Below are 71808 nucleotides of genomic sequence, written 5' to 3' on the forward strand. Positions count from 1 at the left end.
AAAGGATAAGCTTCATATTTACTCACCCACCAATCTTCACAATGACGTGTGCGTCCAGAGATGAATATTATATTATTATAATGAATCAATGATTTCCTTATCTTCTTATTGCAGTGAATTTCTGGAAGGTCTCTCACTTGAACTTGAATGGTTTCAAGTAGGCGATGTATACAGATTACAGTACAAAAGAAAAAGTTGCCCACTTTCTTGCGAGAGACGCACAAAATACTTAATATATATTTTTTCTTCCAATCAGTTGCGTTGATTAAAGAATTAAACGAAAAAAAGAAAGAGACATATGCCTTTGTTTTACGTGAGATCCGCCCATAGTATCAGTATTTGTATTCTGCTTGGTTGATCCGAAACAGAAAAAAAGAAACAAAAGCAGAATTAATTAGCTTAAACTTAATTTAATATCTTAATCATTATTAGTGCATAATCACAGCTAATATCTGGCCGGGTTAGGATGGATAAAGAGAGAGAATACTGATAATTAATTAAGGGTAATCAAGTTGTTGATGCCCCGGCTTCTTTTAGTGCGGCCGGTAGTCCTATTATGGGGGTCCATTGTTTCAGATTTTGCAATAGTTGCCATCCTAGTGACCGTGAGTTTCATCCTACTTTTTGTTTTTGTTGATGTTTCTTTGTTTTTCTCTTTGCAGGTTTATGTTTCGTCCCCCGCTTGTATTCTTATATTTTCATATTTTTTTATTTAATAAATTTCGGAGATAGGGAACAGGAGGTCGTTCTATCGGTGAGTTAGCCCTTTCTAATAACTCCGAGCGTGAAGAAAGTAGCATACTTGTAGCTGAAGGCTAATCTTGGGATCTTGGTTTTTTCTATCCGTCTTGTGCGGGGTTTAGTGAGTAAGGCTTTTACTATTGTAGTCCAATGACTAAGTTTTATGTGTAGTTCGACTTGCTCGATTCATTATCATCCTTTCATTAAAATAAAAAAGTTATAGAGATTGGGACAAGAATACGCAAATTGTGTGCTTGATGTGACTTTGAACCACAAAATTAAACTATGATATAATACAATTGTAATTTGTCAAGGTTACACGATAAATATGGAGTTTGGAAAGTACATAACTAAGAATTGTTTGTTTTCACAGGTACTAAATTGGACAATTATAACAAAACTATGCAGACCTTTTAAACCAGAATTAATTACGGCGCAAGCTGTTTTATTCAGCAGATTCACAAGGCCATTTTATGTTATACAAGCATACATGGGAGAGGGAATAACCAAATGCTCCTGTGCAAGATATGTATGCGCACGCGCACACACATATGTATAAGTTCTTAATTAAGCACTTTGAGATGTAAGGAGTTTGTAACGCAGTTGGCTAACAGTATTCACTCTTGCATCTAAAATCCTTATTTGATTTTCCTCCTCTTAATATTGTTGTTTAAAAACCGCTAAGCTACAAGCACGACCACGTACTAATAGAAGTCTCATGTTTCTTGCCCCAGAAGACATAGCTGTGACAACTAGCACTATTGCATTCTAAACCCAATTGATAGTGGAACTTACAAATTATGACCCTGTAACAAATACTATTTAGTTTCCTATTACCGCAGTCCATTTCTGATCTTTTCCCTCTGAGATAGAGACTAAATGGTATCATTTTCTCTGGATTATTCTAAAATAATCATTTAGTTAGTGACATTTAGGAGAGAAAATAAAACAAGGAAGTCTATGGTGTATAAGATGATGATCAAACGGTACACACCCAACCAACTAAACCCTTTCCATATTAATTACTTGGCGTAAACGAAACTTCAACCAAGTTTGGATTTATACCATTTTAGTGTGCCCCCAAACATCATATAATTATACATGTTCATAGTGCAATATCTTTTCACCACCACCATCTACTACTACGTACAGGTACTACACTCGGAATTCTGCTTAACCAACTTATTCGAGCACTAGATACCAGCAGCTTCCATGGAAACCAAGGATAAGCCAGCTGGTCCGGAAGTCCCGCTGCCATCAAAGGAGGAGTCCGAAGTCCCACCGCCATCAAAGGAGGAGCCCGAAGCCACGCCTCCTCCTCCCCCTAGACCCGACTACCTCTTTCTAGTTGATGTGGCTCTCAGGTTCTTAGTGTTTGCAGCATCACTGACAAGTGTGTTGGTCATGGTCACCAGCAAGCAAACAGTATACCGAGGTCCTTTCCCAGTTCGGGCCAAGTTTAATCACTCTCCCGCCTTCATGTGAGTAACTTCAAGCACCCAAACATGCACATATAATTTAGTAAAATAACGTATACACTGTAACACACACAGAGATATATATATATATATATATATAATGTATATTTTTACAGATTAGGGTTTCAAGGTGTTTGATTACTCTTCTTTGGCACAGAAACACTAATTCTGTTAAAAAGTTAAACAAATACTCTGAGGAGAATCCGATAAGCAAAATTTCTTGATAGACAAGGAATAAACTAAAATTTTCTTTCATGCTATTGTCTTCTGATCAGATATGATACCTACTATTTTCTAACTTTTTCTGCAACTCTGAATAGTATTACGACGAATCCAGGTTTAAGATTAATCGACTTTTATCTCCATACTTGTTTTAACCAGCTTAACTAGTGGAAAGATTTCATGTTAGCTCTTTTAGATTCTAATTAATCTAGTTAATCTTTACTTTTCGTTCCTTTAACATGGATTCCATCTAATCTTCTTTATGCGTGCAAAAGAAACAATTTTTCAGAATGTAGATCTGATTTTAATCTTTAATTACTGTACAAATGATCTCAGCCTTGCCTCCTAATATGCTTTAATCTAAAATTAATACTCTTTTTCTTTTTATTGTTTATACATACATACATACATACATATATATATATATATATATATAAAATATCTGCTTAGAATTGGAGCGCGCAGAGTTTTTACACTCCTGAGATGGATTACATAAAATGGAGATGCCTAGTTGACAGTGTTTTAAATTCATTTTTAGCTTTCAATTAACATCACATAATTGATTTAATACACTGCCACTGTACCATTTACCTCGAGGCTTGATTATTAAATGGCATCAAGGTTGAAGTTGGAACCCTATGCATCTCACTCCCTCACCCCACAATACAATTTTCTAATAACCCTAAGGATAGCATGGACCCACAATGCAACATTTTTAGCCAAAATAGTCTTTGAGATTGACATAACTTCTCACTTTGGTCTTTGAAATTTGAAATCGATAGAAGTGATCCCTGAGTTTGTCCACCATTAATCATTTTGGTCCTTTGGTGAAAAACTTTGTTAAATAAGAATCAAAATGACAAAAATACCTTCAATTCAACAAACAATGGGCTAAAATGATTTTATAAAAATTGAGGGTATTTTTGTTATTTTATCCTTACTTAACAGAGATTTTTGTCAGAAAGACCAAAATGATTGACGGTAGACAAACTCAGAGACCAATTCTATCGATTTTAAATCTTAGAAACCAAAGAAAAGAGTTATGCCAATCCCAGAGACCATTTTAGCTAAAAAGCCAAAAAAGACTAAATCATCTATTTCTGTTTTCACAAGGAGAAAACATTGCATTACTTGCCTACAACCACAATCAATCATGTGGCAAACATAAACTATCATTATTCTAATACAGGTACGGCCCACCTGTATTAAAAAGTATGTCAACTAGTGTGTTTAATGGGTGGATATTAGACGACAAAAAACTCAAGAAGGTTTAATGTTTCTTGTTTCAGATACTTTGTGGTGGCTCTATCAGTCGCTGGCCTCTATGCTCTTCTTACAACACTAGCATGCATTTCAGTCATCTGGAAGCCAATTTGCCCACCAAAGTTGTTGCTCCATTTTGTATTTCTTGATGTAGTAAGTTGTGTTCTGTTCTCTAATTTGTACCAACAATTACAATACAAACATCGGACACACGATATTGACAAAGTATATATGTGAAATGCCTTATTATGCAGCTGATACTGGGTTTGGTCGCCTCAGCCACCGGCACAGCCGGGGGTGTTGCATATATCGGATACAAGGGTAATGAACATATGATGTGGCAGAAGGTGTGCTCTGTTCTCGACAAGTATTGTAAGCATATAGTAGGCGCCCTCGCTACCTCGCTGTTTGCCTCAGTTTTGCTGGTTCTTCTGGTCTGGCTCTCCACTTTCACCCTCCACAAAAAAATTCGCCAGTAGAGTTTGTGAAGATTGAAGAACATAATGAAATGTATTAGAATCCTACCCACAGGATGCCTTCAACTAGTGTGTGTGAGCGCTCACTTGCATGTATTATCGAATATCTTAGTGTTTTCTGTTTAGAGGTTCTTTCATTGTGTAAATGTTGTCTGCTATGCTATATCTATCTTGTCCATTTGGAAGCTTAGTATTCGGATTTCTTATGTTACAGGTTCTTTTGATTTGTAAACGTTATCTACTTGCATCTGAGGCATTGATTCGTCTTGTACCATTTCATTCAAGGGTTTTCTAAGTGTGAATGTATGCAAAATTAGTTTCTGTTACAAAGGAATTACTACATGATTTCCATCTTCTTCAATATGCAAAAGAACGCGAATGCAAATGTATGTAATGACATTTGAGTTTTTGAACTGCATTGGATACGCTATATCAGGAAGGAACCCACACAACCAACTAAGATTCGGTTGAAAAATGAAGTATAAACCGAAGAACGGTGATTACAGGTTGTAACTTGCAATGCAAGTCATCAAAATCTAACAAGTGATCACATTATCATCTTAAACAACCAATCTGATGATATATTGATATAACTGAAGTATCAGTTTAAGTATCTAGCAGCTATGGTAGAAAAAAGACTGCTTGTCACCGATACGAAATACAGTTTAGTGTACAGATGAGAAACTGCGTACCTGAAAACAGACTGTTGTACAAAACTGGTTGAACCAATTGATAAATTGAATGTACAAACTTTCTAATGACAGCATGAATTCTTAGAAAATCGTTTGTTCGCCTAATTCCTGACCGGCCATCCCCTCCCTCAGCACAGTCTCAAAGAATTCTTCCAAGGTGTCTTTGCCATAACTCGGCGTTTTCTCAGCATTATATTCTCCAGTCTCAGGATCCAAAACCAACATACTCTCAGCTGCATAATACCTTCCAATTTTCCCAAACTCAGCAGTATCTTCCATTGAAGGAAAGATCTTTACAAGGAAATCAAGAACCCCGATAGCAAAGTCCATAATTTCAATAGGCACCTTCAGGAACTTGGGTTCCCTCCCCACAAGTCTAAACAACAACTCCCCTTGCTCCAGTGGTGTCAACGCCTTCCCCGGTCCTCCAATGGGCAAAACCTGGTTAATCTTGTTCTCACTCAACACGCAATCCACAATAAATGAAGCCAAATCCGCCTCGCTGATTGGCTTGCAAGCACACAACTTCCCATCCCCAAACATCACATAAGGCTTGCCATCTTTCACCAACTCAACCTGACCCCCCAAACTCTTAAAAAACGCGGTCGGCCTCACAATGCTATAACTAAACCCATTATCCTCCTCAGCTTCTCTGATCAACTCCGACTCGAATTTCAGCTTTGCACGCTGAAACTCAAGAAGGGGCTTCTGCACACAAATTGCAGACAGCAACACAAAATGTGAAGCCCCACGCTTCCTACCAGCGACAAGACTATTTTTCGTGGCCTCGTAATCGATCTTCCAAGAGTCCTTCACACCCCCAGAACGGCTAGCAAGGCATGAAACAACAACATCAATCGAAACCCCCAAATTTTCCAAACATTTCTCCAAAACACCCAAATCAGTCACATCCGAAAAGCACACATTTGCACCTTTCAACTCCCTCAAAGTCTCATCCTTGCTAACTTTACCCCTGATTCCACTCTTCTCCCTAGCAATGGCTATAACATTGAACTCTCTGCTGACCAACTCCTTGGCAACAAATTTCCCAATGTACCCAGTTGCACCCACCACCAAAATGTTGATGTCTTTTGGGTTTTTGCCACGGAACGAGGGTGGATTCGTGATTTCAGCAACTGGGTTTGATGAAGCTGATATCGGTGTTAATCTATCTTTTATAAAATTCAAAGTTTCAGGCAAGTTTAGAGGAGAAGATGATGAAAAAGCAGAAGGAACAGAGCTTACCTTGCAGGTTTGGTTAGGGAAGCGAGAAGATAAAGGGGTTATGAAGCTTTGGTTCTTTGCGGCATGGAGATTGAATACAAGGGAGGAGAAGCACAGTGACATTGTTTTTCTGGTTGCAGTTGAAGAAAGCTGATGGGGGAGGAGGAGCTTGTGGTTGGAGACTTGGAGTTCAGTGGAATTCCATGGCTGTTTTTGGAGGTTAAACTCTATCGCTGGAGGATCCAAATGATAGGTGGATATAAAAGATGACGTGTGACTATAAAGTAATGAACTATTAGAGAGGGCTGGGCTGGGCTGGTTTGGTAACCGAACCAAAAGGCCTAAACTAGTTTCCAATCGACGGGCCTCGGCCCTTGGAATGGACATTGAACCGGTTGCGATCGGTCATTGAATTTGAATCGATCCTTTTGGTCAATTGAGTTTTGTAGAGAAAAGTTTTAGTCATACGCCTGAATTTTAGGTTGTGTTCTACTTTGCCCAGTAAACTTTCAATTTGATTATATGTTCAATTTGTGCCATTGAGCGACTGAAAGATAAAGAAATAATATATTCAAGATAATTATGTACTTACAAACTACCTTCTCAATTTATTCTATTTCATCAGATTCGGGATGTACATTGTTCCTATTGAAATTAACAAAAATTTGACAAAATTAACAACTAAGGAGGCATGAACCACCACGGGGTGACCAGTAGTTAAGGACGAATTGTAGGATCGTATTTCACATGACACATCCTAATCTTGGCGTTGGTGAATCACACGATGATGGTTAGGGGAAGGTTGAAATGCTTCTGTGAGTCTTTCGGACCCTCAGAAGAGTGGACTATCGTTTCGAAGCCATCAATTGGTCCCAGTTTAAAAAAAAAATTTAAAAAAAAAACAACTAATGGGGGCATGGGCATGAATTGAAAGTTTAGAGGTTAAAATAGTATGAGGCTAAGAAATTTTCCTTCTTATAAATAGACGAAAAAAAAAAAAATCATTGAAGCTATGTAGTAAAAATTAGGGTCCTTTTTTTTTTGCACTCTAAAATAAATTTGCACTCATCGTATTTTAGTTTCCCTTATTAATTATATGGTGGAATCACCTCAATTTTCTTCGTTGTATCACAATAGGATTTTCTTTATTTGAAAACTCAACAAACACATGTTTTCACGGCATCCAATAAGTGTTATTACATGTTATTCCACATTGAAAAACCAAAGTCTTGTATATCCTTATATAAGTCAAACTAATCACCTCATTGTCAATCAAATTTAGAGTAAAACCTCAACTTTCTTATGCCAGTTTATGCAGATAGTTGAGCTATATCATGTCCACATCAACTTGCTATCAGCAATCTTTATTAGGGTGCATCATAAGTGAATTATTCACCAACTAAAGCTACTCGTATCCAACTTTTCTCTTGTAATTAGTAAAATCAGTTCGGTTTGGGTCATTACCAAGGAAAAAATAAAAGTGGGTTCAAGGTGTCAATTTCATACAATGAACGCATACCAACTGAACCCACACGCATTTCCTTGACTAATTGGTGCATTCAAACATAGGTTTTTTGTTTTAGTTTAAGATTCACACATAGGCTTACTTTTAGGAGCAAAGTTTTACTTAGTCAGCTAAGGAAATTTAAAGAAAGTTTCTCTGGCAAAGCAAAGTCAGGCAAGGAAATTTAATGGAAGTTTCTCTGGCAATGGAAATTTAGAACCAACCATTTGAAATATTGACACTAGGTAGAAACTTTTTAGTCTGATTAGAACGCAGTCTGGTATACCAAGTATAATAATACAATTGGTTGAAATTTTTTTTTTCAAGTTTTCAACCAATTGTATTATTATACTTGGTATAAGGAGCTGTATTCCCGGCATATAAAAAAGCTCTCCTATATAGGGATTGTTTATCCTTCCTTTTTTTTTTTTAAGAAATTCTTTTATAGAAATTGTATTTTGCACTGTAAAAAGTCATCATGCATTTCTATCTTCTTTATTTTTTTTTATTAGAAAGGAGTGCATGCTGAATCGTTCAGAATGTAAATAACAGCTCCATTTTTACAATGTTATTTGTAAATATTACAATAGTTCCTACTAATTTGTCATTCATTTGGTTAATATATATTTGATTAGCAGCGCTCCCAAGTTTTTTTTTTTCTTCATAAAAGCAAAATCAGCTTAAAAAAAAAAAAAAAAAACCAAACCAAACCAAACCAAACCAAAATATAAAAAGTGAAATAAACATCTGAGTATTGATTTGTGAAGTTGGAATCATAGATAAACTTGGCGCTTGGGATTGTACATATGTACATGAAAACATAAGCAAAATAGTTCTTGTAATTTATTTGGATTTTCGCTTCCGCCCGTTTGTAAGTTTTTTGTAACACTGTCGTCTTTGTAATTCATTAACAACGTTAGTCAAATGTATTGAATACGAAAAATGACTTTTCGACTTGGAATTTTATGTGAATGAAAATAGATGAAAATCGAACTAAGTTGACCTATTAAACAAAGGCAAAACAAAACAAAATAATAAGGACAAAATGTAAGGAAAACTCCAAATAAGCTACATCAACTAGTGATGCAATTTGAATGCGGATCCCCTTTGTAAAGATTTCAGATATCCTTTAATCGTATATCGTGCGATTAGAAAGCAATTTAAAATTAATCATAAATAGTACTTAACGAAAACTGACAGCACGATTTACAATGAATGAATACGATTAAAGAATCATTTGGATCCTCACAAAGAGGATCCTCATTCATGCAATTTTGAGAGAGAGAAAAAGAGAGAGAGAGAGAGAGAGAGAGAGAGAGAGAGAGAGGGACAGAGAGGCAGAAACTAAATAAACATAAATTTATGAGATTATTATCTGTGGTTACAATTGGAAAAGAGCTCATAATTCCGACACCTTGTCACCGATATCACTTAATAAATCTTACAACAAAATTTAAACAACACTATGATTCATTAAAAACATGATTATTAAATTATTACCAGCACCTCAATGCAGCAAAAATGAGAAAAATTACTGAGAGAGGAGAGGAGAGGAGAGGAGAGGAGATCAATATACGTGTGGCATGTCTGGAGAACTCAAAGATGTCAAAACTCAATAGCAGCGGTATACGGCAACGACGCCGCCACGCCGCGGCGGTGGAGAGAAAATAGTCATGATGACAAGAGCTACGACAATCACCAACAGAAGTGCCGTGAGACTAAGACCACCTTCGTCGTCTTCAGAGCAGCAATACTTCCCCATCACCTGATAGCTTGAAAGCTTGAAAGGCTTTGGAAATGGAGAACGAGTTTACTTGAGAGGGAATGAATGAATGAATAATTTGATGAGCGATTTGGTTTATAAAAGTAGGAAGTCAAGTTGACTTGACTTGTTTATTAGCAGTTGCCTTGAAGTCGTAAGTCGTGTTTCATATGATTTTAGAAAATTTTAACGAAAAACTTTTGATACTGTTCACTTTAATAAAAAATTACATTTTTACACTAAAAAGTCAATCCTGATACTATTCACTTTACCTTTTATTTTGTCTTTACCGTTAAAATTCAAAATTTTCAAACCATTTTCATTAATTTTCCTATGATTTTATATATGCACGGAAATTTCTCCTTTCTTACACGTTTAATATGTCAAGATCTGAACACAAATACACAAGGGCGATTCCAAACCAATAAGATCTTCCACTTCGCGATTGTTGAGAGATAACGTTTATAGTACGCAACCTTACCTTTGTTCTGCAGAGAAACTGTTTCTGAGACTCAAACTTTGACCTTTCACAAAGAAACAACATTTCTGCTTTGCTAAAGCTCATTTCAAAATAATATCCACTTTAGCAACTTTGTAACCAACTCATACACGTTAATTAATGTGACAGTCATTGTTCTTAACTTCTTATAAGTAAATGAAGTTATATGTAACATCAAATGATACCGGTGGGTTAGGCCGGTAAATTTGGATTGTATGTACGCTTCGTTACACTTAAGTTCGAATTTTCCTCTTAAAAAATTAAAGTATTTTATTATCACAGTTAAAAACAGCAGGATCAAGCAAATGAAGGGGGAAAAGTGTAAAACTAAGAGGTAATTATCATTTACCAAAGGAAGTTGTGCAATTAAAACTTTATCTTACGTCAAATATCAAACTTTTTTACTGGAATAAAAATGTGAGTATTATATGTTGGAATTTTGTTGAGTATTTACATCCATTTCCTTTCCTCCCATTTACTATGCCATATTATTGTTTTTTAATTTGATATTATTGCATGGCCGTTTCATCACTTATAGCCCCATTTGCTATTAAGCCAATTCATATCATAATTGAGCGTTTTTTTTTTTTTTTTTGGAAATTCAAGTACAATATTCATTGAATGATAAGAAATATGTACAAACGAAGAATAGGATGCTAATAGTAGGCTCGATAAAAACTTTGCCGAAAATTTCAACGCGGTTGAAGAGAAAAAAAACATCGTACACCAAACAACTTAACTAATAATATTATCTTCAAACAAAAAATTTGAGATTACATTGAACGATTCCTCAAATAACGAGACTTGGTGTTTTAATTAAATGAACGGAGCTTTCCGTGCAAAAGTCATTAAAATCTACCGTGTCCTCCACCTCAATAAGTTGAATTGCAGTTAAGTTGAATTGCAGTTATAACCACGAGGGCATCTCCCTCCGCCTCAATAAGTGCATTCGGCCATTGATTGGGCAATTACATAGTCCAACGGTTTTACAGCCTTTTGTTTTCTTATAAATATTCTCATTTATTATTTTGGGAATTGTTATTAGCCCTCCAAAATTTTCATTGTACACTTCTCACAAGTGTATTTTTCTTTCTAATTCTAGAAAGTTTGGAGTGTCAAATGAGATTTTTAGAGTGCTAATAACAATTCTCATTATTTTTATAATGAGCTCTAAAAGTTGTCTTCTATATATTATTGATTCTTCATTTTCTCTTCAAAGATATTCCTCAAGTTTTATGTACATGTTAACCTTTAAAACTACCAAATCTACGTGGCGCGTAAGCTGAGTAACTAATAAGCTAACTACGTCTTTCGGTTATGTGTGGGGTGTGCCAACTGGTCGGCCGAGCGTGGCCAGGGAGTAAAATATGTTGATGTGCATTAGGCACATTTTAATCTTGCGATTGCGGCCTAGGAAGGAACATGTTCCGGCCTTCGGATTCTAGAGCCTGAAGACAAGACTGTTAGTTCTGCGAAGTTCACAAATCATCAGCACCGGGTTCGGTCTCAGTAATTATATTCGTAAGAGTATAAGTACGTTGAACCGGTATCAGACTATACGAACACAAATACTCGAAAGAGATAATGTCTTGATGGTAAATGTGATTCGGCTGTCAAAATGCCGAACTCTAAAATGTACTTGTGCATATCCAATCATAAAATAAAACTTGGTGTTCAATGTGCCGAGCCTAGTAACTCGTAACGCTTCACTTCGTTGAGAAGGCTGATGAGATGACCTCCACCAACAGGACTCGAAAACCCTTATTGGTCGAGACTTGGATAAATAACTAGTCGGACTCGAAGCAGTGTTGTCTATCCAAACTGAAGGTGCTCTTCAGTCGGCTGATTCTACGGCTGAAGATGTCGCCGGTTGCCTTCACATTGCTATTTATCCAAACCGAAGATGTGTTGGTGAGAAGAAAGGGGAAGAGGTAAATCTCAAGGTTGTTAGAAGCTTTGCACAGGGCAATTCGTGTGTTGATTTGAAGGGGCTTTGAATGATACACCCCCTTCTCTATTTATAGTAGCGAACCCCGTCATGGCCAAACTAGAACTTTACTTGGATTAGAACTCCTCAACCCAATCTAATCAGGTCTCGGCCAATCCTAATCCCTATAGAACTTTAAACCAAGCTCCTTAACAAACCAGATTCATCTCCTAATCCCAAGCATCCTCAACTTTAAGACTCCTTGTTGCACTAGGGTTCAACTACCTCACCCTTATCTAAACTAATCCTCTTCGTACTAAGATTCAACCAACCTCGATTGGACAACCTATGACAAGATTCTAGATGAATGCTACTGGACTGAGAACGACTCTAAGCTTAACCCAAAATATTATTTTGGGCAACAAACATTAGGGGTGGGTTTGGTTCCGTTCGGTTCGGTTTTTTGCCAAAACCGGAAACCGAACCAAAATTATTGTTCGGATCGGTTCGGTTTGTGTTCGGTTCAGTTTGCATTCGGTTTGGTTTCAGCCCGGTTAGGTTTTTTTTTTTTTTCCAAGTAGCTTAAAAAAATTATATGAAAACAACTTGCAGCCATTTTGTAATAAGTCCTATTTCAACATAATCGTCAAAATAAGCATTCCAAATTTCTAATATAATAAAAGACAATGAAAATAAACATTCAATTCAAAGTTCAATTATAATCAAGTGTTCCAAAGTCCAAAGTTAAATAAATATCAAAGTTTAAATCTTCCAAAAGTCCAAACTTAAAATAAATATCAAAGTTCAAGTCTTCCACATCTAAAATAAACATTCCAAAGTTCAAGTTTTCCACACCTAAAATAGCATTCTTTATGTGCTAAAGTGATTTTGGAAGGTGCCCCACAATGAGAGTGATCCACGTACTTTTTGAATGACAATTTACTTGCTAACGCTTGGATGGCCTAGGGGGCAACATATCACCTTTTTTTTTGAACTTCCACTTGTCATTTCTACATACAAATAATAAAAGAAAAGATACTAATTAAAATGTTATTTAAAATAATCTAACAAAATCAAATGCAATAAATAAAATTACCTTTCTCAACTTCTTCACAAAACTCCATCTCCTCAATGGTTGGCTCATGATGTAATGCAACATGAATGGACCTAAGCCAATTTTGAGTACATATCAAAGCCTCCACCATTTTTGGACTTAAAGAACTACGATATGGATCAATTATCCGTCCACTTGTACTAAAGGAGGATTCCGAAGCAAGATCTCTCTTGCAACACGTGCCAAAATTGGGTACTTAGAAACCCCATTCACTCTCCACCAATTCAATACATCAAAGTTCTCCTCTTCTTCTCCTTCATTAGGATCGGAAAGATACTTGTCGACATCATTATGCACAACCCGGGCTCTTTTTGCTTTTCTCATTTCACTTTTTTCTTTCAACTTTCTTTCTATTTCGGTCATGCTTGATGAAGAGTCTCCACTTGTCGTTTGAGAACTACCACCACCACTTATACTTTGTTGTGTACTCAAAGATATATCTTCATGAATCTTGTAAATATCAATCAACAAGTCCTTCACTCCATTTGTGGCACTTTCAACCTTTTCTTCATCCTCACCAAATTGTATCTCAAAATAATCAACAATTTTCTCTAATTTGTGGCGATGATCAAGCACAAGTGCTATAAAAAGATATTGATTCATGTCCTCAAGTGAACCCCAATACTTGTCATATTTTTCTTGCATCAACTTGGAGATCATAGACAAAAGTTCATCATCTTTGTTTTCATGCAAGAGACTTTTGATCTTAAACAAATCATCAAAAATAGTATGAACGGTTGGAGTATTAGAACAACATACTTTTAAAGTGACTTCATAAAAAGGTCTCAAAAAGATTGCAAATATCCCCGCCTCACTCCAATCATCCATCGAAGGTAGCCCCTCCCTCATATTTTCATGATTGTCTTTAACAAAGTACGGAAGGTAATGACCATCATCTACTTTTAATCTATCAAAAGCCATCTTGAACTTTAAAGCCGATTCCAACATTAAAAATGTGGAATTCCACCTAGTAGGGACATCCAAAATCACAAGCCCTTTGCTCTCTATTCTCACTTTCTCAACACACCTTTTAAAGCTTTCCAACCTTTGAGGGGAAGATCTTACGTACCTAACCGCATTACGAATGCTTTGTATAGTCGTATTCAACAATTTTATCCCATCATTCACAACCAAATTGAGGATATAAGCAACACACCTCATATGCAAATATTTTCCATCATGCAAGAGTGCATTAGGAATCCCCCACCCACTTATTCAGTGCATCAAGTCCCTTAAACCGGAATCATTTGCGAAAGCATTGTCAACCGTAATGGTTAACACCTTCTCGATACCCCACTCCACTACACATTCCTCCAAAAGTTGAGCAATTGATTCTCCTTTATGATTTGGAATGACACAAAAATTCAAAATCTTTTTATGTAACATCCAATCATCATCAATAAAATGGGCGGTGAGAACCATATAATTGATTTGTTGAATAGAAGTTCATGTGTCCGTTGTTAGACACACCCTAAATGTCTTCAATTGACTCTTCAATTTATCCTTTTCGGAATAAAACAAGCTAAGTACATCCTTAGCAATTGTCTTACGACTAGGCACTCTCCACATAGGACATGCTTGCATGCAAAAACGGCGAAAACCTTCTCCTTCAACAAAAGTAAAAGGAAACTCATCTATAATTATCATCTCAACACAAGCCTTAGTTACTTCCTCTTGAGATAATCCTATAGCTTCCAACTTATCTTTCGTGCCGGCAAAGGTTAAGATCTTTTGCCTATTTGCAACAAATATTTCCTTATTAGGACCGTAGCTTCTACATCTTGCTATATGGTTTCTTAAATTAGTTGTACCATTTTTATCTGGGTTGGCCATATATGATTGAGCGCAATACTTGCACAACCCTTTAACTCTACCACCCTCAATTTTTCTTTCAAAGTGCTCCCAAACTGTAGACCTTTCATGACTTTTTAATGATTCCAAAAGAGCTTCTTCTTTACTTACTTGGTCACTTTGGTCACCATCTTTTGGAGTTGCATCGGCGGGATTTCCGGATCCACCAAGAGAACTAGGAGTTTGTTGAGGTGCCACCATGGTGTTTTGAGGCGGAGTTGATTCACCAACAATGTCCATCTAAAATAAGAGAATCGTACAATTAATTTTTCAAATAAGAGATTCATTACAATTAATGAATTAATTATTAAACACAAGGGCAAAAGTAATAGAAAGATATGACTACTTACTTCCCATGGTATACTCGAAGATGAGTTTGTTTGATCCTGATGGCTATTTGATTTTGATCTCATTGAGTTTGAACTTGAGCTTGAGGCCCTTGAGACCTTTGACACCTTTGACTTCATCTAATTCACACAAAATAATAAGAGGATATTAGTTAGTACTACAAACTTATACAAAAGTAAATTGGTGCAGATTCGGTTCCCTTGGTATAAAAGTTAAAAATTATGATTTAATCTTATGTGATCATTTTTCAAGGCCAATGATACAAAAATGCAGCAAGAATAAGACAGAACATACCTATGAGGTGTATATCGTGATAAACCAAATGAAATCAAGCATATATCAAATGATATGTAAAATCCACTTAACACTAAAACCCCCTCACAAAATTTGACTCGAAGGCACTCTGGTAACTATGTGGCAACTGGCAAGTGCAAAGTGGCTGCAAAGCCTAAAGGGAAAGGGAAAGGGAATGGCAATGGCAATGGGACACCAGATACAGACAATGACCATACCCCACTAGCTCAATCACCTATAAACCGTTAACACAAACTAGTTAACTGTTGACCATTATCAAAACCTCGTCAACCCAAAAATAACTACAAACATAAACTAACATCAAATATTGACATGTACATCCGTACACAATGAAAACATTTCCGCGTCTTCTCCCCATCTTCTCTGCATCTCCAGCATTCATCTCTCTTTCTCCATCTCCATCTTCTACTCTACAATATCTAAGGATGGTAATATCCAGTCTGGTTTACATTTATGTTCTTTTTAATTTTCTATGTGGAATTTGTAATATTCAGTCTGGTTTAACATATCTACCAGACAGACATAACAAGCACAATTTTACATGAAGAGGAAAGACCAACCAGTCATGTTCCTATCTCCGATTTTCCATTCATTCTGATACAAGGAAAGAACATAAAAGAAAACCCTCATCTGTTCACACCTCTCTACATGTCATATCCATGTGATTACTTCATGTTTAATGCCCTCAATACAAACAGTCATTCATTTGGAGGAATGGTTTGGATGAACTTAAAACAAGAGTGCAGAGCATGAAATCAGTCTAAAATTCACACCATATAACAGTAACCACCAATAGTTTTATTGTGTATATATACATCTAAAATTCAAAGCAATACCCACAAACAGGTTCTCAAAATCCCAGAAAACCATCAAAATCTTCAATCACGACAAAGAATAATTAATCAAATATTACAAATTCTGAAACATGGGTATTCTCTGATTCTGCATGTAGTTTTAATGATTGTTTTAGTATAAACCTAAAGATATATATCATATGGTTTTGACGGAAGAGAAATGGACGCCTTTATAGTTAGAAAGAAACCCAAAAACAATCACACTGAAAATAAGCACACTGTGTGAAATTCACAAGTCAATAAACCCAGAATCGGTAAGCAGTTGCTCAGGTACATGTGTTTTCATATATCTCAGTCAATTCATAACACTAATAAATCCAAGAGTAAGTAGTAAATGCAAAGTATGAAATGAATCCTTCTCAAATCAGAACCAATTTCAAAAAACACAGAGAAATGAGAGTATGAGACCAACCTTTTGCAGTTGAGACTCGAAACGGCAAGAAGAAGCTCACGGCAAGATGAAAGACTGACGGCGAGGGCAAGGTGTGAGAGATTAAGAGTGAGAAAGGTCCGCCATTCGCGGACTCGCGGGTCGCTTGGGATTCAAGACTGAGAGAAATAAAGAGTGATTGAAGTTGAAGACCGAGAGAGAGAGAGAGATATGAGGCTAACCTTTTGCTGTCGAGACTTGAAACGGCAAGAAAAAGCTGACAGCGAGATGAGAGAGAGACTGACGACGAGGGTGAGGTGTGAGAGATTGAGAATGAGAAGGGTCGCGCCGTCGCTGGTCGCCTGAGAGATTGAGATAGACAAAACGATTGAAGTTGAAAACCGAGCGAGAGAAAGATGAGGCTCAGGCTGCGCGAGATGATTACTACTGGGTTAGGCCCTAGGGTTCATGAAAGGAGTCTGGACTCTGAACTGAAGGCAAGGAATAAGAGAGAGAAGAGGCCACGGGAATGAAAAATATGAAGGGTTACACCGTTACAGGGTTTTGTTAATTTCCTCACAAAAATTAAAAAAAATCTCAGAAATCCTGGAGGCAAGGTGTGAGAGATTGAGAGTGAGAAAGGTCCGCCACTCGCGGACTCGCGGGTCGCCTGGGATTCAAGACTGAGAGAGATAAAGAGTGATTGAAGTTGAAGACCGAGAGAGAGAGAGAGATAGGAGGCTAACCTTTTGCTGTCGAGACTTGAAAAGACAAGAAAAAGCTGACAGCGAGATGAGAGAGACTGACGACGAGGGCGAGGTGTGAGAGATTGAGAATGAGAAGGGTCGCGCCGTCGCGGGTCGCCTGAGAGATTGAGATAGACAAAACGATTGAAGTTGAAAACCGAGTGAGAGAAAGAGAAGGCTCAGGCTGCGCGAGATGATTACTACTGGGTTAGGCCCTAGGGTTCATGAAAGGAGTCTGGACTCTGAACTAAAGGCAGGGAACGAGAGAGAGAAGAGGCCAGGGGAATGAAAAATAGGAAGGGTTACACCGTTACAGGGTTTTGTTAATTTCCTCACAAAAATTAAAAAAAATCTCAGAAATCCTGGAGGCAAGGTGTGAGAGATTGAGAGTGAGAAAGGTCCACCACTCGCGGACTCGCGGGTCGCCTGGGATTCAAGACTGAAAGAGATAAAAAGTGATTGAAGTTGAAGACCGAGAAAGAGAGAGAGAGAGATAGGAGGCTAACCTTTTGCTGTCGAGACTTGAAACGGCAAGAAAAAACTGACAGCGAGATGAGAGAGAGACTGACGACGAGGGCGAGGTGTGAGAGATTGAGAATGAGAAGGGTCGCGCCGTCGCGGGTCGCCTGAGAGATTGAGATAGACAAAATGATTGAAGTTGAAAACCGAGCGAGAGAAAGAGGAGGCTCAGGCTGCGTGAGATGATTACTACTGGGTTAGGCCCTAGGGTTCATGAAAGGAGTGTGGACTCTGAACTGAAAGCAGGGAATGAGAGAGAGAAAAGGCCAGGGGAATGAAAAATAGGAAGGGTTACACCGTTACAGGGTTTTGTTAATTTCCTCACAAAAATTAAAAAAAATCTCAGAAATCCTGGAGGCATGAGGGTTCGAACCCATGCCCTCCAGCTTGCAAAGTTTCACTGAAACCAACTTGGCAACAGGTTCTGTTTTGTTATGATTGTATGACTAAACTATTTATAAATATTAAAATATATATATATCGGTTCAGTTTCCTAACCTCAACAACCGAAACCGAACTGGCCAGATTCGGTTTGGTTCGGTTTGACAATTTCGGTTCGTTTTTTTTTCCGTTTGATTTTTTTCGGCCTCGGTCCGGTTAGGTTGTCGGTTTTTTTCGGTTTTCGGTTTTTTGAACCCACCCCTACCAAACATTGCCTCCTCGCTTTTGAGGTCTTCGGCCTATAATTCATGGTCGAACCTCAACCTTGAAGAAGTGATCCGTTGTTAAAAGAATAAACCATTCGCATACTCTTTCTGATCAACCAAAGATCATTGTGAGTCTCGAATATTCCAACCAACCAGAAGTATTTATTGTGCACGATCTCTCACCTTACCTTTCAGACTTCGAATACTGCAAAACTGGACACGTGATGGCTCTTCATTGCGACTGTCCATCTTCAATAATGCGTACTCCCACATTCGAGGCGTGCAGACGCTGAAACGTCTCTTGGTCATAAACTTCGCCGTCACACTCAATCGTGCACCCTCAATTTGTGTGCTTTTCAGCCTCTTCACCTGGATTTCAAAGATCCGTTATGATTATGAAATCCTTTGGTCTGATTTACTCCTCACCTTCTAAAACTAAACCGTTGATCTTCTCCCCTAATTGCCTATAAATACTTTACCCAACTTCATTTGGACTTTCACGCTGTCAAACTTCCAGAAATTCTTGTCATTTGCTCTCAGCCCAGAAAAAGAAACCAGACTTCGAAACCCAGAAAAACCTTCAAACCTTCATCAATGGCCACCAATACCTTCATCACCAAGTTCGTCGAGGAATTCAACAAATGTTGAGACTTCATTGATCGGAACGCCATCAAAACCCTCTGATTCAAGGGTGATTCAAACACCTCCCACCAAATTCTAGGACCACTCTTCAAGGATGACGTCCCAGAAACCATCACCTAGATGATGAAGGTCCACTACCTAAAACCTTTATTCCAAGGGTATGATTGGTCGAAGTAGGAATCAGTCAAACCCTAAGAAGTTTGGCCCTCGATCCCCATGACCTGGGCTGCTTGGGTTACTCGAATGAAGCCACACGTCGGCGATGAGTGGAAAACTCTTGGCATATTCGATGCCATCAAACTCTCAACTTCTTAGATCAACATAAACCGAGCTTCTGATGGCCGCCCTGAGCTTCTGGTGTTCGGCCACCAACACCATGGTTTTTCCCCTCAGCCCCATTGGTCCAACTGTGCTAGACATCACAGCAATACTCGGCATTTTTCCCTCTAGTCTCCCAACTCTTTCTCGGTATCAATTCGACTTAGATCTAAAGGCGATATTCGACGAGCGTGTCGTCGAAGTTTTGACAAAGAACGGTCAGGAGCCGTCGAAAGAGGATGTTCACAAACTGCACAAAAATTTCTTCAACTATAGCACCTTGATCAACCACTTTGCTAGCTTAGAAGGGGAAGCTCTCAAGAAGGGAGAACACGAGGCCTTCTTGTTCTACTAGTACAATAAATTCATTTTTTGTACCAAGTCGAGCAAGTGCCTAACCGAGAATTGCCATTGGCCGAAGCTCTGGCCAGTGGCCACATTCTGGCCCTCAGCCTAGCCATCATTGCCAATCTTACTAGGTGCTTGGCCAAGGCTTTCGTTGGGAGAATCAACCCACACCAGAACGGCCCGCTCTAGGTCTTCCAACTCTAGTTGCAGGTCTACTTCTGCATGTTGAGATCGAAAATCCCAAGCTTTAACTCTTCTGAAGCGATGGGTCTTCAACTGGCATCGCACCCCATTCCTGCTCATTCGGCCGAAGACATCTTCAAGTATTTCTTCGGCCTTGAAGATCTGTCACACGACGAGTTTCTGGTCTGCCATTGCTAAAAATATCCGTCTTCTATCAAGCTCCCCACATCGGCATGGGAAGAAGTAGAAAAGGCCTACCTTCGACACTCTTGGGGGTCGTTTGTCATAGCTCGTGATCTTCCCTTTGGTTGCAATGCTCGACGAGCCAGCTGGGAGGTCTACCATCCTCACTTCATGGCCCATCAATTGGGTTATCTTCAAGGTTGTTCCGTGCCGCTCCTCACTTCTCGCTTACTCTTGAACCGCGAATGCCTCTCAAGCTCCTTGGAGAAGGAATGCGAGGAAGCCGAAGGGAATTTCAGGAGTGATGCACCAAATTCTGCCTTCGGTTGAACACTCTAGAAACTTATTGAACCAGCACATTCGCCAATTGGTGGGATGCTTACATCAAGGATTTTTTCAGTGCTTCAGCCGAAGAAATTTCAAATGAACTTTTTGGCGGGCGACCAAAGAAGACTTTTGCTCCAAAATCCAAAGAAGCGACTCAAGGTATATATCTTTTATTTCTCTGTTCACTTATACAAACTTCATTTTGACTCAGGCTTAGTTTTTCCAAGTGGTCATGCAATAAAACGGGCCTATGTGGTTGCGATGGTCACAGCCAAGAAGAACCTCGCCCATCCTTCAAAGAAGCCTGTAACTGTTGCGCCGATTGTACCGAACAAACGGCCTCGCCTGAAGGCCGAGACGACTGGTAACGTTGCCTAGCCCCAAAAGCGTATCAAGAATTCATGTTATTTCAAGTCAGACCACATGAGCAACCACTCTTAGCATCTTTCTCCCTCCTCATGTTATCCAAGTCTTGGCGAAAGAACTGCAAAACCCCTTTGACCCCAAGCACCGGCTAGGCGACCGAGGTTCGAGCCACCACACAAACTGCTGCTGAAGTTAAACCAGTCGTTGCCCCAATGGTCGAGGAACTTGCGACCCTGGAGCCAGCCGCCGCCCCTGCTAATGTTGGCCTAACAGCTGCCACTCTAGAGGAAGCAGCAACCACGGTCGAGAGAACCCTTCCCCCAAATCTAAAAAAGATTCCAATGATCGTCATGGAGGAATAGGTATGACAATTTCCTTTAACATCATTTCATTTGACTGGATCTTCCGACTAATAAATGATCATTTTCTATAATCAGGAGAGCGAGAGCGAAGTACCCTCGCTGGTGAGGCATCTTCGACAAGTTGAACCAACAGCTACAAGTCCTTTGCCTCTGGACAAAGATAAATGTGTCGCATACAATCTGGGTAAACTTCAACCGGCGATCGAGGCGGCTGGCCAGGTCGACCCCCAAGTAGCCGAAGTAGGTTCGGGGCATGAAGCGGCACCTTCTATTGAATCAGAAGCAAAGGCAGAGACGCCGGTTTATCCTCAGGACCAGAACCTCAGTATCCCTCAGGAGGTCACTTCGACATTTGTAAGACTCATTATCCTTACTTTTATTAATTTCCTGGCTTAGAACTCTGAACCAAGAAAAACATTAAATGTCAGGTGCCCAATCGCTCATTTCATCGAAAATTATATGTGCCGAAGAGCGTTATTTATATTTCATGGCCACCCTAGTGGCCACAAACGTAGATAAACTTCATCAGGCTCATGAATTGAAAAGCTGTCTTAAACACTAGGCTCGGCCATTAAGCTCTCTAGGTTCAACCAACGATCCAGCAGACATGGCTGAAGTCTCTTCTCGGCATGTCTAACATAACTTTTCTCTGCCATCTTTTGAATTCTCTTTTCTCTAACAAATTCTTTATGTACAACCTTAATGGGAAGTTAAGCTGGACGTTTTTCTCTACATCATTTCAGGGACAGCTAGGCCTTCTGCAACCGCGGCCGAGTCTAGCACCCTCACCAAGCTGCAAAAACTTCTATCTCTCTTGACCTCATAAATCATCCAAAGCAAAGGCCTTGACTCTATGGGAGAGTACTTGAACAACCTTGCAGCCGACGGCCTGCTGAGCAACGAAAGTATTGTTCATCTGTCAACTGTCCTGGAAAGAACTCGATAATTTTTTACTTTTTTTTTTTTTTAGAAGGCTCTTCAGGCAAAGGACGACCTCAAGGCTGCAATGGTCGCTCACGAAGCTATCCAACAGGAGCTCGAGGCAATAAAGGTGAAGAAGGAAAGACTAGCTGACTTTGATCATCAAATCGCCGAACTTCACTGTCAAAGGTCGGCCATTGCTTGTGAGCTTGAACGACCATGGCTTGGTAACTGAGTGAAGTAATTCGGTCGGGACCCTCTATATGGGTCGATGGATTTGACATTGTACGCAACCTCGTGTGTATCCAGTGCAATCTTTTAACATACTCGGCCAAAAATAACCATATCGGCAGATCAACCAACGCGTTTTACGTCCGGATTGATGAACCCCGCATATTCCTTCGTGTACCTCTGCAATAGCTTGGGCGGCCTCATCCGGGCCAAGGCACAATAACAACAGACTGTTGTCACCTTTTTAGTATAGTTCATTTTGGTACATTATGTAACTTGTTGCATGTACCATTATCTTGCGGTCATGTTTGCCACTAGGATTGTCAAGATACTACATGATTAATTTTCTCTAGTTGTCTGGTAATGTCTCAACCGCGCAGATATCTATAGGATCATCTCGTTCCAACAATGAAGGTAGGGACCTAACTCGTGTACGGACTACGTGGTCATGTTGGAGAACTTGTTGATTAACCAGGGCCAGGTGTAGACGTTGCACCACTGGTATAACCCAGTTCACCCTCCAAGAGTTGTGCTTCGGAGGCTATTTGAGCTAACTCGTCTTCGTCATTATTTTGAACTCGTGAAGTGTGCTTGAATGTAATGCCTACAAATGATTCAGCTAAATAGTTGGCAACCATATGATAAGGTGCCAAAGTACAACTCATGCAACAAATTTCTCAAGTCTTGACATAGCTCAGTACAAGATTTTTTGCCTATTAAGGCTGCTTTGATGATAGTTCAATCTCTTTAGTCCATTCAATGGCCTGCAGGCATAAAAAATAAGAGTTTTTTATGGTCGAAGACCTTGATGGTTGGTACTCGTTGAGCTCAGCAACGAATTCCTTGATGAGCTATGCATTGAAACTCTCGGTGGACTTCAAATTTTTACAGTTGGTGGAATTTCAAATGGCCATATGGGTCCAAGAATTACGATTTATATTGGCTATGATATATGAGTGGTGAAGTTTCTCCAATGTTTTATGTGTATATATGGTTGAATTTGATTGGTGTCGACATCATTTTCTTTTGTTGGGGAGTATTTACCATCAATTGGGATATGATTTATGCTTGCCAATATGCACTACCGAGTTACAGTTTACACGGTTATTAAGTTCAAGGATAGCTCTTAACGACCACTTAGGAAGATGTTGGATGTTCTTGCTCTGTGTACAGACTCAGCAGTGGTTTGGTCATGCTTGATCGAAGCTTAACAAGGGGAGACAACGTTGCTGTCAGTGATAACACAACCATTTGTTGAATTTTAGTAGTCTTCGCTTATTTGGGCATCTCCTGTGGAGTCCCGTACTTTTTCTTGATGAAGATGATATGTTGTGAACTAGTAAAGTTTTGGGGCGACCCATTCGATGAGACAATGTATGGTCGTTTGGATTAATTAAGTGCGTGCAAGAAGTGTATATTCGGCCAGCTACTGTTTCTCGGCCAGTTTCTCATGCAACAGTCCGTGATTTAGTATAAAGCATTTGATAGCAAGATTCAATCAGTGGCATTCATTCAAAGAGTGGTGTTTAATGGTGAAGTGGTACCCATCAATTTCACAGGTCTTTGAGGTAAAGTCTCGGCCAGTTGTTGTCTCTTGACCAATTTTTTTTTTTTATCAGCATTTGGTGGCATTTTCCCAAAAGTCCACTCGGTGATATTTGTCAAAAAAAAAAAAAAATACGGTGGCAATCATATTTTTTGCTATGGCCAAAAGAGATGGCATGCAAAAGATTATATGATTTTAGTTTGAAAGGAGATAAGGGCAGGTTCATGATATAAATGAAAGGCCACCCATTTCAAGTGATAAGTCTCATTGAGTTGGTTAATCACAAGTTCTGAATTGTCAAGGACAAGCACGCAAGTTGCCCTCAAGTCGTGAAGGATATTAAAGCCAATGATGAGGGCTTCATATTCGCCCTGATTGTTTGTACATTCAAAATCCAACTTGAGAGAAAAACACCATTAGTAGTGATCAGGGTATTGGATGACGATTCCGACATCGGCCGAGGTTGAGGTATTAAAGCCATCAAAATACATTGTTTAATAATTATCACGTATTTCCACCATGCCAATTTCGACGTCATTGCCCCCAAAACCGTATGGAGAAAGATGTTGAGCTAAGAAATCGGCATGCGCCTGTCCTTTTACAGCTTTTTGGGGCACCTATTACAAACTAAATTCGGATAATGTCATTGTCCATTTCACAATTCGGCCTTTTACTATCGGCCGAGTGAGCATATAGTAAATAACATCTATTTGGGCGATGACATGAGTAACAGAATGGAGCATGTAATGCCTGAGCTTAGACTCAGTGAAGAACAAAACCAAACAGAGTTTCTCGACGGCTGAATAATTTATCTTAGTTGAGTTAAGATTTCAGCTAAGATAAAAAATGGCATGCTCTCGCCCAGTGTTGTTATCTTGTGCAAGAAGACAATCAATGAATTCCTCAGCAGCCGAGATATACAACTTAAGAGGTTTACCGCACCAAGGTGGCACGAGGACAAGTAGGGTAGTGAAAAAGACTTTGATTTACGTGAAAGCGTCCTGATATTCTTTGCACCATTCAAATTTGTCAGAATCCTTAAGTTTCAAAAGCATGGAAAAAACCTTCATTTTCCCCGCCGAGTTAGAAATAAAACGGCGTAAGAAATTGATTTTGCCAAGTAAGGATTGTAACTGGTTCTTGGTTGTTGGGGGTAGAGCATCAATGATTGCTCGAGCTTTATTCTCATCTACCTTGATGCCACGATGATGCACAAGGAAACCCAAGAAGTTGCCGACCGATACACCAAAGACGCATTTGGCAAGGTTTATTTTAAGGTTATGTTGGTGCATATGAAGGAAAGCTCGCCGAAGATCATCTAAATGTGTTTGGCGGTGCTTTGACTTGACGACAACATCATCGATATATATACCTCAACAATTGTGCCAATCAAGTCATGAAAAATGGTATTCATAATGCGTTGATATATGGCATCGGCATTCTTAAGTCCGAAAGGCATAACGACTCATTCATAGGTCCCGAGTGCCCCGAGGCAACGAAAAGCAATTTTGTGGACATCGGCCTCAGCAATGAAAATCTGGTTGTAACCAGCATAGCCGTCCATGAAAGATAACATCTCGTGGTTTGTTGCAGCGTCGATTAGCAAGTTTGAAATTGGCATTGGGTATTTGTCTTTAGGGGTTTCCAAGTTCAAATTACGAAAATCAATGCAAATACGTAGAGTAACACTTTTCTTTAAAACTGGGACAATATTCACCATTTTTCATCAGCTGTTCCAACGTTTATTTCGTCTAATAAATATTTGACTTGGGGCCAACTGTCTTCGAGCTTGGCCAGGGAAGCTTGGACTTTATCAAGTAACAAGACAGAACTGTTGTCTCATTCGGCGAGGAACTCTACTAAGTTCACACCAGAATTTGGTTGCTTGGAAATAGTGTACCAATGGGCCAGCAAGTGTTCCATGATAAATGAAACTGCGGCCTGACTTTTATCCTGTTTGGTATAAGGCATCAAGATTGGCAATTAGATTAGCCAACCCGAGTCTCGTCAAATCCTGGTGAACAGTCTCAGCGCCAACCTCGATGGCTTTCTAAACTGAGATCCGAGTCAATCGTCATTCTTTGTTAAAACCTTGCAGGGTGATGTAGCCGACGTGATCATCATAATAGCAACCTTGAATCATATTAGCTTCGAACAGTTGATTGTTGGCCGGATGAACTACGATCGATTTTCCATCCCAGAAGATGAGGACTTGATATAATGATGAAAGGATACAGCTAGTTTAATGGATCCAGTCACGACCAATCAATGCATTATACTCAGTCTTTGAATCGACTATAAAAAATGCGATCATGTGATTTTGACCTGTGATATTCACCTCTAAATGAAGCATTCCCTTAGTCCGAGACTTGTCACCGACAAAGCTGTTCTTGGTTATCCCTAATGGAATGAGTTTGTCATTTGAGCGACGTAGTGTTTTCATGATAGAAACGGGCATGATGTTGACCGTTGCTCCATAGTTGACAAATATTTTAGAAATCGGGTATCCTTTAATATGGGCCATGACATATAACGGCTTCAAATGATGAAGAATAATGGATGAAGAGTAGGGCAACAATTCGGCAAAAGCTGTTTTAAGTTTATCTTCTTGCTTACTTGCTCAATTTCTTCGATGGCCACAAAATCAACTTACGTGGCCTCCTCAGCAACCACGTCGCCGTCCAAAAAATTTAGTTGGGATGCAGTTGGCCGGAATTCTACAAGTAAGACATGGACCATGCTGATTTCCATGTTGTCGAAGACCAAATAGCCCATCGGGTCGTGATCTTCGTCCTCTAGATTTTCGGGGGAGATATCTTGGCCATCTTCGGCTGCCGTGAGAATATGTTCATGTGGCATCTCCGTCAGAACTGTGTCGTTTTGAATGTTGACTTTTGGCTCGCTCGGTATTAGGACTTGGTCATGCGCTTGTAAAGCTTTGCGAGTCCGCTCCCGATATGCAATGCGGGCATTTCTTGTGTCTAGATAAGCATTTAAATGCGCCACGTGCTCTTTTTCATCGGCCATAAGGTCGTAAAGGGAAACGGTCAAGAAAACTTTAAAATGGTATCGCAAATATTAGATGTTGACGAGAGAGAAAGGGAAATCGGCAGCATCAATATCAGTATATGGGTCTACCTCAAAGCCGAGAACTTGGGCCTCGCGTATATGCTGGAACCTAGCCTTCATTCCTAGATCCGTGGTCTTTTGGATGATATACTCGACATCGGGGCAGGTTAATACCAGATCAAATGACTTTTGGCATACTTTTGGTAGGCCGTAGAAGTCATTAGCCGAATCCTTCTTGTAGAACTCCCACATATATTCCAAAGCTTCACCGAAAAACGACGGATTGAGATTCTATCTGACTTTAATTAATGGTTCTTGTGGGGGTAGCGGAGGAAGTTTGCTTTCGGCTTCCTTCCGGAAGTGCTTGAGGTGAACTTTTATCTCCCCAAGCCGAAACATGAGTTTGATTCGCTTCTCGAATTCTTCAATTGTGGTTTCAAAATCGTGATTGATTACCTTCTTCCCTTAAAGCAGCTCGATCATGATTGCCAGAGGTTGCCGATCATCTTCACTACCCACCGTTTCTTTCGGCTACCATTTGGTGGCTGGGGTAGCCTGGGCTGTTCGTCGGCGAACCATACAATCTATTCTTTGGCGGTGACGTTTCTGTGATTTAGACAACGCAGTATATGTACCGGTCAGGGAGTTATAGTTGTACCAACGTTGGTTGCGCGACTCAAGTAGCTTGAGGGTTCGTTGGTTCGCTGGTGAACCTGAGCTACCAAAGTTGCGCGCATAATACTCTTCATTGTAAAATGGCGCATAGAAATCAAATCACCGTCTAGCTGAAGATGGCTTACTATTCTGCATTTGGGGACCGAGCTTATAAAAAACTCTCTAGGGTTAGCCTGTACCAAGCACTTTTTAAGATGTTACTACAGCTGCAGGCGTCAATTTTGGTGCCTCAGCACGAAGTGGTTGTTCCTTCGGCTCAGTTAAAATGACGTTTGATTTGCACCAACTACATAAAACTATCGGCCCGTCAGTTTCCTCTGTGCTATAGTCTGACATTGACTCGACATAAGCTGAGTTTGGAAAGGATTGGGGTGGCTCGTTCGAATATAGATCAATTTTCAATTGTGGCTGAAAGTTCCGCTTAAGGCCGAACTACGTTGGGATGAACTCGACTTTTCCTTTTCCCTTGTCCTTGGGTAGATGAGCATTTACCATGCTTACTGTCGCCAAAGGGAAAGGATCGGTGGCAACAGTCATTGGGGGTTTCTCGAGAAACTTGAGTTTGTCGTTATCGAGCCAATTTTGGATGGCATCGCGAAATACAACACAATTATTTGTCATATGCTTGTTTGAATTGTGGTATTTGCAATACATCTTTCCTTTCAAATCTTTGCCCTTGGGAATATTATGCCATGGCTGAAGTTTGATGATCTTTGCGAGTAACAACCAGTTGAAGATGGTGTCGACCTGAGTGATGTCGAAAGTGTAGACATTTGACGTTTTGACGACGACCTCCACAGAGGCCGAGCGGGTTTTGACATCTTTGGAATTAGCGTGAGCCAACACTTTGCATACATATGGTTTGTCAATTAGTATCTCGACCACTATCTTCGGCCGATGCATAACTTACCGTCAGGTTTTTGTAGATCGTCCCTTGGGTTAGGGATTTCGAGATTTTCTCTTCTCAGAGCAAATAATCATATAGCTCGACATGTTGAGCCAATTCATACATATCTCAGAAGTTTGCCCCCAGGAATTTCTTCTTGTATTTCATGTCCAGGCCATTCAAGGCAAACCTGACTAACTTGACTTCAGGGAGGGGTACTCGGCACCAGTTTCTGGCTAATTTAAACATCGTAAGATATTCCATTGGTGACTCGTCAAATGATTGAGCCATCCTGGCCAAAGAAGAAACTGACATTTCCATCCCTGGCCGATAAAATTGCTCATGGAATTTTTCGATCAATTCCTCCCAGTTTTGGATGAAGTTGGGTGGGAGGTTGATGTACCATGTGAACGCTGAGCCGATTAATGAGAAATTGAACAGTCGTAGTTTACGAAAATCGCTGTTAACATCTTCACATTGAGCAGTGAATCAAGCCACGTGTTCTAACGAGGACAAGGAGGACTCTCTAGCGAAAATGCTAAAGTCTGGAATCTTAAATCCCTTAGGATGCTCGAATCTTTCCACAAAGGCTGGATATGGGTGAATGAATTTTGGGAACTTCGACCCCATTTTTAAGGTCGAATCAATCATTCTCTAGACCTCGACCATGTCAACAGGTGTCGTTTCTGCTCTTTGGTTGGTTCTATCCAATCTGCTGCTTGATCCACCACTTTTCTCTAAGTCAATCATTTTGAGCCGAACAGATCATGAATCAGCTTGTATTGCTGGCAGGGAATTATTCTTTAGAAGAGGCTACCTAGGTCAATTGGCAGGTCCAATGTCGTGGACTTTACTAACCAGAACTTCAAGCAATCTGTTGTGCATAGCTTTATTATCGCGCATATCTTCAAGTATGATTTTTACCTCCCGGCTGAACATTTGCTCAAACTGCCGGGATTGCTCTTCAAATCATCACCGGAGAAAAGATGGTGGATCGGAGGCCTTATCATCGTCAACGTCACAATCCCCCACTAGTCCTTCAACAAAAATGCCTTTTGTCATTTTGGTGGGGATTTCTGCATCACGAGTCTGACCGCCGACATTAATTTCCTTTTCTCGGCGTGTTGTACTTATGACTTCATGTGTCACAACAATAAGAGGATTATGTGCCTGTGACAAGCCATCGTGTACTGGGCTTTAAACTGTAGGTGGAAGATTAGTCGTTGACTTACCCATGACTGTTTTCTTTTTTACTGACTGTGTTTCAATGGTCATGAACTTCGTAGTTTTATCACTAGGTCCCACTAGGCGTGCCAAAATGTTGACCCTAAAAATACCAAACCTATGTGGCGCGCAGGCCGAGTAACTAATAAGTTAAGTACATCATTCAGTTGTGTGCAGAGCGTGCCAACTTGTCGACCGAGGAGTAAAATATGTTGATGTGCGTTAAGCGCACTGCTGACTTCTTAATCTTGTGATTGCGGCCAAGGAAGGAACATGTCTCCGCCTTCGGGTTCTATATCCTGAAGACAAGGCTGCTAGTTCTACGAAGTTCATAAATCGTTGGCACCGGGTTCGATCTCGATAATTATATTCGTAAGAGTATAAGTACGCCAAACCAGTATCAGATTATACAGACACAAATACTCGAAAGAGATAAATGTCTTGATGGTAAATATGGTAATGCCGAACTCTAATATGTACTTGTGAATATCCAATCATAAAATAAAACTCGACGCTCAATGTGCCAAGCTTAGTAACTCGTAACACACTTCGCCGAGAAGGCTAATAAGATGACCTCCACTAATAAGGACTCAAAAACCCTTATTAGTCGAGACTTAGATAAATAACCAGTTGACCACGAAGCAGTGCTGTCTATCTAAACTGAAAGTACTTCTTGGTCGGCTAATTCTACGGCTCCAATGTTGTCTATCCAAACTGAAGATGTCGATGATTGTCTTCATAATGCTATTTATCCAAACTGAAGATGTGTTGGCAAGAAGAAAAGGGAAGAGGAAAATCTCAAGGTTGTTGAGAAGCTTTGCACAAGGCAATTTGTGTATTGATTTGAAGGGGCTTTGAATGATGCACTCTCATCTCTATTTATAGTAGCGAACCCCTTCATGGCCAAACTAGAACTTTACTAGGATTAGAACTCCTTAACCCAATCTGATCAGGTCTCGGCCAATCCTTATCCTTATAGAACTTTGAACCAAGCCCCTTAACAAACCAGATTCATCCTCTAATCCCAAGCATCATCAGCTTTAAGACTCCTTGTTGCACTAAGGTTCAACTACCTCACCCTTATCTAAACTAATCCTCTTTATAATAGGATTCGACCAACCTCAACTGGACGGCCCATGACAAGATTCTAGATGAATACTACTGGGCTAAGAACGACTCTAAGCTCGGCCCAAAATATTATTTTGGCTCCAAGCAGTACCAAAGGAAAGAATTGAATAGTTCATTCGATCCAAGTATTGCAAGTGTATGCTTATGAGGATTAAAGGATGTTGTATCCTGGAGGTTAGGGCAATCTACACCGAGACATTGTGTTGGAGGGGCGAGATTTGACCTTAAGGACAGTGAACAACCTAAAATCTTGTTCTAATCAAGTATCGACAAAGAGCGTTTTCTACCTACGAAAAACAAGTATTTTATCTTATTTCATTTATTTTATTTAATAATTTGTGGTAACAAAATTGTGATATACTAATATTAATTTTATGTGATTTGTTGTAGAAGAAGTAGTATCTATATCGCCAATATTTTCAACATTATAAAGGGCAACCTTTTTAAACCAAATAACAAAAAAAGTGGAAAGAAAACACAGACCGTGAAGAAGGGATCATGTCTGAACCTAAATCAGAGAAGCACAAAATTAACTTGCCTGTTACACTAATCCCAATAATTAAACATTATTAATGTCTTAAACTATTGTATTATTATGCTGATTTAAACCGTTACCTACAAGATGAAGTAAACGCTTTGAAATGCGAGCAGTGTTTGGGACAGTCGCTCACGCGTGCATGACAGGTTGGGAGCGAGTGGAATCGCAAACAACCATGTGAGTATTCGTGCAAAAATTGAGAAGAAAAAATTTAGATACATGAGGGGTGATACATCATACGTATAGAGTCAAGTCCCACACAGAACTTGGGACCTATTGCATATATCTCAGCTACCTGTACAGAGATACACAGCTTCGATGGTCGGATAATTCTGATTGAAGACAGTAAGAATTGTACGTTCTCTACATAAGTGATCCCGCTGTACCGAGTATATCCAAGGTAGACACGAAAATGCAAGACCTTTGGCAGCTCCATGGCGAATGCTCCTTGGGCGCCTTAAACCAATGGTTCCCACTGCTAAATCCAACCCCAACAATGCAGATGGATGCTAGCAGTAATTCATAAACTCTCAAGGAAGTGAGAGAAACTGGGGTATTTTGGCTCCCACCCTATTTCCTCGCGAGTTTTTGAGTTGTTTAATCTCTTACCCAAGGGATCATTGGTCCCTGCACAAACGGCATCAATTGGTGTGAGGTGGATATCAAAATATCGTAAAACCAGAATTCCCTTTAAATATCTACATGGGATATTAGTGGGAAGCTTACCTGTAAAGGCCTCAAACGTTTCTGAAAATTTGCCACTTTTAGCAACCAAGTCCATCGCTTCTTGCCTGAAAAGATATTGGCAGGGCCACAAACGCTCGTGTCACTAGTTCACGGGGATAATTAAGAAGGAAATAACAAAATGACTATAAGATCTGAGTATGAATTGTAATTTAGCAGTGTATGTGTGTGCGTGCGCACACGCAACTGGATGCTTTGCATGTGAGTATAGGACGATCAATAGATATCAGTGTAAAACTTGCCAGTTTTACGTTTGATTCAACCATTGTATTAGCAGTTTAATCATATACAGAATATTACGTACCAACGTGAATTGATCGTAGCCCTACACACAAGTACACACAAAAAACCGGCAACAGTTGCTATACTCAATGCAATTCAATAATGTTGAAAGATGCAATGTTCAGATTAGGACCTGGACAATGGATGATTGTCACAACCCAAGAGGATCTGGTTACGTAATCTCTTCTTCAAGATTGCAACAGAGAAGGAAGCTGCATCCTGACAATTCAATGAAACAGGAAGTATCGGACCGTGACAAAGCGTAACCATCTAAAGCGTGATTGAAATTTAAAGAGAAAAGGAAAAGCCAAATGTAGGTGACTTTTAAGTAACAAAATTGAACAGAGAAAGTAATGATAAAAGAGAAAGTAATGCATATTGATAGAACTATATTAAATAACTTTTCACTTTTCAGATACACAAGTAGAGTAGGATGATTCCGTCACCTCCTAATGTATAAGATTCAGGACGTGATCTGGACGAGCTTCTACAATCCGTCACCTCGTAATGTATAAGATTCAGGACGTGATCTGGACGAGCTTCTACAATCCCCTTCTTTAACCAATAAACATGTGCACCTCTATCTGATTTGTAGGCATAATTAAGGACACTTTCAAATATAAAAAAATACCAAGATCACCCAAATCCCTGAATTTTTTCCCCTATGGTACAAATAATCTTTCAGAGTTCGACTTTCATAAAGGATATATAAAGCACCGCCAATCTAAGAACTACACCGCCAAACTCCAGCACAACTTCTTCTGCGTTAAGAAGGACAGCGGTCCTGGGGCTCCTCCCTATTGGCACTACTGGAGTGTCCTGCAGAGAGGAATATGACCAATATGACAAAATGAATCACTCCAAAGTCCAACTCCCACATGACTATGAAATCAAACAAGTTTACAGAATAACGCTACAGCAACTTGGTACCACGAGCAGAAATAAGTGTCTACCTCATCACATGAACCATTGTCGTTGCAATCATACGGTGCAGAGCTTGATGTAAACAAAAACGAACCTTCACCATTCCAGTTCAATGCAGCCATTCTGCTTATTTAAAAATAAGTCCAAACCAAATATATATCACTTGCAGCAAAAATAAATAAACCATTGCCAGCAAGCATTACAATTCACAACTTATTCTATCATAAATAAATAATACTTAGTAAATAATTAACAAACATGAAACACTCACTACCCAAGCATCACTTCCATGAGAATGTTTTTAGTAAGACAGTCACACTGTCACGCGGGTTAATATGTCGGGGACTCAGGGTATGGTGTTAACAAACAGATACACTTGTAAAACGAGCAGATTGGTAATGCAATGTGACGACTACACCGGAAAAATTACTCACCTAACATCAGCAGAGTAGTCTGAGGTTCTTGATGGTGGAGCACAAAAGATGACAAAGGAAACTTGTGGGTCGTTTTGGTCCCCTTTAAACATGGATTGATACCCTCCTCACTCAACTCCTCATGGTGATCAACTGTCACAGTTTGCCCATGTATTTGACACCCAGGATGCTCCTACGTACATTAATTACTTGTTTTACCCACTAATTAATTACTAAATTAAACGTACAGATAGAGCAGCATAGTAAGACCAGTACCTCCCGCCATTTTTGTGCCACCAAGCGCCCAAGGACACCCGGCCCCACAATCAGAAGGTCATCGGCTCCCACATTCCCAGAAGAAGTTACCTCCTTCTCTTCATCTGGCTCCGACCCGTCAAACAATTACCATAGATAAATAGATAAATGTTGGAAATTCACAACCTTGAACAGATATTATTGAGGAAAATGTTCAAAATAGAGTGAGATTAACGGCGACGATGCTGCGGCGGAGACTTGGAAAGGCGCGGCGTCCGTGGCTGTGTTGGCGGTGGTTCTGCAATGTGAAAACTTGGAAGAAGGACAAGTGAAGATTAGGGAAACGCCCGACGAGTCCTCGAGGTCTTATCAATGGAGTTGTTGTGAGGAGGATAACGCCAGCAATGGTGCCCATTGTCTTCCAGCTTGGAGACTGTTCTCCGAGGATTTGATAACGCAGGCGGAGGTGTGGACGGATGGGAGGCATCACTCTATCGTTTTGTTTTTCAGTAGGATGGGTTGGTTGATGGGGACCCACACGACGACGTCGTTTGGTGTTTGTTTGGTGTTGGTGTCTGCCGTGACGACCAAAGATCAACTAAATATGGAGTGCATATCAAAACTTCAGACTTCTTAGCTTCTAAATCACATAAATGAGAGGATTTGCGCTTCTTTTTTTTTTTTCTTTTTTTTCTTTTTTTGTGCTTCAATTTTTAAGCTTAATTTTCTAAATTTTGAATTAAATCCTATTTGTTAGTCTACCAAATTTTTTAATCAATACGGTATAATACTGTTTTTTTTTTTTATTTTATTTTATATAGAACATATCTCATCACACATTGATGACAAACTAATCTCTCTTTATCGACCACACATTAGACGACAGTGTACTGTTGGCGTTAGGATCAAATGGTACACCAAAACAGAGTCAATCACTCCAAAAAGTGTATTCGTGCGAGTTCAAACTCAGATTGAGGATTTCAAACCTTTACGATCTACTAGGGACTTGAATTGAAGACTTGAGTGTTAGTTGACATAACGTTAAGGGCTTATTTGAGCCTTTGTTGTTAGCTTAAGTGGTGAATATGAGTTAGGTTGTAACGGAAGCAAAAGAAAGAATGTTGAACCTCATTCTTCAACGAAGATTTATGATCCAAACCGTCACTTGTCTGGATATCCTTTTGAGAAATGAACCAACCAATTCAACCGAGAGAGAGAGAGAGAGAGGAGTGTTTGTGGTGAAAATTTCAAAAGGTGATTGTGGAGGAAGGCTTTGGCACTGGATTTTTGGTTAACACTAGTCCCCAAATTTAGCGTTGGGGAATAAAAATCTCATTGTTTTGCATAGTTCAAGAATAAATTCGTCCAGAAATTTTATAAGATGTTATATTATATTAATCCTCACGAATTAGCTCTAGTGGTGAAGGGGGTAGGGTAAACGGTATAGGATCTGGTGATGCACAAAACAATAAGACTTTGGAACAACGTAAAATGTTAAGTTTGTAACATTCGCAAAATTATTCTAGTTATCCAGTGAGGATAATATGTACAGAGGTAGAGATTAGGAAGCAAACACAATATATACGTGGTTTACCTTAAGTTGGACTACATCCACGAAGATAGATAAGTTCTCATTAATATTGAAAAGTTTACAAGATACATAAGTTCAAACATAATCATCATTAGTCAATTCCAATGACAAATTTAAGTACAATAATGACATTACTTCCTAATTGTGAGAGAATGATTTCATTTTATAGTTAAGGAGAGTCCTCTGCGTCTGTCTACAAGCGATGTGAGACTCTAAAAACTTTATTCTAATGTTGATACGTGTCACGTTATGATTAACCTCTTAGTTAGAGAGAAACTTTTATGTTTTTGCAGATGTGCCTTAATAGGAATTCTTCAATAGATCTCTGGACGTATGGAGTTGCCGATGCTCAATAATTTTGGAATTAATAAAGTATGGTACAAATAGTACTACTCCAAATTTTCAAATGAGAAAAGGTTCTCGATTGGAAACTTGTAAAACTCAAGTCACAAAATAATTACGGAACTTCTGATTACCCAAGTGTAGTACATATCATGAGTCCCTCCCAAGTCTCCAATCGAGGAGAATAGTAGGAGGTGACTTTATTTTTTGTCCATGTGTCAAGGGGCCAGAGTTCCACCCTTTTCATTTCTTTGCTTTTTCTAACATGTCCCAACTTTTTTTTATTTATTTGAAGTGGGAGCCCTAAGCCTTCTTTGTTTTATCAGCTAGATCCAAAGTCAAAATGGAAAAGGGTTTGAGACTGGGCTGTAGTCCAAGTCATTGCTTTGCCATCCTCCACTTTTGTCTCAAAATGGCCGAACGCCAGTCCTCTTCCTTCCCCATCTCCTCCTCTTTCCCCCACAGTCCACACACCCCCCATTCCTTCCCCAAATCATTAGGGTTTTTCCCTTTACCCTTCCCCTCCCCTGCTCTGCATAGAAGAAATGAGTCGATGACTGATTTTGATCCTGCTTTTGATCACATTGATCCTGCTTTTGATCCTCTGGATGTTTCATTTAGTTCCACAAGCTTTTCATATTCAAAAGAATCCGTCCAAACTTGGTCTGGCCCATTGGTAAAACAAGCTGCAGTCGGGGCTCCAAGGAGAAAGCAACACTCGTCCGGACAAATTCATGTGCTCTCGAAGCCCTTAAGGAAAGACTCAAAGCAATGAGGGTTCAGCTTGGTTCAGTTAGTAACAAATGGCATTCAGAACAACTTTCTGTCATTTGGTGAGACAATTCATGAGGCTGCAATTGCTGCCGATTCTTCCGAGCCAGGGAGGAAACATGTTGAGTTCCTTTAAAGTGGGCATGCTCAACAAAGCAACTACAATGTGTCAAGGTTTTGCCAAACCAAATCAAACCCTACTGTAAAAATGAATGAAGGTAATTATGTGAATTCAATACTGTCGTAAAATTGATGTACATCAAATTGAAGGAGAATAGACTGATGTCTAGCCAAATCAACTAAAACAATACGTTCTCCCTCCGCATGTACGTTTGAATCCTCATTTTTATAGTTTAGATTTTATATTAAAAATACTTAAACGTTATTAGGCCGTTTGATAATCATTTCATTTTTAGTTTTCATTTTTAGTTTTTATTTTTCTGTTTAAAAAATGAAAACTCAAAGCCAAATATTAAAAACTTAAAACTAAAAGAAATTACCAAATAAATTTTTAATTTAAAAAAAAAAAAAGTAAAAACTAAAACTAAAGATAAAATAGTTATCTTAAGTGGTCCAGACGTCATCACTGCCCTAATTGATTGAAATACAGAAAATGATTACTCTCACTACTGAATAACAAGGGAAACACTGTAGAAGCTAATGAATCAATTAATTTGTTGGCATAAAATGATGAATTCAAAGAAAAAGGTAAAAGACGGGTGACTTACATTTTTGCTGTCACGCTCAAAAAATCAAACTTTATCTTATATAAAGTTTTTGGAATACGCTTAACTTTTGGATTTGACTCATTATTTATATACATGGTATTATCCATAATGTAAAAGAACTTCTGTTTTCATGGACCTTTAATATTCATGAAGTACAATGCAGGTCATAATTCAGACCATGGAAAAAGCACTAGTTCAACATTTGCCAACAGTTTTTGACATTGGCAATGCCTTATCCAACGTAAAAATCGTGTCAAATGCCAGGGCTTACTTTTCGTGACCTCCTTTCGTTTAATAATTTATCACATTCAATTGGCAACCTTTTTTTATTCATTAGAAGATTATAAATAAATTAAAAATACTTGTGTACTTTTTATGCAGAAGTTTGAATCTCGGGCATGTAACTGCAAGGAAATTCCTGCTCCAGAAGCCAATGCCGAACGTCAAGCCAATTTTGATGTCTGGCATCTAATCTGCTTCTTTAAGCTACAGTATTTTCTTTTGTGGGTTTAATAATTAACATGGAAATTCGTTTTTTTAATTGAATTAAGTTTGCGGCAGTAACTTTATCCAATGGTATCCCATCCGTCTCTATCAACAAGTGATATGTGTTATCCTAAAATAACCCGTTGCCGGTACGTAGCCACCGCCTTTATTGATTATGCAGGAGTTTAGATGAAGAAGAGGATAAGGATGTCCATACACGGCACTTTTTGTGCATAGCGCGGCAGTGCCCCCAACCTATCTAGCTTTTCCCTGGGCCTCATGGGGAGATAAGCTTATACATAATGCCACCCTCTCATGGGAAAAGTACATCCATATACCCATATAGGCAGACATTTTAGCTAGAGACATAGTTTGATACAGAACTTAATTGAAATAGGGAACAAGTTGGTGCCGATTAAGTTCTCGTGGCTGATGGGATTATTGTTAGGCCTTGTATTGGTATTTAAAAAGGTGATCTAATAACACTTGACACCTTATATACCATATACTGAAATGGCTAAACCTCCTCCAACCTTTAAAGTTGGTGGCCTCTGATCGTTAAACATGTGGGGGTAGTTAATTCTGTTGTAGTTAATGCATATGGCTATTGTTTGTTTGAGATTTCAAATAAGATTTAGGCTTCTGATCCTAGTGAGGGGATGATTTAAAAGGGTAACGAATTTATATGAAGTATCGAGCATTGTCGGTTGAGTCGCTGGATGTAGGCGCGTTGACTTTGTTCTTATGCCATCTTTGCTGATGTGCATATATGTTATAATCGATAAGTCTTTGAGACTCTTGACACGCTTTCGGATTTCATACTTCAAATTAAAATCAATGCACCTGGTTCAATATTCAGTTACTAATGCAGCTGATGGTGAGTGGTGACCCTTGACTGTGTAGTCACTAATGCACTTGCTAAGTGTTATTCTTTATGTGTCGTCCTATTGCAGAGGCGACGTCTAATCATACATGCAAATGTGAAGACCAAGAGTGAGAAGTTTCCTCCTCCGCACCAAGACGGAACATTTGGCTATCCTTTGGGTTCATCAGATCACATTGATCCGGCTTTTGATCCTCTGGATGTTTCATCTAGTTCCACAAGCTTTTCATACTCAGAAGAATCCGTCCAAACTTGGTCTGGCCCATTGGTAAAACCAGCTGCAGTCGGGGCTCCAGGGAGAAAGCAACACTCGTCCGGACAAATTCATGTACTCTCGAAGCCCTTAAGGAAAGACTCAAAGCGATGAGGGTTCGGCTTGGTTCAGTTAGTGAAAAATGGCATTCAGAACAACTTTCTGTCATTTGGTGAGACAATTCATGAGGCTGCAATTGCTGCCGATTCGTCCGAGCCAGGAAGGAACCATGTTGAGTTCCTTTAAAGTGGGCGTGCTCAACAAAGTAACTACAATGCGTCAAGGTTTTGCCGAACCAAATTAAACCCTACTGTAAAAATGAACGTAGGTAATTATGTGAATTCAATATTGTTGTAAAATTGATGTACATCAAATTGAAGGAGAATAGACAGACGTCTAACCAAGTCAACTAAAACAGTACGCTCTCCCTCTGCATATACGTTTGATTCCTCATTTTTACAGTTTAGATCTTGCATTAAAAAAACTTAAACATTATGAGGCCGTTTAATAATCATTTCATTTTTAGTTTTCACTTTTTTGAAAATTGAAATCTTATTTGATAGCTATTTTCACTTTTTTGTTATAAAAAAATAAAAATAAAAAAACTCAAAACCAAATTTTAAAAACTTAAAACTCAAAGAAATTACCAAACAAAATTTCAGTTTAAAAAAAAAAAAAAAAACTAAAAACTAAAACTAAAAATCAAATAGTTCTATTAAGTGGTCCAGACGTCATCACTGCCCTAATTGCATGAAATACAGAAAATGATTACTCACACTACTGAATAACAAGGGAAACACGGTAGAAGCTAATGAATCGATTAATTTGTTGGCATAATATGATGCATGCAGAGAAGAAGGAATACGAGGGGTGACTTATCTGTCAATTTTTCCACTATCACGTGCAAAAAATCAAATTTTGTCTTATGTAAAGTTGTCAGAATACGCTTAACTTCTGTATTTGAATCACTGTTTATATACATAGTATTAGCCATAATTTAAAAGAACATTATGTAGTCTTGCATTGCATATTTGCATGGACCTTGTAATATTCATGCAGTGTAGTGCAGGTCATAATTCAGGGAAAGGGATCATCTCCGGATCCCTTTCTGATAATCCACCAAGTACAGGGATCCGAACTATTGAAATTTGATCCAATGGCTACAAATAGGGGCCCACTCTAAAATATTTTCTCTAAAAGCATTTTCAATCATTTTAAAAGCACATTCAAATGAGCACATAATAATTTTAGCCGTTGGATCAAATTTCAACAGCCCGAATCCCTGAACCTGATGGATTAGGAGGAAGGGATCCGGAGAAGATCCTTCCCATAATTCAGACCAGGAAAAAGCACTAGTTCAACATTTTCCAACGGTTTTTGACATTGGCAATGCCTTATCCAACGTAAAAATCGTGTCAAATTTCGGAGCTTACTTTTCTTGACCTCTTTTCGTTTAATATTTTGTCACACTGCAATTGGTATCCCTTTTTTCTTGATGGAATTAGAGAAATAATTCCAAGTTTTCCATCCGTATCAGGCTGAACAGAGGAAGATCAAACAATCAAACTTATAACAATAAAAACCAATTTGTAATACGGAGTATTCATGCAAGTGTCCATTATTCTTCTGCGATTGGAGATTCACACTCCCAACATTAAATCTGATAATAATTTTGACCCTTTTTATTATTTATTCATCTGCAATCTAAATTGGATATAGCTCCAAGAAACTGCACGAGATTAATTAAAGACCAAGTTTCTTATGCTAAAAAGATTGTGGCAAGTCACAGGCTCACGGCGTAGATGGATTTATAGAAAACTAATGAAAAATGCTTGAAAACTTTGAATTTTAACAATAAGGATAAAATAAAAGGTAAAATTAATAGTACCAGAATTGACTTTTTAGTGTAAAAATGTGGTTTTTCGTTAAAGTGAACAGTACCGGAAGCTTTTCGTTAAACTTCTCTTAATTTATATATCTTAAAATCTTAGATCTCGTAAAAAGTTGGAGGTTTTAACCTTGCAACTACTCTTCAATATACGAAGTAATCCAACTCTTTATAAACACACGTGAGATTTGTGTTGGAAAATTTAAGAGAACTGTTATTAGCACTCCAAAAATATCATTATATATTCTTCACAAGTGTATTTTTCTTTCTAATTATAAAAAGTTTGAAGTGCCAATAACAATTCTCATTTAATAATATTATTATTATATATTAAATTTGTTAATTGAATTAAAAGTGAGGTCTTTTGGCAAAAATATGTGTGTATTTAAATGAAGAATTGCAACTTTTGACTCTTCATGAATGATCACATGTTTTCCAAAGAGGTATCTCAAATTATATAAATAGGGAAGCCTCATATAGTCATTAAATAAATTTTAATCATGCACATATTCATGTACTAAATATTAGAGTCTCATTGAGTCCATATGAGAATTTTTAACACAATTGTGGTTAATGGAGTCTTGTGATTGGGAGACAAATACCGATCAACCATAAGCACCGTAGTGGAATGTAAACTTGTCTTAAGAACATAGTGTCCAACACATGCATTGACCATATTTTTAGGTTTTTCTAATTCATTATGTTATGTTCATTTAACATTGGTTACTCATGTGCATATTTTGATATATAATTACATGAATTATTTCTTGATTTTCTGTTTATTGATTTAATATAAAGATTAGACCTTGTTTTTTCCGGAAGAATCTTCAATTTAAGGCAACACTCGACATCCTAAATAATGCTGTTGGTTATATAAGGTAATCAAGAGAGCTCCAAAGCGTTTTGAACACGTCTGACAAGTGGCTGAGTCTGATACGATGCCATGTCAGAGTTTTGCAAGTTGAGTTGCTAATTGAAAGGGAAGAGGATTTTCTTCACTCCTAATATCTCTTTTTTTTTTTTTTTTTCTATTTGAATGATTACGGTTTAATCACATCGATATTTTATATTGATTTTTTTATAGAGACAATAAGATAAAAGCAATAAATGAGAGAAAGGGAGGAAAAGGTATGAGAATAGGAGATAAGAGAATCCTCCTCCAATTGAAAGCATTAATAGCGCGTTTACTAACTCGTAATTGGAATGAGAATAAGGAATCTGATTCCGATTACGGATTATATCTATATTTACTAAAATTGGCTATCTATCTTGGGAGACAAGCGCCAATCAATCATAAGCATTGTAATGGGATGTAAACTTGTCTTAAGGACATAGTGTCCTACACATGACTCGACCATATTTTTAGGTTTTTCTAATCTATTATGTTATATTCATTTAACATTAGTTACTCATGTGCATATTTTAATACATAATTACATGAATTATTTCTTGATTTTCTATTGATTTAATATAAAGATTAGACCTTGTTTTTACGGAATAAATCTTCAATTTAAGGCAACACTCGACATCCTAGATAATGCAGTTGGTTATATAAGGTAATCAAGAGGGCTCCTAAGCGTTTTGAACACGTCTGAACAAGCGGCTGAGGCTGATACGATGCCATGTCAGAGTTTTGCAAGTTGAGTTGCTAATTGAAAGGGAAAATGATTTTCTCCACTTCTAATTTTTTTTCTTTTTCTTCATTTCTATTTGCACGATTATAGTTTAGTCACATTAATATTTTATATTGATTTTTTTATAAAAATAATAAGATAAAAAGTAATATGTGAGAGAATGAGAAGAAAGGGATGAGAATAAGAGATGACAGAATCCTCCTCCAATCGAAAGCATTAATTGCTTTGTGCTGACTGTACTTGTTAATACGAACAAAATCTAGATGCTCACTGCTCGCTGCTGACTCTTAACTATTTATTAATTCCTAGTCCAATCCCAACTCCTCTTATGCACAGCCACAAGATCTGAGGGCTCTGACGTTGTGGGCTTTGGGAGAGGTCAATTTTTTACTCTTAATTATTTATTAATTCCTAGTCCAATCCCAACTCCTCTTATCCACAGCCACAAGATCCGAGGGCTCTATTGTTGTGGGCACTGGGAGAGATCAATTTTTATGGTATGAATATACTTTTATATAGTAGTATTTTATGTCACGTGTACACCGTCAAGCGGCAAAAAATGCTTACAAAAAATCTCACATATGCACTTCGGTGTGTGCTTGATTTGCGTATGACGATGCACCATCTATCTATGGTGAGGATACGCTGCCGATACACTAAATATCCAATTTATGTGCACAACTCAGGTGCACGGATGAGTAAATCTCAAAAAAACTTATACATATATAGTATTGTATAAGTGATAAGAAAAGTGTTATCCTTCTCATCGCTGGACCCGTATGGTTGGCGATTGATCAATCTCATAAGAAAAAGAGAAAACAAAACAAAAACTGAGGCATCAAAAATCGGAACTCAAGTTTGTCCATGAAAATATATTAGGAAGCAGTCTGACCTGGACATGAGTCACCAGCACCACAAACAATATTTGCTTCCTCAATTATTCACCACATGCGCTGCCACACCAATCCAAACCTCCTTCCTTTCAATATGCCAAAATATAAATCATTGAATTACTTTTCTGAATAAAAATAAAAAGAGAAGAGAAGTGGGTTTTGTGATTGGTGGAAATTGGACTGAGGTGGCTGCCTGATATTCCATGCCAACCAAAACCACCGCCCAACTCATATCCTCCTCCTCTTTCCACGCCACCCAAATCTATTCAACTCACAATTCTAGAATTCTTGGTTAAATATAATGTTGTCAACTAATTTTCTGTAATTTTTCTAATAACAAATAACGCTCTATCTTCAATTTATCTTTCACAGTTTTGGACTAGTTAGTCGTATGAGAAACAAATGATGAATAACTGAGAAATGAAACAGATGACTCTAAATAATCGGTGACAAAGAATATTTACAAAGTCAAAACTATTTGGTAGGTTGTACTGCCAAAGGCAATCGGTTCTTGAACTTTACCTTTGCTTTCTCTTCGGCTCGTGATGTTAATCCTCATTCTTTAGCCTCATGCATTCGTTACATTTTTTTCATTGCATTATGTACTACCAAAGTATCACAGACATAGACATAGCATATATAATATCAGTTTATACCAACAGGATCCTCTCTAGATCCTTTTGATGAGGATCCTGAAGATTCATAAATCGTGTCCGTTTATTGTACATCGTGCGGTCAGTTTTTGTCAGGTACTATTTGTATTTAATTTTAAATAAAAATATTTAAAATAATTTCTAACCGTACGACATACGATGAACATATATAATTCACGGATATCCGAAATCTTCATAAAAAAGATCCGGCGAGGATCCGGATTCCAGTTTATATACCATTATTGACATTTGTTTATATAATGATTGGCACTTTGACAACATAAAATTCTTAATAACAGTATCTAGATACATCGCATATACTCAAGCTTCTCGCTATTTTAAGGTTTGAATGATTCAAAAAATAATTTTGTTTTTGGAATAATATAAATAGATAAGCATGTGGTGCATGATTAATAACCTAACAAGACATCACCAAAATATCATTTGGATAACGAAAATTTATCGGTTTCTTATCCAAACAGCCCTGATTGAAATATAATTCATCACTTTAGTTTTTAAGATTTAAGATCAATATAATTGGTCTATGTATTTGTTAATCATCAATCATTTTATTTATTTCGTAAAACTCTCAGTTAAATAATGATAAGATGACTTAAAAATGAGAATTGAAAGATATTTATTTCATAAAAATCTCAGTCAAATTATTTTGGCACATTATTTATTAAATTGAAAGTATTATTTTTATCAATTTGGTCCTTATGTAACAAAGATATTTCACGACGGGCCATATGGTGGACAAATTCTGGGACAGTTATATTGAATTTAAATATCAGGAACCAAAGTGAGGAGTTATAACAGGAACATGATCCTTGCCAGATCCTTTTCCTGGGAATCCCGGAGATCCCGTGATCGTAACCTTTCATCGTACATCATGCAGTCATAAATCATTTTAAATTTAAAATCCAAACTTAAATATAAATAATACTTAACAAAAATTAACCGTATAATATACGACGAACGATCACGATCACGGATCCTCGGGATCACTTGTCTGTTATAACAAGTGATCATTTTGGAGGACCAGGATCCTCTCCTAATCTAAGGATGAGGATCCTCATGACCAAGGGATGTGAGCCGTTGGATGAAAATCCAACGGCTACAAACAGAGGGTCCCTTTAAAATTGTAATAATTATAACCATTGAATTTTCATCCAACAGCCCACATCCCTTGATCATGAGGATCCTCATCCTTAGATTAGGAGAGGATCCTGATCCCATTTTGGATAAACAGTCAAATTTATAGGAAAAAAAATATTAAAAAACAAATTTCAAACCATATTCTATCCCTTCTTTTGAAAAAAAAAAATTCGAATAATTTAGCGCCGGACTACTTTAGCTACCTTTGCGATCGACACGTGGTAGAGTCTTATTGGCCTTTCGTTTTATTTTTTTATTTTTTTCCAAAAATAAAAGACGCGTACGGGGTCCTCTTTTGTGTGTATAAAGCTCAGCATCGGGGCCTTAACTTGTCAAAACTCGTCAGCGCCTCATTCGTCTGCATTCAGAAGCTCTCAAACTTTCTGGATTTTCATAAATTAAAGTCACAAAAATCAAATTTTCAATTGCTTCTTTTCTTTGTTGTTGATTTTTTAAGTCTGTTGATTTCGGGTTGTGAAAAGTTTTGAGTCTTTGGGGGAATCGGGTGTTTGGGAAATGGAGGTTTCGGTGTTTCGCGGCTCTCAGGCGGTGGTCAGAAAGGCGGAGTTGGCGCGAACGGAGCTTGGGTTTTCTAAGTTGAATGGAAATTTGAAGACCAACGTCTGTTTTGGTCAGAGCAAGAGCTGGAAAAGCGCCCGGCTTCAGTTTACTGTGAGGGCCGTACAACCCGATTCACCAGTCCGATCCGATAAAATTTCGGGTCCTGCCAAAAGATCCAAACCGGTAAGTGGTTTTTTCTTCAATTTTTTTTGTGTTAGATAACTTAGATTTTTGTTTGGTTTCTGAGAAATTGGAGAAAAATGGGAAAATAGTGATTGAATTTCAAATTTTTATTATATAAATTAGAATTGACCTCAAGTTTATGAAATTATAAAGGGGTTTTCAAGAAACATGATAAGTTTTGAATTTGCCTACAATACTTAGCATGATAATTTAATGTTTTGTAGTTTCTTAGTTGGTTTGAAGACTAGAATTTCAGCTAAAATGGTATCTGGAAGTTGAATAACTCCTTAATTTAGTCCCTAAGATTTGAAACCTATAGAAGTGATCTATGATTTTGTTCAGCATCAATCATTTTTATCTTTTTATCCTCGTTTAATAGTGATTTTTCTTGGAGTAATCAAAATGATTAAAGGTGAACAAAGTTAGAAACTACGTTTATTGATTTCAAATCTCAATAACCAAAATGAGGATGTATGCAAATTCATTTTGACTAAAAAGCCTTTCAGTTAAAACATGTTTGGAAACAAGTAAAACAAAAGACTTTTTAGCCAAAATGGTGATGAGATTGTCGTAACTACTTATTTTGATCCCTGATATTATCTACCGTCAATTATTTTGATCATTTTGTGAAAAAAAATTCCGTTAAATTAAAGAAAATCTAGTTCAAGGAGAGGTTAATTTGACAAAAATATTCTCAATCAATGGAGACCTATCACCAAAATGATTGACGGTGAACATCTTAGGAACCACTTCTATTGATTTTAAATCTCAATGATTAAAATGACGAGTTATGCCAATCTCACTAACCATTTTAGATAAAAAGGCCAAAACATTAATTTAACTTATTATGTAGTCCTAGAAGTTTAATGTTCTATTTGTTGATTTTCCGGCCTGATTTATGTAACTTAATTTACTCATTTTTTTGTGATGTGTTATACTCTGCAGAATGATGGAGTAAGATTATTTGTTGGGTTACCTCTAGATACAATTTCAGACTGCAACGCGGTGAATCATGCTAGAGCGATTGCTGCCGGATTAAAGGCTCTGAAGTTGTTGGGGGTGGATGGTGTGGAGCTCCCGGTCTGGTGGGGAACGGTTGAGAAAGAAGCCATGGGGAAGTATGAGTGGTCAGGCTACCTAGCCGTTGCAGAGATGGTTCAGAAAGCCGGCCTTGAGCTCCATGTCTCGCTCTGCTTCCATGCGTCTAAACAACCGAAGATCCCACTCCCTGCGTGGGTATCTCGCCTTGGCGAGTCCCAACCTGGTCTATTCTTTAAGGACCGGTCAGGGCAGCACTACAAAGAGTGTTTATCGCTTGCTGTCGATGAACTTCCTGTTCTGAATGGAAAGACTCCAATCCAAGTTTATGAAGACTTCTGCGAAAGCTTTAAATCTTCGTTCGCACCTTTCCTTGGTTCCACAATCACGGTAAGGAGTCATGATACTTGAAAACTCCACGTTTCATTAGTCATCATATGTTTTGTATGCGTACTAAATTGTCAATTTCCTGTATTGCTAAATTTCAGGGCATCTCAATGAGCTTAGGACCAGATGGTGAGCTTCGATATCCTTCTCAGCACCGACTGGTCAAAAATAAAACTCCTGGAGTTGGAGAATTTCAGTGTTATGATGAAAACATGCTAAGGATTCTTAAGCAACATGCTGAAACAGCCGGAAACCCTCTGTGGGGTCTTGGTGGTCCTCATGATGTTCCTAGCTATGACCAGTCACCAAATGCAAACAACTTCTTCAAGGATAATGGCGGTTCATGGGAGTCTCCGTATGGTGACTTCTTCCTCTCCTGGTACTCGAACCAGCTCATTTCTCACGGAGATCGCCTCCTTTCTCTTGCCTCGTCAACTTTCAGTGACACTGAAGTGGAAGTTTGTGGCAAAGTTCCACTAATGCACTCTTGGTATAAAACAAAGTCTCACCCTTATGAGCTGACTTCTGGGTTCTACAACACATCTTCTAGAGATGGTTACCAAGCAATTGCTGAGATGTTTGCGAGGAACTCGTGCAAAATTATATTGCCTGGAATGGACCTATCAGACGAACATCAGCCACGGGACTCCCTTTCAAGTCCCGAGTTATTACTTTCACAAATTAAAACAGCTTGCAGAAAGCATGGGATTGAGATTGCTGGCCAAAACTCATCAGTTATGGGAGCACGCGGAGGCTTTCAACAGATAAAGAAGAATTTGTTGGGAGAGAATGTGATCAACCTATTCACATATCAGAGAATGGGAGCTGATTTCTTCTCACCCGAACATTTTCCTTCGTTTTCTGAGTTTGTTCGGAGCCTTAATCAACCACAACTGGAGTCGGATGACCTACCTACTGAAGAAGAAGCTGCTGAGTCCATACCTACAAATTCGGAATCAGTCATCCACTTGCAAACCGCTTGATTTCAATTAGAATTTATAGTTGTATTTGTGTACATTAAACTTGTTTGCTATACGTATATCTGCAGAAACGACGCAAAATTGTATAATCCAAATCAGAAGAACAGCAGTATACCACTGCGTTGCATTGTACCAAAAACTATGGTCCTCGAGCAATTTTTAGGCTTTTATTCACCCTGGTAAATGTTACTACTTTAGGCTCCCAAATTTGTTTAAGTTGTATCTTGTTAACCCATTTTTTTCTTTTTTCTTTTTGAAGTGCCGAGTGCGGGAGAAAACGGTAAACATGGGGTAGGGGTGTCCGAACACATGCTTTCGGATCCCTATAAAATGCATCGGATCGCACTATATTTTATTACCAGTCGACACCAAGCTATCCCACTCGATAAGAAAGCTCCGTAGTGACGATGCTGGCGTTAGTTGACCTGGTTAAAAAATATAGAATACGCTTCAATTAGGCAGGGGGAGCGACGAGGATTAGACGTCACCCATGTCCTGCGGTCTGTACCTGGTGCCGTCTTAGGATGGGGGCTGGCCCTAATGCCTCCTGGGCATGCAACAGTAAGTAATCTCGGTTGTATGCTGTACACAGAATGCACACCAAAGAGCCAAGGTTTGGTATCGACCTCTGCACCAAATGGCATGCAAACAAACTTCAAATTCCAGAGTTTGACCAACTCAGAGAGCCCTGTTCTGAAAACTCGCAAAATAAGGGCAGCATACAACTCAAAAGACCTGTTCAATCAGTACCACAGTCGAAATACGCGTAGATTCTTTGATAAGAAACAGAAGACGATGAAGTTTGTTGGAATTTTTTTATCGACGGGTTCAAGGGACCCCACTCTAACGACACTGATACTACTCCCAACTTAGTAATTATCATCTACCCAATCCGTCTTATGTGTGATTTTTATGACAAAAGGTCTCGGTATTAGTTAGAGTGGAGTAATCCTATTTAAATTCATTATTTTTCTTTGAACCCACCGATGTGGGATAGCTAACACGCCTCCACATATGGAACCCCATTTAGTGACTCACACATGGAGATCCACACATCGGCAATTGAAATCAGAGGTTAGTTCCAATGGAGTACAAACTTGTTTCCAATCCCTTCAAGAGGTGCTTCTTAAGAACTCAAATGCCGACTCCATGTTAAGAGTCCAGGCTTGTTTCCAAGTCCACACTTCCTGGTGACAAGCACTTCGGCTTGCACTAGCCCGTAACCAAGGCTCTGATACCATGTTGAAATTTTTGAAGTTTGTAATTTTTTTTCTTCTCTTCCTTGTCAAAAGGACATAACGGGCGAGGTTTGGAACAGTGCCAGAAGAGCCACCGTCCATGGATGCAGCTTTGCAAAGCAACTCGTTATAAGAATTCTGAATGCAACGGGGGATCGAACAGCCTACTTGGACGAAACAAAATATACATATAAAATTAAATGTGGTCAAATTTCAGGAAAACAGGGTTTTGTTAAAATAGCTAATATATACACTCAAAACGTAAAATTTACAGCACATGGTGGAGTGATAAAGAACCAAGGCTCTCCACCTTTATATTCCAGAACTCCGGGGTTTGGCAAAATCATGATCCAAGAAGGTCTGGAGCGTCTGAGCACGCTGTATGCCTGCCAATCCCAGCACTACGAACACCTTCAGTGAACGGCCTCATTGAACTCAACCCACTAAGTGACCTTTAAACCTAGCTGCTACTAGAATACGAGAAAAAGATAGGGTCAATCATACTCGTTTAGCAGATATTGGCACCTAAAGACCAACCGACTCCATCAACATTACAAACAAAGCACAAACAACCGTATGGATTCTGGAAGTGTTACGGGCGCTCGGGTGAAAGAGTTGTGTTCAAGTATATAATAGTTGGTTAACTTAGGTTCAAAACTAATTACCAGACTCTGAAAGATTCATCTTTTAAATTACTAAATCTATACCTTTATTCACAGGCAATCTTGGTGTCAAAGCTGCTGAGGCAGATTGAAAATGCCTGGAACGCTGATATTGGATACCGGTAATCCATGGTAAATTGATCCTTGCCCACTTTTCCAAATTGGAGGATGATCTTCTCGTGTTCTGGCCCAGGGGGTCCATTTTCCGGAGAAGCCACCAACTGAAAGTTCTTCACTGAAGCAACTGTTACTCGTCCATGAAAGTTCAAACACCAACACTGGAGTTGCTCGTGCCACCGAGGAGACTTGTTTCTTAACACCAGCACCCCATCTTTCTGTCTGGCCAAGGGCCCTGACAGGAAACTCTCCATACGGTTTGATTTCGATCGATTAAATGAGAGGGATGGAAATAATTCTGCATTGCTATGTGAAAACTCTGCCTGTGTGGGGGCTACTCCTCCAGGCTCAATTGAAGAGGATGGAATTGAATCCATGGTACACTGCATTCTCCTCGGACCCCTGCTTGCAAGAACTCTGTGAGCTTTTTAATTTCCTCAGTATTAAAATGAAAATGCACCCTTACCTAAGTGTACTGAACAAATTATGATCACAGCTCAAAATGTTGTTGTGAGGATTGCGGAGAATAAGAGACAAGAATGAAAACATCACCTATGCCAATGGAATACTAGATGTACTCTTATAATTTCACTTCTAAAGTATGGTTCTATAACTTGTCCTACAAGCATAAGGTTTACCTGGAACCCAACATATTTAGTTCATATTGAATTTGAGCCACCGGATAGTTGCCAGCAGGGACTCTAGGGGAAACTTGTTTCAAATTGACAAGCCTAGTGGAGCGACTTTTTGCAATCCTGGCTCCCGAATGACTCGGCTGCCCATCAAAGATTGTAAACTTTGTTCCCAAGAAGTTTGATCTTCACAAAGAGAGGGGGGAAAAGTGTATTAATACTTAAGCACATGGTGAACAAGAAAACAGGTTACATCATATGCATCTTTCGGCACACCTCAGTTTCCCAACATAGTTGCTGCTCCCCTTTGACATTTCATCAGCACACAGTGAGATAACATAATCAGTGCAGGTGGGGCGTTTAAACTTGCGCGCAGCAAGTAGGAACTTGCCTTCGTCAATTAGAGCTGCCATTGACACCAGACAAACAAGAAAAGTTAACACAAACTTATAGCTCAAAAATGAAACCGAAAGAGGACAGGTCCACTATTTACAGAAAGCAAAAGCGATTTCTCAAGAGAGAAATCAATACCTACATGACCTACCTGAAAAAAAAACTAGAGCAAATATGGAAAACCCATATCTTCGAAAAACAAACAAGAAAAGTTTACCTGTCATTCAAAATGAACTCAAAACAATATTACTTCCCTTCTCGGTTAAAAAATGCTCACCAGGGGTCAAACCAAGAAAAAGATAATATGTTTGGTTGGAACGGTTCCGTTTGATAAAGCACTGCACGAGATCATCCCTTGGACCAGGCTGCAATCAGATAAAACAGATATTGAAAATATGTACAACGACCATTTCAAAGGTAGAGAACAATGAATCAAAATTTTGGTTTCCAACCCGAAAATCGGACAATATAAGAATTCAGAACGTGATTCACGTGATCTTAGGCTCTTCCCCTCGCTTGTTAAACCAATTTACACTACATGGTTACTAAAGACTGAAATTTTGCAATTTTAGCCACTACAACCGTTAAGAAAAATTGCTTTCCAATTCCCAAAAACTTTACAAAGATTGAAGATTTGGCTAAACTTGCCTGGAAGGCCAAGAATTATGCTAAAAAGTTCACTCCAGTCACACTCCAGAAGCATCACAAACAAATCAAGCAATGCAATTTCCACTGAAACCCAATTGTAATACATCCAGAATCCATGAGAAATGCAAACAAATGTAAATTTTGGACATAAACTCAAACAATTAGAGAAGAAAAAGAACTCAATCAAAAAATTTTTCTTTTCTTCTAGAGAGAGAGAGAGAGAGAGAGACCTGCTTGACGGAGATGGGGAAGGTCAACTTTCCAGAGAGTTCAGGAGCCTTGACGATCTCCTTGGTGAGGTGTCTCCAACTCCGGCAGACACCGGCGCAGGCGACGACGCTCTTGCGCGGCGGCCAGGCGGCCTCGGAAGCCTCGATTCTGACCAGAACCTCTCTGAGTAACTCCTGAGGCATCTGAGCCCAGCAGCTCTGCTTCAACGACTCCCCCACCGCCTGGCCCCCCGACCGAGCAGCCGAGTCCTGCACCACCCGCTGCGACCGCGAGAACTTCATGTCCTGGATTATACTCCTTATCGACATCTCCCAATTGATTCAAACTCCACGACGAAGCAGAATACGATGGGATAAGAAGTTGGATTTGGAATGGAGGATTTGGGAATTTTGAAGAAGAATCGAGTGGCCAGAGCAACTAGGAATATTTATTCTTTTTTTTTTCTCTGTTATTTTGTACTCTTTCTTATTTGTTGTTTGGTGAGTGGGAAAATTTTTCTTTTTCGTTTTTGGGGCATCATTATTATACTCTTCATTATGTAGAGGGATTAACTACCCAGGTGGCAATTGCGATCGAAAATTTTTAAATTCGTATTTCACACGATACGTTTGTGAATCACACAATAATAATTAAAGATTTCTATGAGTTTTTTCGGTACCAAAAGGTTGGACTATAAAAAGAAACATTATTTGGTGGGATTTTCTAATTAATTATTCGAAATTGTTCAGCAACAAATTGTAAATCTGTGAATTGGCAAACGTGATTTTATTATATTTTTTGGAATAAAACTCAAATTCTAAGTTCTAAATTTACTCCAATTTGCTCCAATCTTGAGATAAATATGAGTTTTAACCCAAAACTTAATTTTAGTGCAAATTTAGGTTAAAATTCTCCGTGAGTTAAAAGGGATGACCTACCATATACGTGTATTTTTTTTAGTTTTATATTTATAATTTCATATAATCCAACCGGCAAAGATTTAATATGATTAAATTCAACAATAAAACAAAAATATAACAATCCAAATTTAAATCCAACGGTTAAAGTAATTAAAAAAAATCTTTTATGTGTTTCATATTCTTTCATAATGTCGGTTTAGTGTTTTTTTCAATATTTAGGAATCAAAATATTTTTAAGGGGGTGTATTCAATTGGGATTTTAATTCTTTTAATGAATCTAGGGGTATTTAATCAGAATTTTAAGTAATTCTCTGAAATTCAAAGTGTATTTAATTAGAATTTTAAGATAGTTTATTAAAATTCTTAAAAGTTCGGGTGTATTCAATTAGAATTTTAAAGAAGTTTATAACATTCTAGGTGTATTCAATTAGAAATTGATTTTAAAGAATTTGAGAAAGTTGAAGAATTAGAGGGAATTAGAGAGATTTCGTAGTATATTTTAAGTATCCACAAATCTCACATCTCCCCATAAGATTTTGAGAGAATTGAATCAAAATTTTATATGAAATCTCTACAAATCAATTAAACTCCATAAAAATCCATATATTTATAATCTATTAATCTCTCAAATTCTCAATTGAATACACCCCCTAAATTAAAATATTCATAGAATTAATTAGGATATTCTATATATATATATATATATATATATATTTTTTTTTTTTTTTTTGTTAAGTACTTTATGAAAAAAAAATTATTCTTAAAATTCATTCTTTAATAATTTCATACTCAAATTTAATTCAAAATTATTAAAAAAAGAAATTTTTTTATAAGTTAAAATTTAAATTTTTTGAATTTAAAATTTTAAAGTTCCAATACAGAGTTGAAAATTGTGAAAAGAGGATTTGGTCAGCCTTTTTTTTCCATATTTTCCATAAATATATTATTATACATCTAGAATTTTCAACTGTGAAATTATTTTATAGTGTACACGTGGCGAAGTGGGATGATTGATGTGTGCGATGAGGAGATTTATTTAATAGTGTGAACGCAAATCTTAAATTTCGAGCACTACCACCAAGGGCGTTGAAAAAATAACCCCTCAAAATGGGTGAAGGCGAGTGTCAACCATAACATCATCAAGTCAAAAATAATTTTCTCTTATATAATACGCATCTTATTGTAATTTTTATTAGATTAGGAATGCGATTATGTAAATTTCAATATATATATATAATATTTATTGGGGATTCGACCATATGTCTTAGATTAATATTATACTATTACAGTTGTAATCCTATTGGGTAAAAAATTTACGTTCCATATTATTATAAATAAAGAGATTGCCTAGGTTAGTGATCTTCTTCCTAAAAGTTGGGTACGCCCATCATTTCGTACAATCAAAGTAAATGTTGATGGAGCTTGGATCACGGCGTCGAGTCATGGTGGATATGGATAGGTGGCAAGACATTATGCGAGTATCCAAAGTAAATGTTGATGGAGCTTGGTTCACGGCATCGAGTCATGGTGGATATGGATAGGTGGCAAGACATTATGCGGGTATCTTTCAGGGGGCAGACAACAGTGGAGACTTGCCATATGAATCTAGTTTAATGGTGAAGGCTAAAGCGATACAAGCGGCAGTGTTGGCTTGTATTGATAAGGGCTTTGAGGTGGTATAGATAGAGTCGGACTCCAAATGTCTAGTGGATATGCTTAATGAGAAACCTCAACTTGATATTGTGATTGAAGGCATCATCTTTGATGTTCAATGGTTGAAACAACAGTTAAGGTCAGTAGAAGTTATCTTTGCTCATCGTGTTTGCAACAAGGCAGCGCATCCAGTGGCTTCTTTTGTTACACGAGAATGGGGCTTTTATAATTGGGATGATCTTGAGCCAGAATTGCTATTTAATACTTTGGCTTCAGATGTAAACATTTACATTCGAATATAATAAAATTTCTTTCTTTTGGAAAAAACAAAATTACTATAAATAAAGACACAGCGTAGCATAACACACATCTCACAATTGCCCATCTCTCTCATCTCTCTGTGATGCACCCCTCTCTCACTCTCCTTTATATTGTTCAATAAATTAGACCTACAACACATCTCTCAATTTCCTTTTCTTTTATTTTAGAAATCTTGAAGAAAAAAAATACAAACCCTAAAATATAAAAAGTAAGTTTAACTGTACCCAACATGTTATAATTTTATTCTATTTTATTATTAAAATCATAATATAAACTATAAAATATTGTTGTCACCTAGTAGTACGGTCAGTGATATTCATATTCTTCATTTGTAAGTGAGATGTCTTGAATTTGATTCTCGCCAATCGAATTTGAATCTCATATTATTGTTTCGCCCATTATGAGGCTTAGCCTACTGGATAATATCACTTTTTCAAATAAATAAAAAAACTACAAAATATTGTTTACGCATTTTAATTGGAATACTAAATTGCCACTTAGTACTACGTTCTAGTGGTATTCCTCCTCACTTGTAAGTGAGAAATCTTAAGTTCAATTCTCATCAAAGGCGAACTTGAACCACATTATTCCTAGCTCATTGTGAGACTTAGGACACTTCCGTTTTAATGTAGATAATATTGCTTGTTTAAAATAAAATAAATTTTAAAAAAATGGAATACCAAGTTATGTTCTACACTTGCACTGAAAGTTTATCCCAAAAAATTAATGGAAAATTTTATCCGAAAAATGAATGGATAAGGTTGGACTCTAGTGGAAAGAGCATTTAAGTTCAATACAATTTAGCCAAAATAATTAACCAACTTTTTTTTTTTGCCACTCAATATTACGGTATGTGGTATTTCTCTTCACTTTAAAGTTAGAGGTTTTAGGTTTGAATTTCGTGGATGGCGAATTCGATACTAAATTAGGTTGCCCATTATCTGGCTTTGTCGAACTTCCCCTTCTCTTAATGCAAAAATATCAATGTACTAAAATATATATATTTAACCAACTTTTTTTTTGGTCAATAAACTAATTAACCAAATTAAGTTCAATCTAATCAAATCTAATCGAATTTGGTTCACCTTTTTATTGTTTTTCTAAAAATGAATCAGCTTGTGATTTTGCCATGACAATCTATCATTTTGGAGGTTGGGATGACTCACAGAGACATTTCATCCTCCTCTGACGCCAAGAATCGATCCAGAACGTGCAGTGTGGAATGTTAATGTAGAATATCTTCTCCCGAAAGACCTTTCTAAGCAAGGCAAAGCCTAACCCCCAACTAATATTTTTTGTATCCAACAACAACAAAAAATAATAATTTGGTATGGTATCCTCGTTTAATACGGTTGCTGCCGGCTGAAAATGCAACGCAAGAAGTCAGATGGACGACCTCAGAAATACAAACTACATAGATAATCCGTCTAAACCGATGGGCGGAGATGACACAAAGTTTGCCGGCTAATCAGTGGGTGGAATCTTATGGAACATAAGCAATTTGTATTCGACTAATCCACAAATTAGCCTTCCCTTCCTCTTTATTATACACACACAAATTTTTGTTTTAACGTAATAGTAAAGTAAACTAGTATCCAAATTTTACGTACTCTACGAGTATGACAGCACTTGGTTTTGTTTTTCATATTGCTTAGTACCCAAGTGATGATTCTGACGCGATTCTCTAACCTTAATTCATATTTTATCTGTTTTTTTATTACGTTTTTCTAATCGACTTAATTATTTCTAATCTAAATTCACAATTCTATCTGTTTTCTGTGTTTTAAACTCGACATTCCAACTCACGAGAACAACTTACATGGAACTAGTTCACCATCTATGTGCCATCCGGTCCAATAATGCATTGCCGCATGAAAAAACTTATGCATAGCAATGCATTATTGAACTGAAATGCTACGGGACAGTGAACCAGTCATATATAAATCTTCCAGACAAAACTTGAACGGCAAGCAAAGTTCGTAAAGATAAGGGGACAAAACCAAAAGGAAACATATGAGAAGAAAACATGTGTACATGAAGACACTTGAATTGAGAGGAACACTTTGTTTGTCGGTTGTTATATTTCAATTATCTGTCTCTCCCTTTGTCTAATCAGAAGCCACCAGAAAAACAAACTGGCAAATGCTCATACTTTGAGATATATATGAGATCCACTTGGGGGAGGAGCCAAACCTGATGTGTTGAGGATCGTATTTGACCTCTCTCCCATACGAGGATCTAGGATTTACACAAGGTTGGTGTGGGCCTCTGGTTTGAGAGTATCATATTAGAGAGAGGTTTTATGTTGAAATATCGTCTTTTTATCTGCAAATCACAGTCGTTTGCAAAACCAGATCATTCCAATCACAGAAACGAGAGATTCAGACCCATTACACGTCAAACTGTGACTTGTCCGCAACATACGAGGAGACAAGAATTTTACTTAGTGCTAGCCCACTGGATGGATGGATGCTACCCCAAAAACCACCCACTCTTGATTTATTTGCTCTCAAAAAAGTATGAGCCCACATGCCAATTGGTAGGAAGAGGAAAGTGACACTCCCCAACTTTTTAAATGGGGGCACTATTGCAAAAGAGAGGATGCCAGCCATATATTCCTACACCTACACCTACATCAGCCTTAAATCATCTTTTAATCACTTGGCAGAGAATTTAAGGAATTCTGACTGACACTCCCGAAAATTTTATCCTGCACTTCCTTGGACGCAATTGCCTAAACCCCTTTTTTAGAACGGCAATAATTACTCCCAAAATTCGTACAGATAAAGACGTTGATTAAAAATTTCTTGTTTCGATAAACAAACGAAAGCATCAAACAAAAGAGACCCAAGACATAATTAACATTTCTAGGTGTTTCTTTTATCATGATATCTAGACACGCTTTCGGAACAAGACCCCATCACACACATAAGAAGTAAGAACAAGGACATAATTTAGCATTACCTTTAACTGGCTTGCCGTTTATATCTAAGGATCAAAATATCCAGGACATAATTAATTAAAATATCTTACCACAATAACAAGAGGCTGTCTTAAGTCTGTTGCTGTCACGCACAAGTCTTGTCTTGCGCTGCCTGCTGTTTTCACACATTAGGCCTGTGCTTCTTTCATTGCATAAATGATAAATGTTGATGGAAACTTACCAGGGCCCCGCCAACTGAGAGCTCCCGCTTAATTTCGTAATCGAATTGGAGAACATGTTTCCGTCACCACCAAACTTTCGATAGCCACAGGATAGGAAAAAAAGGATGACATGAAATTTTTCTCCATGTAGCAGATCGAAGATCGTACAGAAGAATTATAGTAAATGGAAGGCGACTTCAACGAAACTAACGTAACAGAGAGAATATTGCATCAATTAAAAGGCTACAAATAGTCATATTTACAAATTCGAGAGTAGCATTTCTTCGGACAGAAACTTGGAACATCATGCACAGCAAGTGATATACAAACATTGCTCGGTCATTGATTATTATGTAGAGGCCTCGAATGAACGTTTTAATGATGAGTATAGTCAATTTCGGAAAAGAAACCTAAGTCCTAGCCTCAAGTATTAGGTTCAATTTGAACCTAAACCGAGGCAAAATTTCCTACCAGGACTCCTATATAACGTGAACGCTGCCAGTTTTCTGTTGCATGGTCCGCAGTGATTGCCCTACAAAACCAATGAAATTGTCTGGGTGAAGGATTGATTTACCATTGTGGAAGTACTTACAGAACAAACAAGTATGATCAAATCTAATGTACGCTTCTAATGAAATACTACACATCTTACAAAGGATTCAAGAATACCTGAGTTACCCGCAAAGGAATAAGGTTTCAAAAGAATTTTGCTTCTAGTTAAACCAACACTAGCCACCTCAGGCCTTGGAACATTATCCACAGGTAACTGATTCGAGAAGTCACCATCAGGCTGGCAACCTACTGAGTTCCCCAAGCAAACTTCAGAATTTTGTGCGAGAATTTGATCAGGTTTCCGTAAAGAAGGCAAATGCTGTGAGTCTCTCTGTTTTACAATTAAGTAATTATATCTCAGATTAGCTGTTTGACTAAAAAGTTTGATGGAAAAGGGCGAGGGAGACAATCTTGTTTTGATGCAATCCAAAGTGTTGTCCGATACTCATTTAACACCTTCATACTAGTGACTCACCATGTCACTACAAAGCTCCTCAGTTGATGCCATTGCCTCATAATAAAGATGACTAAGATCTGACCGAAGCCGATTGCGTCTTTGAGAGTAATATACTTTAGTAGCAAGGGGAAGAGGACAATCTGATTAATACGACACTTTTTGTCAAATACTGTGAACAGAGAGCACGTACAGTAGATTATTGGGAAAGAATGATCATCAGGATAAACTTTCCCAAGAAGTCGATTGATGTTCAAAAAGTACATACGATGATTCATCTTTAAGATCCAAGACCTTATTGTTAATCTTTGCATGCTAAAGTAAAAGAACTGAGCAAACTGACACTATTATTAGCATACCTTTAATTGGCAGGCAGCATTCAAGGGCTTGCCCGGACTTCATGTACTTAAGAGCAGGATAAGGTATTTCACTTGCAGGAATGGCTCCTTTTGGAGAATCCCTATCTGCACACATGCAAGAAATAGATACCTAGACGTGAATACACCATAAATTTAGAAGCAACTAGAGAATCAATAAAGTTTTAGTTATGTTAGAGCTGATAGTTACCATATTTATGCATATTTAAAATAATGAAACAATGAAATCCATTTGTAGTTTATTCCCAATTTCAGTTCTTCGTTTCCTCTAGGGTGTGGAGTGGAAATCTAAAAGTTCTCTGAATTAATGCGTAATGAGAATCAAACATCAAAATCAACCATATCCAACTTCTTATACTATGAAAAATGGTGGTGATATACTCAAGCCCAAGTAATGAGGGTAGCTATACATGAAAAGGTCGCTCTATTTTAACATTAGGGAGGATTTAAAATATAAAATAAAGTGATTGGATATTCAATACTCGACAAGCAACATGAGAGTGTATAAGCTGATGATTTAATATAAAACTTCCAAAAATTAAAGATCCTCACAAGGACATGCATCCTGAGTACTTGCAAGTTTTGATACAGCAGATGCTGTTCCTATATCATCTGATAGTGGCAGCTGCTGACCTGCTACCCTACAAGCGGGGAAAAAGGCATTTGCATCATTTAATGGAAATGAAAGACAAATATCCAACACCATTTAAAGGCTTCTTCTATATAAATACAAAAACAAAACGAAAAATAAAGCGACTGAACATTTCCAACAAGCCATTACGTTTGACTTATATACAGGATGCAAGAATGAATCCCACTTTTGTAACATTGCATCACCCTACCCACAATGGGTAGGTAGCTAATAAACAAAAATAAAAATATAAAATTTTGCAATAAGGCATCAATAAAAGTAGCAAGAAGAAGTCAAAGGAAGTGCCCATGGTCTAGACATTCATTCTGACCCCACTACAGGGTAAATGTCTAAAGCCACTAAGAGTCCATTTCTCTAAATTGCTCATTAAACACAATGCACAAGTACTCAAAATCCTTATAAGAGGAAAATGAAAATTGACAGTCCAGAATTTGGCTGTGCATAAGATCAGAGGAAGTAGGGGAGCGAAAGAAACTGACTAAAGGGAAACAGCTGGAGCAGTTGTGTGCATTATATGTTCAAAGTTCAAATAAACTTTTAAAGTACTTAAGTATGTATATAATCACAATGCAAAGATAATTAATGGTCACAAGAATAACAATCGTACATTTTAAATCGTTTTGTTGGTGGAAGTATCACAGATGTTGAGCCATTGGTATTTCCTGGACTAACTCCGGAACCATCCATCATGATTGTCACATCCGCGTAAGTTGAATTCACTATATGAAATGGTACACATATGAACAAATCCTTATGCAGAATAGCTGTATAATAATTTATTTGATTGCTTTATTTGGGAGCTCATTTTTGCTCTTTGAAAAAGTCATGCACTCCTTCCTAGTGGAAAATAAAGGAGGGAGGAGTGCACTTGAGCAAATCAACTTAAGAAGGCCATTATGACTTTGCAAGATGATATTACGAATAGAACTAAACTCTAGGGAGAATCTTATATATAAACAAAATCTGCAATATGCCAATACTTCATATACCAGGCCCTAAGTTACAGCCTGATTCATTTGTTCAGGAACATGATTTAAATGGAAAATTGCACCCTAATGGTGAAAAGGTAACAAGTCGGGCAAGGAAAGAAAAAAAGGTGATAAAAACAAAACAGAAATTCAAAATTTGGAAAGTCAAGATATCAAATTGAAGACAATATTAAGCACAATAAATAGTTACTTTTTGCCTCCATAAAAGAGCCAGGATTCATTCCCATTTTCCCATCCAACTGGAATCGTGACACAGAGATATCATCTGCATCTATAGATTCAGATCGTTCTAGCTCTCCAACTAAAGTGGACTGGTCTAGAAAAGGTTAAGAATCATCAAATTGTCACACCATTTGGTAACATTATCCACTGAATCAGAAAAAAAAAAAAAAAAAATAGCACCAAGATGCTACTTGAAAAAAAAAAAACTCAGAAAATGGTGTTATATTAATAACTACTATTAACTCTTCCATAACACTAAACTTTACTCCACTTTGTTTCAAATAGAAATGAATAAGAGAAACGGGATGAGGCATCAGTACGAAATGTAAGAAAGAACAAGGAAAACACTAAACTTTACTATTGAAATAAATAAATAAAGGATACTAGAATGAGCAATTGATAACTTTTTCCTCTCCTTCTTCGGAGGCTTCCTTTGCCCCATACTTCCATCAAGCTCCAAAGTAGTTTCCTGCATAGAATTTAAGGACCTACAAAGTTCTGAAAATTTCGGGCCATCCAGCACACTTAAAGAGTTAGGAAGGAACCAATCGGCAAACACTACTTGCAGTCCAATAAACATGGATAAGGTATCTGCCATATTGAGAGATCCTAGATTGGAACATGAATTGGGCTATGCATGCAACACATTTTTCTCCATCGAGCATGCAACACACCACATACAAACATTTGAGCAATAAATATTATGAAGAGAACTAATTCAAATCCAAAGGTTTCCACAGGTTGCTAGCATCGAGTATTTTCTTACATGGTAGCATGCTTCAAATTGTAAAGCGCAAGAATACTGGGCTGACACACATACACACATAAGAAAGGGAAAACAAACTTGTGTGTCTACTATGAAAAACCTAAGGAACACAGAGAAAACTATTTTGAAGGAAATAGCAGAAAAAAAAAGACCTCCAAACCTGCATGAGCCACATACTGACTGGCCTTGACTGGTTTTTTACAAGCATTGCAACACACCTTCACAGTATGTTAAATAATCAAATTAAATAGAGGTTATGCATAGAGATAAAACCACACAAACACATCAGATATAAACAATTACATGGATCAATCAGGTACCTTTTTTATTTTTTACTTAAAGACTTAAAGCAGATCAGCTATATAAAAAGCAATATTCTTCATATCTAACACACTCCATGCAGTAAAGGCAACTTGTGTTGTGCATAATCAAAATATCATCATGTTAATTTTTTGGAGATTACAGAAGCAGAGGGCTTATTGCTGCCACAAACACTCTCACAGGCTAAAGTAGTCACTAGTCAAGTGATGATATCTTGTTTAACCTACATAAATCTAAACCTGAGAGAAATGTATTAATTTCTCAGTCCAGTAAAGGACAGTGGATGGTAGTCCTCTCCCATCCACAAGACCTCAAACCAAGGTAAAGGCCAGATTCAACCCCTCGTCCCTGGATATAAACCCCAAGGAACTTTACCTACTTTTCTGCTAACCACAAAATCATAGTCCATATCAATTACCGTATGCAAGAAGTCATAAGGTTCCTACAGCAAGCGCACAGAAAATTGTCTATAGTTCCACTCAGCCTCTCACTGCACCATAATTCAAACCAACACATTTGTAACCAATAATTTTGGTCCGAGACAGGGACCATAGTATTGCTGAACATCACATTGATCCACTGTACTCAATTTGACTTTTGATGACTTCGCAACCATTTAATTTCTTCAATGTGTTACTGCAACTATCCACTACTTGAAGTTTATTCGCCCCCATGAAATAAATTCATGCTCATTTATTAGCAAAAGAAGTCACTAGAGACTTAGATGGTTAAGGTCTCCTTTATTTCCAGTTAAGGAAGTTATGACCACTATTGTATTGGTAGTACAAGCTTGAACAGTGTTATATACCCACATGATAACGTACAAGTTATTTCTTTGCAAAAGCAGAAATACTCAGCATACATGGGCAAATCGATGTAATCTAAACCTTACCAGATGTAAAGGATCATCCATCGGCTTCAAACCAAACACATGCATATCTGCAGACCCAGATGGAAATCATCAAACAAAATTATCGAACTACAAACTAAGGGCTTACGTGAAACTATAAAATGTTATAATACAGAATTGAACCAAGAACTGTGATATATATGCGTCTAGAAAACCAGATTTTAAGAAACGGAATGAAAACAATTATAGGTGCACATTAATCTGGCAAATTTGATAAAAATGTTCTTAATTATGTTTATAAATATATAGTATTATAATGTCGAATAAAAGATGTTCCTAGTTGAAACCACCATCACCAGATTATCATTAACCCCGTGACCATAGAACAAATACACTTCTTTATTAAAAAGGTGCGTCTGAATTAAATAAAGAAATCACCTTTTTCGTCAAGCAAATTAGCTTCACTTGCCTCACTTAATTCTCTGCAAATTATTTGAGCGGCAAACTTCTGATGGCCAACATCTTCTGTACAGAGTATACAGGGAATGAGGTTAATGACAAACCAAAACGGGGCATTTGAGTGCTGCTTATAAGAAAAAATAATTAGTTCCACTAAGCATAGATAGACCATAAGTGAGGCAGAGTGTAGAAAGCCCACAAAATGCACAAAAACATACAACCCCAAAGTCATATTGTACCATGCAAGTGGCCCTCAACCACAGTGGTGGAGAGGAGTGTTGCCCTTGCACCATGGTGTGGGTTCAAACCCCGTCGGCTCTCTAATCTAACAAATCTATCGTTTGACAAAACAAAAAAAAAAAAAAATTCATATTGTACCTGTTATGCTTTGTGAGACAGTCCCGCCCGCCAGAAGCCTTGCCATGACAGCCATCCTCCCACTTCCAAGTGAACATACCATCGAGACTCGTATACCTGTATGTAACAATACGCTCTACTAACTTCCACTGTCCCAGAAAGAGTCCATGTAAGACCGTACGAACACTATCCAGCCTCGCATCATTACCACAGAAAAACCGAAAATCACTACGCGGATTGTGAGCCTGGGAGTAAAAATAAATTCATACAGCAACACATTTCAAAATGCACGGGCAATTGCACGAAAGAGTCCATCTTTTTTTGCAATTCAAACGCATAAATAACCGCTACTCTAAACACAAATTTAGCAAAACAAAACTAAAAAATCGAATTCATCAATGTGCAAACCACAATTCAAAACCCTACAAAAACCTTCAACCTAAAGAGCAATTCGCATAAATGCTTAATCAACCACTTGAAACAATCGAAATAAAAATTCAAGCAGCAGATGAACCTCACCTACACCACAGTCCGCACAAGCAGCCTTCCTCCGAGTCCCAACAAAACGCCTCGCAATTACCAAAAACGACACCGAATCGGAGAATCCCAACCGGCAGCAATCGAAAGTTCCGGCGAGCTCGGAGCAAGCAATGGTCGCAGTGGCGGAAAGAGAATGCGCGAACGTGCGTGGCAATGGCGGAAGCGGAAACCCTAGAAGGGAGAGGGAGAGAGAATCCCACTTTTCTCTTTCGTTTCTTTTTTTGGAGTGAGATTTGAAACTGGAAAACGATAATTTGAGTGTGCGTGGGTTTTCTGCTGCTCCGACACCGAGAGGGAGCGAATAAGAGGTGGCAAAGCAAGGCTACAACAACTCGAGTGGGGACGGTTGAGGGTTTTTGTCTTTTTATTCAATTTGTTTGGCTGCGCCAACTGCCAACACGTGCCCACGGGCCCCACTTGATTTGTAGATAACGTTTTAATTGTAGGGTGAAAAACAATCATGTCTATACATTTTAGTGCGAGTTCGATCATCATTGATCCTCTTACTTCTAATTGCGTTTAAAATTTATTCGATACGGTCGATATTTTCATGAAAATATAAAATATATATATATGAAAATTGGGGGTTAAGTCTAAACTTCACCTCATATCAGAGAAACTAAGTTTAGACTAAAATCGACATATATCATCGATATTGCTGACACATTTTTTAAATATCTGAGGAACTTTTATATTATGTTAAAACCAATGTTTGACAATTCCTAAGGTTTCATTTTAAATTTTCATTATTTTCATCAAAAGTAATCAATATCGATATTCGATATATTCGTTCATATTTTCACAAATTTGCATATCAATATTTTTACCGATACCGATATTTTAAACATTGCTCCTTACAACTAACATTTTAACTCGTTTGTTATAAAAAAACTTTGATTTATTTAATTTAAACTTTAGGAAAAATGGGATACCACAAAGTGAAAAGAAAAAAAAAGTGCGAAAATGTCTTTATTTTTAATACAATGATATATTTACACTAAAGGGGTAGAGAAATAATTCAGTTGCGAACTCGACATTCATGAAATTTAAATCTAAAACCTTTCACGAACAAGTGAAAAGAAATACAATTAAACTATATGACTAAATATTGAAAACGAAATGTATTCTTATTAAACATTTTTGTCCCATATTGTTATAGACACTGCTAACCGTAACTCATTGAAAGGATTAAAACTATGGACCTATTCTAAAATCCTAGCCCATCACCCAGTCTTCTTCTCCACTTTTAGCTAATCCCAAGGGCTTATGCAAGACATCTTCTTGGGTTCAAATTGTATGTATACAATTTGTCGTATTGTTGCGCAAAATCTTGAGTCCAACCAATAATTTGATTTCAAACAAATTTTAACCTGTTAAAGTGGTAATGGGATTGAGTAAATTTTCTTTCTTACTTTGATTTGTAGATAACGTTTTAACTGCAGTGGTGAAAAACAATGTCTATATATTGTAGTACGAGTTTGATCTTCATCGATTCTTTTACTCTTAACTAGTGTTTAAATATTTTTTTTACAGTCGATATTTTCATTAATGTATCCAAAAAGAGAAAAATGTGAAAATTGGGAATTAAGTCTAAACTTTACCTCATATTGGAAAAATTATGTTTAGACTAAAATCGACATATATCGTCGATATTTCTAACATATATGTTAAATATTTGAGAAACTTTTATATTTCGTCCAAACCAATGTTTGACAATCCATAAAGTTTCATTTTAAATTTCCATCATTTTCATCAAAAGTAATCAATATCGATGTTCGATATATCCATTTATATTTTCACAAATTTACATATCGATATTTCCACAAATTTACATATCAATATTTCCACCCATACCGATATTTTAAACATTGCTCCTAACAACTAACATTTTAACTCCTTTGTCAAAAAAACTTTGATTTATTCAATTTAAACTTTAAGAAAAATGGGATATCGCAAAGTGATAAAAAAAAAGAGTGCGGACATGTTTTTATTTTTTATACAATGATTTATTTACACTAAAGGGGTAGAGAAATAAATCGGTTGCGAACTCGGCGTCATGATATTCAAACCTAAAACATTTCACTAATAAGTGAAGAAAAATATCATTAAACCGTAATACTAAGTATCAAAAGTGAAATGTCTTCTTATTAAACATTTTTGTCTCTTATTGATATAGACATTGATAATCGTAACTCATGGAAAGGATTTAAATAGTAAACTTTAACGAAAAACTTCCCGTATTGTTCACTTTAATGAAAAACCATATTTTTATACTAAAAAGTCAATCCTGGTACTATTCACTTTACCCTTTATTTTGTCTTTATCGTTAAAACTCAAAATTTTAAAGCTATTTTCATTAATTTTCCTTTTAAACTATGGACCTATTCTAAAATCCTAGCCCATCACCCAGTCTTCTTCTCCACTAGCTAATCCCAGGGGCTTATGCAAGACATCTTATTGAGTTCAAATTTTGTGTATATAATTTATTGTGTTGTTGAAATGAAACGCAAAATCTCGAGTCCAACCAACAATTTGATTTCATTTAGCAAAACCACGTAAGTGAAATTTTAGTTGTACACATAGAAAGTGAAGATTGAATGTCGTTAGATCCTCAGTGATAAGACCTAACTTTTTTATTAATACACTTGGTTATTACCTTTTTTTATCACCCTCATTTATCTTGGGTTGAAGACAAAATTGAGTTGATTGGAATTTGGAGATGGTGGTAAACCAACCCAACAAGTATCCATACAGGCTTAGCCATGGACCTATTGGATCCAAGCCCACTGACTATATAGCCCAGCCCAACTCCTTGAGAACCCCCTCAAGAACCCACAACAACCGTCTGTGCTGGTTAAGCCCATGTTGAATATGATCTTCGTGATGTTCGTCTTAGGCCCCTTGTAATAAGATCTAGCTTTTCGGCAATCTTATTAGTGTAATATTACCATATATTTATGTTGTCTTTAAAATGGTTGAAAGTATTTTGGTGCAAATATTTTTGGAACTAATTCTTAGCAAAAATGTAAATAAATCTTGAAAAAGTATGTTTTTGGAACCCAAAAACGTTTTCTTTAAAAGCTTTTTCAATCATTTTAATAGTACACACAAACAAGTTATATGTTTATGGCATTGTTATTCTCACTCTCGATTTTTCATTTGATTTGAGCATGGTACGTGAGCTGCAATGGCGTAGCCAAGATTTTCAAATAATAGGGTCATAATATCAACCAAAAAGCTTTATTGGGTCATGTTGTCGAGCACCTAGTAGGCACCTGCCAATTTCTATCAACATTTGTCAAAAGTTTATGCCAACGTATGTGGACAACTACTATTACTTGTAGAGGCTTGTCAAGGGTGGATGTAGGACACTGTAGAGTAATGTTGAAGATTATCAAGCCTTTTCAACCAAAGTATTTCGTACAAGAAGAGAGAAAATGAAGACAAATCTCTATTAATTGATGAAACACTCTTTGTCAATCAAAAGATGGTGAAAATACAACTTAGTCTTCTATCACACAAAAAAAAAATGATGGGCAATAATGTAATTTCACAAGTTCAAATTTCACTGTTTTTTATTGAAGCCTCATCTACAAATAATGTTAAAATATCTCTAATATTTAAAATAAATAAATAAAACCAAAAACAAAAACCTCCCACTCCCCCTCCCACGTTCTCTCTTTATCTCTCTCCTCATTTTCTAAAGAGTAATGATATTCATACCATATTTTTGTATCACATTTTCATATCACTTTGGTGTTATTTGATGTGGACAGCTACATCATTTGAATTAATCAGATTTTTAAATTTAATTCATTATTTAATAAACTAATAATTAAAAAAAAAAAAAAGTTAATTAAATGATGATTGTGGTATATGAGGAGTCTTTTTCCTTCATTTCTTTGGGTTTTGCAAATTTTTCAAATGATGTAGCTGTCCACATCATATGTCATCTAAGGTAGTATAGAAATATGATATAAAAACATGGTATGAATAACAATACTCTTTTCTAAAAAATGTTTTCATACACACAAAGTGTGAAGGCAAATGCTAGTATGATATAAGAAAATAGAAGAAGTATGAAGATGAGGTTGTAATTTGGTTTCCCTTATCTGTTTATAAGGGTCAATACAATATACAAACAAATATACATAAGGTTTTTAAAATTATTGAGGTTAAAGACAATTAATGATCTCATGCTGGCTTCGCCACGGATGAGCGGTATAGAATAATAAAATAATGTATATAGTTGGTCTTCTGTTTCTAATCTCGTGTATGTTTATACTGTCATTCCGATTGAGCAGTCCACATGATTTACTACCACTAACATGCTAGATTCAGGTGAAATTGTATTTTATTACACGATACAACACTACTTTCTCGATGTCGGATTACACTCTCGACGTGCACTTCTTACGTAGGATTTTGAATTTGAAATCATGCACGAAAAGTGGAGAGAACTTTTAATCTCACGCCAACCTGGAAAAAAATTAGGAGTGTTTGAAAGAGAAGATCAACACAATAATCATGATTAAGCACACATCCATGCGAGAGGCTAATTGGGAAACAGAATCAGTGAGATGGGTTTTGGGGTTTATACGAGTTGCGCAACTCATGCAAACAATGGGTCCATGCACGATGGGTAATATTAAGGGTATCAAAATTTTAAATCAAATTTATGAAAATGATGCGTCATCAATAGAAAATAAGCACGTTAATCAACGCTTAAGTAATAATCCAATCATCTACAACCATATCATTTGGTTTTAAAAATTTGGTCTTCTTAGATTTTCCATGCATGATACATCTAACACATGGTCTATTAGCAAAGAAAGACGTATATGAAAGAAGTTCATTGTTATGGTGGCATCAATGGCGTCATGAGTTACTAATATAAGGTTACGTGTACATCTCTCTTGCTTTGTATTAGTGGTTCAAGATACACTTAAGTCATTCTCCCTATAGTAACCTCTGTAAAAAAATTCTCCAATCAATTTTCCTTTATGTGATCTTTAACCTTTATATGATGATACAAATTCACTATCAGTCTATTTTTAGCTACGTCTTTGAAATTCAATTTTGATCTCACTTTGTTTCCTGTAACTCAAAAGTTATCACTCTACTCTCTAAAATTCAAAATTCGTTTCACTTCGACTTATGGACTCAACATTCAACAATCATAAAATATTAAATTTAAAAGAAGAAATTAAGAATTGAATTATTATTATTATTATTTTTATTTTTTTTTTGGGTTGCCTTGCTTGAGTAGCTGAGATGAAAAAAAAAAAAAAAAAAGAATTAGCCTGGTGCATACAAATCAATCCCACATAACGAAATTAACAAAATTAAGGCCTTGTGGATCAGGTTTTTAGTTTTATATAGAAAAATGACAACTTTTGAGTTTCAGTAGATAAAATGTGATTAAAATTGAGTTCTAGGGGCAAAATAGAGCAAATTTTAAATTTCAAAAAATAAAATGACGACTTTTAAGTTACAGTGGACAAAATAGAATTAAAAACCAAATTCAAAGAATGTAGCTAAAAATAAGTCTTTCACTATGTTATAACACGCCATGTTATAGTGTGCTCGTCCAAAAATTTCTCCATCAAACAATGAACGTGTGTACGTAACCACGTGGCAATAGAATGGTGATGATTGTGGACCATGCGATTGACTGATCTAATATAATGATGATGATTCTTCTTCCGCTACTGGATCGGTCCCTGTACCTGCATTGTATTGATCGATCTTTAAAGGTGCCGGCATTGAGCTAAGCAGTTATCATGGCTTTGCACCCATGAATGGTGCATCGTCAAGCAGCATGCACCACAAATTGCTTAATGTTACTCTTTCCTTCTACACTGCAAATAGATTACCATCATCCGTACAACTTAATTAAACACATTTCTCACTTGAGAAATGTTAAGCACGCTTTTTTAAAAATGAGAATATTTTTCCCCTCATGTTTTTTGAGCAATGTTTTATAATGTTGACATGAAATTTAAGACATTCTTCAAAGAGTTGCACCGTCTTCTCTAACACGGGCCGAGCGGCGGTGGGTGATGGAGTAAGAAACTTAAAAGAGGATGCTCTTCTTTTAGGTTCTTTATGTTGTATCCGCATTTCCACTGAGTCAATTTGATCTCAGTGGTCTTGTGAGTGGTTCAAAAAGACGAATAGGGCATTTCCATTGCGAAGGAGGTTAGTCAGTTTAGGAAATACAGCCTGATCAAGTGAGGATGGAAAGACAAGCGAAAGTACAAGTGCGTTAAACTATAAGGTGGTAGAAAATTTATGAAGTGTCTCACTTTGAGAAAGCCTCGTTCACTTTTCTCTTCTCATTTTAGGGTTGATCCATATTCCACTATATTAGAATTTGTGTTCATAAATGTATTAGTTTTGTGTGTCTAAATAGTCTTGTGTGAAGAAATTTTTTTTGTTGTGATCAGAACACGAGTGTACACCAATTATTTTTATATAAGTGGTGGGAAAATTTACTTTTTAACATACATATCTCACCATTTGTATATTGACACATGATGTAGCATTCCGTGTTCTAATTACACTGAAAATCTATCGTCTCGCCTATTATTTAACCAGAGAAATGCTAAGAAATCTCTCTCAAAAGTGGAACTTTTTGTCATTTCATAATTTTAACGTCAATTTTCATACAAATATTATGTTAAAAACATGAAGTGATTCAGAATTTATAAAGAATCTAAAGATATTTCTTGACCTTTCTCTTTAACCAATAAAGAAGAAGTCAGAAATATTTTGATGGCGAT

At 37.5% G+C, this 71808-nt stretch overlaps 5 protein-coding genes and 1 pseudogene across 7 annotated transcripts; 2 read left to right on the forward strand and 4 right to left on the reverse strand.

Annotated features, from left to right (window-relative positions):
• The first annotated feature begins 1840 nt into the window (after positions 1 to 1840).
• Positions 1841 to 4454, forward strand: LOC137732072 (CASP-like protein 1D1). Its single transcript, XM_068471369.1, has 3 exons — positions 1841 to 2222; positions 3731 to 3857; positions 3959 to 4454. The coding sequence occupies exons 1-3, from the start codon at positions 1954 to 1956 to the stop codon at positions 4181 to 4183; spliced, it is 621 nt and encodes a 206-aa protein (XP_068327470.1). The 5' UTR covers positions 1841 to 1953; the 3' UTR covers positions 4184 to 4454.
• Positions 4455 to 4573: 119 nt separating this feature from the next.
• Positions 4574 to 6352, reverse strand: LOC137732071 (divinyl chlorophyllide a 8-vinyl-reductase, chloroplastic-like). The gene has a single exon (XM_068471368.1). The coding sequence runs from the start codon at positions 6217 to 6219 to the stop codon at positions 4954 to 4956; it is 1266 nt and encodes a 421-aa protein (XP_068327469.1). The 5' UTR covers positions 6220 to 6352; the 3' UTR covers positions 4574 to 4953.
• Positions 6353 to 31542: 25190 nt separating this feature from the next.
• Positions 31543 to 34604, reverse strand: LOC137732674 (uncharacterized; annotated as a pseudogene).
• Positions 34605 to 45720: 11116 nt separating this feature from the next.
• LOC137731602 (inactive beta-amylase 9-like) lies at positions 45721 to 48716 on the forward strand. The gene is made up of 3 exons (XM_068470758.1): positions 45721 to 46141; positions 47087 to 47569; positions 47668 to 48716. The coding sequence occupies exons 1-3, from the start codon at positions 45914 to 45916 to the stop codon at positions 48547 to 48549; spliced, it is 1593 nt and encodes a 530-aa protein (XP_068326859.1). The 5' UTR covers positions 45721 to 45913; the 3' UTR covers positions 48550 to 48716.
• Positions 48717 to 49475: 759 nt separating this feature from the next.
• On the reverse strand, positions 49476 to 53014 carry LOC137731603 (tubby-like F-box protein 3). Of its 3 annotated transcripts, XR_011068275.1 has the most exons (7): positions 52467 to 53012; positions 51866 to 51953; positions 51472 to 51601; positions 51202 to 51381; positions 50492 to 50965; positions 50095 to 50254; positions 49476 to 49948 (listed from the first exon to the last, which is right to left on the reverse strand). XR_011068275.1 is itself a non-coding variant. In XM_068470759.1 (6 exons), the coding sequence occupies exons 1-5, from the start codon at positions 52773 to 52775 to the stop codon at positions 50494 to 50496; spliced, it is 1179 nt and encodes a 392-aa protein (XP_068326860.1). In that variant the 5' UTR covers positions 52776 to 53012; the 3' UTR covers positions 49960 to 50254; positions 50492 to 50493. The 3 variants fall into 3 exon arrangements, 2 of the variants coding, with proteins under 2 accessions (XP_068326860.1, XP_068326861.1); XM_068470759.1 differs by lacking the exon at positions 49476 to 49948 and having other exon boundaries at positions 49960 to 50254; XM_068470760.1 differs by lacking the exon at positions 49476 to 49948 and having other exon boundaries at positions 49960 to 50965; positions 52467 to 53014.
• Positions 53015 to 58695: 5681 nt separating this feature from the next.
• On the reverse strand, positions 58696 to 65343 carry LOC137731880 (uncharacterized). Its single transcript, XM_068471125.1, has 13 exons — positions 65003 to 65343; positions 64505 to 64600; positions 64106 to 64192; positions 63710 to 63756; positions 62657 to 62714; positions 62115 to 62228; positions 61699 to 61824; positions 61127 to 61238; positions 60420 to 60508; positions 59850 to 59954; positions 59512 to 59633; positions 59154 to 59367; positions 58696 to 59016 (listed from the first exon to the last, which is right to left on the reverse strand). Exons 2-13 carry the CDS (start codon positions 64584 to 64586, stop codon positions 58964 to 58966), a joined length of 1209 nt encoding a protein of 402 aa, XP_068327226.1. The 5' UTR covers positions 64587 to 64600; positions 65003 to 65343; the 3' UTR covers positions 58696 to 58963.
• Positions 65344 to 71808: the final 6465 nt, after the last annotated feature.

Source organism: Pyrus communis, chromosome 4 (genome assembly GCF_963583255.1).
Source record: "Pyrus communis chromosome 4, drPyrComm1.1, whole genome shotgun sequence".
In the NCBI taxonomy this organism is placed as follows: domain Eukaryota; kingdom Viridiplantae; phylum Streptophyta; class Magnoliopsida; order Rosales; family Rosaceae; genus Pyrus; species Pyrus communis.

What these genes read in the sequence shown, in the direction of transcription:
- LOC137732072 (XM_068471369.1), top strand. Translation starts at nt 1,954, where the DNA reads ATGGAAACCAAGGATAAGCCAGCTGGTCCGGAAGTCCCGCTGCCATCA. An exon ending in AATCACTCTCCCGCCTTCAT is followed by an intron (nt 2,223 to 3,730) that starts GTGAGTAACTTC and finishes TTCTTGTTTCAG; the next exon opens with ATACTTTGTGGTGGCTCTAT. An exon ending in ATTTTGTATTTCTTGATGTA is followed by an intron (nt 3,858 to 3,958) that starts GTAAGTTGTGTT and finishes CTTATTATGCAG; the next exon opens with CTGATACTGGGTTTGGTCGC.
- LOC137732071 (XM_068471368.1), bottom strand. Translation starts at nt 6,219, where the DNA reads ATGTCACTGTGCTTCTCCTCCCTTGTATTCAATCTCCATGCCGCAAAG.
- LOC137731602 (XM_068470758.1), top strand. Translation starts at nt 45,914, where the DNA reads ATGGAGGTTTCGGTGTTTCGCGGCTCTCAGGCGGTGGTCAGAAAGGCG. An exon ending in CTGCCAAAAGATCCAAACCG is followed by an intron (nt 46,142 to 47,086) that starts GTAAGTGGTTTT and finishes TATACTCTGCAG; the next exon opens with AATGATGGAGTAAGATTATT. An exon ending in TCCTTGGTTCCACAATCACG is followed by an intron (nt 47,570 to 47,667) that starts GTAAGGAGTCAT and finishes GCTAAATTTCAG; the next exon opens with GGCATCTCAATGAGCTTAGG.
- LOC137731880 (XM_068471125.1), bottom strand. Translation starts at nt 64,586, where the DNA reads ATGGTATGTTCACTTGGAAGTGGGAGGATGGCTGTCATGGCAAGGCTT. An exon ending in GTTATCAATTGCTCATTCTA is followed by an intron (nt 61,825 to 62,114) that starts GTATCCTTTATT and finishes AACCTTTTCTAG; the next exon opens with ACCAGTCCACTTTAGTTGGA. An exon ending in TACTCAGGATGCATGTCCTT is followed by an intron (nt 59,955 to 60,419) that starts GTGAGGATCTTT and finishes GCATGTGTGCAG; the next exon opens with ATAGGGATTCTCCAAAAGGA.
- LOC137731603 (XM_068470760.1), bottom strand. Translation starts at nt 52,775, where the DNA reads ATGTCGATAAGGAGTATAATCCAGGACATGAAGTTCTCGCGGTCGCAG. An exon ending in TTTTCTTGGTTTGACCCCTG is followed by an intron (nt 51,602 to 51,865) that starts GTGAGCATTTTT and finishes TGTCAATGGCAG; the next exon opens with CTCTAATTGACGAAGGCAAG. An exon ending in CTAAATATGTTGGGTTCCAG is followed by an intron (nt 50,966 to 51,201) that starts GTAAACCTTATG and finishes TCTTGCAAGCAG; the next exon opens with GGGTCCGAGGAGAATGCAGT.